This window comes from Bos indicus x Bos taurus, chromosome 24 (genome assembly GCF_003369695.1).
Source record: "Bos indicus x Bos taurus breed Angus x Brahman F1 hybrid chromosome 24, Bos_hybrid_MaternalHap_v2.0, whole genome shotgun sequence".
Taxonomy (NCBI): Eukaryota; Metazoa; Chordata; class Mammalia; order Artiodactyla; family Bovidae; genus Bos; species Bos indicus x Bos taurus.
Genome location: NC_040099.1, coordinates 61,999,933 through 62,070,901, shown reverse-complemented (window position 1 = coordinate 62,070,901; position 70,969 = coordinate 61,999,933). Strand labels below are relative to the sequence as shown.

Below are 70,969 nucleotides of genomic sequence, written 5' to 3'. Positions count from 1 at the left end.
CCCAGGGCCAAATCCTAGAAAATAGCTGAGAACCCTTTCTCTGAACAATGAATCACTAGGAAGCCATAAAAATACGATGATTAAACACATCATGTGACCATCCCTACATGCAAATGGAATCAAGAGCCTTCATCCAAATCTGAGAGGCCAGCAGTCAGTGGTTCCTAGCTGATGCACAAAGAAAAGGCTCTCTTTCTGTTCCAAAGATACACTCATCCTAGTGAAACATTAGCAAAGACCCATAAAAGCTGAGGCAGGAGGCAGTGTCATTTTTCTGATAAGGCGAGAAGCTATACAATAAAATTTTAACTAAAAGGGCAACCCACTCCAGTACTCTTGCCTGGAAAATCCCATGGACAGAGGAGCCTGGTAGGCTACAGTCCATGAGGTCGCAAAGAGTCAGACACGACTGAGCGATTTCACTTTCTTTTCACTTTCAAGGAATTAATCAGTCCTTCATTAAGCTATAATAATCCATTAGAATGCTAAATGTCAATCCAAAACTAATGAAAGGAAGGGCTGCAGGAATGGTTCTGGAGATGGGAGCTGTGGAGAGGATGGAGAACGGAGTGGGAGGGAGGGGAGAGAATGGCACGGAGCTGAGAGAAGTGGGCCAGGGATCCTCGTCGGAAGCTGCTGCTGGGGTGGGTGAGCACCAGGCAGAACACAGAGAGCACCTGACGTCCATCCCCAGGCAATGAAGAAACCTGGTGGCTTCCCTGATGGCACTGATGGTAAAGAACCCACCTGCAACGCAGGAGACCCAGGTCCCATCCTTGGATGGGGAAGATCCCCCGGAGAAGGGCATGGCAACCCACTCCAGTGTTCTTGCCTGGAGAACCCCATGAACGCGGAAGCCTTGGGGGCCACAGTCCATGGGGTGGCAAAGAGTCGGACATGACTGAGGGACTAACGCTAAGGGTGGCCACAGGAAGTGAGTTTGAGAGAGAAGGTCAGAGGTGTGGAGGACAGCTGAAGATAGGATTCCAAGAAAGAGGACTCAGCAAGAGACGAGTCTTTCAGAAAATTCACTGTAAAGACTGAGAGGGGACCATCAGGAGGCGATGAGGAAGCCACTGTTGGGCTCCAGAAGGGAAGTTTCAGAGGTGTGATTGGTTAGACTACAGTGGATAGAGGGGCACGCGAGGAATCCGCTCCCACCTGGGTTAGCCTCAGCCTGGAAGACAAAGCACAGACGCTGTCAGTGTCTCGGTGTTTCTGTAGACAAACCACATGTAAAGCAGATGATTCTCAATGCAAATCATCTATCACAATAGGCGTTATATAGCACCCAGCCCATCCCTACATTTCTCCAGCAAGCACGTCACCTACGTTCCCAGAATTACATTTCAGTGATCAACTGTCCCTCTTTCCCACCCACAAGTAAAATGGTAACTACTCATCACTTGGCAACATGCTTTTTCTTCACTGGGCACTCTGTTTGAGGATGTATCCTCTTTGGCACATGAATATCTGACACATTTATGTTCATTTCATTTATGAACATAAATGAACAATTATGTTCAGATTAATTTTTGCCCTTTCCTTCTCCAGGGGATCTTCCCAACCGAAGGATCAAACCTTTCACATTGCAGACCAAGTCGTTGCCATCTGAGCCACCAGGGAAGCCTATTTATGTTCACAGCTGCTGGATATTGTGTAAACCTTTATTTCCCTTCTTTAATATACATATTTTTTCTACTGTCATGGTCAACAGTTCTGGAATGCACCTCCTCAAATATGTCTCCTTCAGCACAGCATGTGCGTTATCACAGGGTGCATATTTAAATAGAGACTTGGTGAATCTTAATTATACTGCCAGGAGAAACATCAATAACCTCATATACGGAGATGACACCACCCTTATGGCAGAAAGGGAAGAACTAAAGAGCCTCTTGATGAAAGTGAAAGAGGAGAGTGAAAAAGTTGACTTAAAGCTCAACATTCAGAAAACTAAGATCATGGCATCCAGTCCCATCACTTCATGGCAAATAGACCGGGAAAAAGTGGAAACAGTGGCTGACTTTGTTTTGGGGAGCTCCAAAACACTGCTGGAGAAGGCAATGGCACCCCACTCCAGTACTCTTGCCTGAAGAATCCCATGGACGGAGGAGCCTGGTGGGCTGCAGTCCATGGGGTCGCTAGGTGTCAGACACGACTGAGCGACTTCACTTTCACTTTTCACTTTCATGCATTGGAGAAGGAAATGGCAACCCACTCCAGTGTTCTTGCCTGGAGAATCCTAAGGACGGGGGAGCCTGGTGGGCTGCCGTCTATGGGGTCGCACAGAGTCGGACACGACTACAGTGACTTAGCTAGCTTAGCTTAGCTTAAAATTACTGCAGATGGTGATTGCAGCCATGAAATTAAAAGACGCTTACTCCTTGGAAGGAAAGTTATGACCAACCTAGATGGCATATTAAAAAGCAGAGACATTACTTTGTCAACAAAGGTCCATCTAGTCAAGACTATGGTTTTTCCAGTAGTCATGTATGGATGTGAGAGTTGGACTATCAAGAAAGCTGAATGCTGAAGAATTGCTGCTTTTGAACTGTGGTGTTGGAGAAGACTCTTGAGAGTCCCTTAGACTGCAAGGAGATCCAACCAGCCCATCCTAAAGGAGATCAGTCCTTGGTGTTCATTGGAAGGACTGATGTTGAAACTGAAACTCCAATACTTTGGCCACCTGATGTGAAGAGCTGACTCATTTGAAAAGACCCTGATGCTGGGAGGGATTGGGGGCAGGAGGAGAAGGGGACGACTGAGGATGAGATGAATGGATGGCATCACCGACTCAATGGACATGAGTTTGAGCAAGTCTTGATGACTGTAGCTTTGTAGTATAATCTGAAGCCAGGAAGGTTGATTCCTCCAGCTCCATTCTTCTTTCTCAAGACTGCTTTGGCTATTCGGGTTCTTTTGTGTTTCCATATGAACTCTGAAATTTTTTGTTCTAGTTGTGTGAAAAATGTCATTGGTAATTTGATAGGGATCTCACTGAATCTGTAGATTGTGTTGGTAGTATGCTCATTTTCACAATATTGATTCTTCCTACCCAGGAGCATGGAATATCTATCCATCTGTTTATGTTATCTTTGACTTCTTTCAATAGTGTCTTATAATTTTCTGTGTACAGTTCTTTTTTCTGCTTAAGTAAGTTTATTCCTAGATATTTAATTCTTTTTGTGGCAATGGTGAATGGGATTGATTCCTTAATTTCTCTTTCTGACTTTTTATTGTTAGTATATAGAGATGCAAGTGATTTCTGTGTGTTGATTTTGTATCCTGCAACTTTGTTAAATTCACTGATTAGCTCTAGTAATTTTCTGATACTATCTTTATGGTTTTATATATATAGTATCATCTCATCTGCAAACAGTGAGAGCTTGACTTCTTCTTTTCCAATCTGGATTCCTTTTATTTCTTTTTCTTCTCTGATTGCTGTAACTAGGAATTCCAGAATGATGTTGAATAATAGTGGTGAAAGTGGACACCCTTGTCTTGTTCCTGATCTTAGGGAGAATGCTTTCAGTTTTTCATCACTGAGAATAAAGTATGCTGTAGGCTTAACATATATGGCCTTTACTATGTTGACATAGGTTCCTTCTATGCCCATATTTTTGAGAATTTTAATCATAAATGGTGCTGAATTTTGTCAAAGGTTTTTCCTGCATCTTTTGTGATTATCACACGGTTTTTATCTTTCAATTTGTTAATTGGTGTATCACATTGATTGATTTGTATATATTGAAGAATCCTTGCATCCCTGAAATAAACCCAACTTCATCATGGTGTGCAAGCTTTGTGATGTGTTGCTGAATTCTGTTTGCTAAAATTTTGCTGAGGAGTTTTGCATCTATGTTCATCAGTGATATTGGTCTGTGGTTTTCTTTTTGTGTGTTGTCTTTGTCTAGTTTTGGTATCAGGGTCATGGTGGCCTCGTAGAATGAGTTTGAAAGTGTTCCTTCTTCCACAATTTTTTGAAAGAGATTTAAAAGGATAGGCATTAGCTCTTTTCTAAATGTTTGATAGAATTCTCCTGTGAAGCCATCTGATCCTGGGCTTTTGTTTTTGGGGAGATTTTTGATCACAGCTTCAATTTCAATGTCTTCTCATTGGGTTGTTCATAATTTCTATTTCTTCCTGGTTCAGTCTTGGAAGTTGAACTTTTCTAAGAATCTGTCCATTTCTTCCAGGTTATCCATTTTATTGCCATATAGGTGTTCATAATAGTCTCTTCTAACCCTTTGTGTTTCTGCCTCATCTGTTGTAAACTCCTTTTTCATTTCTAATTTTGTTGATTTGATTCTTCTCTCTTTTTTGATGAGTCTGGCTAAAGGCTTGTCAATTTTGGTTATCTTCTCAAAGAACCAGCTTTTAGTTTTATTCATCTTCACAATTCTTTCTTTCATTTCTTTTTCATTTATTTCTGCTCAAATCTTTACGATTTTTTCCTTTTACTAATTTTGGGGGGTTTTGTTCTTCTTTTTCAGTTGTTCTAGGCATAAAGTTAGGTTGTCTGTTTGATGTTTTTCTTGTTTCTTGAGGTAGGGTTGTACTGCTATAAGCTTCGCTCTGAGAACTGCTTTTGCTACATCACATAGGTTTTGAATTGTTGTGCTTTCACTGTCATTTGTTTCTAGAAACTTTTTGATTTCCCTTTTGATTTCTTCAGTAACCTGTTGGTTATTTAGAAATGTATTGTTTAATCTCCATGTGTTTGTGTTTCTTACAGTTTTTTTTTTTTTTTTTCCTTGTAATAGATATCTAGACTCATAGCATTGTGGTCAGAGAAGATGCTTGATATGATTTCAATTTTCTTAAATTTACTGAGGTTTGATTTGAGACCCTAGATGTGGTCTATTCTGGAGAATGTTCCATGTGCACTTGAGAAGAGGGTGTATTCTTCTGCATTTGTATGGAATGTCCTGAAGATATCAGTGAGATCCATTTCATCTAATGTTATCACTTAAGACTTGTGTTTCCTTATTGATTTTCTGTTTTGATGATCTGTCCATTAGAGTGAGTGGGGTGTTGAAGTCTCCTACTATTAATGTGTTACTGTCCATTTCTCCTTTTACATCTGTTAGTGTTTGTCTTATGTATTGAGGTGCTCCTCTGTTGGGTGCATAGAGATTTACAATTGTTATGTCTTCCTCTTGGACTGATCCCTTGATCATTACTTAATGTCCTTCCTTATCTCTTGTAATCTTCTTTATTTTAAGGTCTGTTTTATCTGATATAGGATTGTTACTCCAGCTTTCTTTTGCTTCCCATTTGCATGGAATATATTTTTCTATCCTCTCACTTGCAGTCTATATGTGTGTTTAAGTCTGAAGTGGGTTTCTGGTAGACAGCATATATATGGGTCTTGTTTTTGTATCCATTCAGCCAGTCTGTGTCTTTTGGTTAGAGCATTTAATCCATTTAAAGTAATGATTGATATATATGCTCCTTTTGCCATTTTCTTAATTGTTTGGGGTTGATTTTGTAGATCTTCTTTCTTCTCTTGTATTTCGTGACTATATAAGTCCCTTTAACATTTGTTGTAAAGTTGGTTGGGTGGTACTGAATTCTCTTAACTTTTTCTTGTCTGAAAAGCTTTTTAGTTCTCCATCAATTTTGAAGGAGATCCTTGCTGGGTACAGTAATCTTGGTTGTAGATTTTTCCCTTTCAGTACTTTAAATATATCCCACCATTCCCTTCCGCCCTGTAGAGTTTCTGCTGAAAGATCAGCTGTTCAATGTGTGGGATTTCCCTTGTATGTTACTTGCTTTTCCCTTGCTGCTTTTAATATTCTCTCTTAGTGTTTAATCTTTGTTAGTTTGATTAGTATGTGTCTTGGCATGTTTCTCCTTGGGTTTATCCTGTATGGGACTCTCTGTGCCTCTTGGACTTGATTGTCTTGATTTCCTTTTCCATGTTGGGGAAATGTTCAACTATAATGTCTTCAAAAATTCTCTCATATGCTTTCGTTTTCTCTTCTTCTGGGACCCCTATTATTTGAATGTTGGTGTGTTTGATATTGTCCCAGAGGTCTCTGAGACTATCCTCAGTTCTTTTCATTCTTTTTACTTTATTCTGCTCTTCAGAAGTTATTTCCATCATTTTATCTTCCAGCTTACTGATTCGTTCTTCTGCTTCAGCTATTGATTCTTTCCAGAGTATTTTTAATTTCAGTAATTGTATTGTTTGTCTCTGTATGTCTATTCTTTAATTCTTCTAGGTCTTTGTTAATTGATTCTTGCATTTTCACCATTTCGTTTTCTAGGTTTTTGATCATCTTTACTATTATTACTCTAAATTCTTTTTCAGGTAGTTCGCCTATTTCCTCTTCATTTATTTGGACATCTGTGTTTCTGGTTTGTTCCTTAATTTGTGTGGTATTTCTCTACCTTTTCATTATTTTTTTTAACTGACTGTGTCTGAGGTCTCCTTTTCCCCAGCTTCAAGGTTGAATTCTTTCTCCCTTTTGGTTTCTGCCCTCCTATGACCGGTCCAGTGGTTTGTGTAAGCTTCATATAGGGTGAGATTGGTGTGAGCTTTTTTGTTTGCTTGTTTTCCTCTGACGGGCAAGGCTGAGTGAGGTGGCCACCCTGTCTGCTGATGACTGGGTTTGTATTTTGTTTTGTTTGTTGACTGGATGAGGCAGCCTGCACAGGTGCTACTGGCGGCGGGTGACGCTGGGTCCTTTTCAAGTGCTTTCCTTTGTGTGAGTTCCCGCTATTTGATACTCCCTGGGGTTAGCTCTCTGGTAGTCTATAGTCTTGGAGTCAGTGCTCCCACTCCAAAGGTTCAGGGCTTGATCTCTAGTCAGGAACAAAGATTCCACAAGTGGTTTGTTATGGCATTACGTGAGATAAAAACAAATACCCAAAAACGAGAAAGCAAAGATGAACCCCAGCAAATGGCAGTTACAAAATCAGGCAAATAATAATTAAAATGATGGAATATGCACAATACATTTACACCCATAAGCAAAGTCAAAACAGTCCAACAAAAATAAAGTAAATTGACCTGGTGAACAAAGGAAACCAAAAATCATATTTACCAGTTAAGACAAAACTGACTAAAGCACAAACTGGAAAATAAAACTAAAGCAAGGTGCCAACTGGGGATAAAGCAATGAAAATAAAACTAGCAAATATGTTGAGAGGAAAGGAAAGAAAGAAAAAATAGATATGCAAAGTTAAATAGAGGTAGATAGGATTTATATACAGTGAAGATTAACTGCAAGGGGAAAAGAACAGTAGGAAAAGCAAACAAAGGAATAAATGTATAAAAATAAGAATAGTAATAATAAATTTTTAAAAAAAGAGGAAAGAAAAAAAAAAAACAACAACAGGGGTAGGGGGGAACTCCATAGACTGCAAAAGCCCAATGTAGAGGCAGAGGTTTATAACAACAATAAAAAATGTGACTGAGGAACAAAAAACTCAAAAGCTTAATTAGATTTCATGGTGCCAATAAAATCAACAAAACAGCGGGTGAAAAAAAAGAAAAAAAGAATCCAAAAGAATCTACAGAACAAGTCAAAACAGAATCTACAGAGCAAGTCAAAAGATAAGAATAACATAAACATAATAATAAATTCTTGACTCACTGCTGTCAGAGTCCTTTCCCTCGCTGGGAGTCAGTCCACCTCACCTCCCTGGGATGCCCTCCAACACTGTACTGATCTCTAGACCTGCTGTGGGGGCAGCTCAGATTCTAACCTGGTCCTACTCCTGTGTGTTCTTCCCTCCAATGTCCCCACCTATCAGAAATAGTACGTTTTCTTTCATGGGAGCTCTCAAAATCCTTTTATATATTCCATAGACACAGAGTCTGCCTAGTTGATCGTGTGGATTTAATCTGCAGCTTGTACAGCCGGTGGGAGGCTTTGGGGTCTTCTTCCTTAGTCACACTGTCCCTGTGGTCTTCAAATGTGGGGTCTGCCCCTGAGGCTTCCCTAGAGGACTTGGGTTTGCCCCTGTGAGGACCACGTGTGGAGGTGGTGCAGCTGCTTGGGTTGCAGGGTTTCTGGCAGCACCAGGTACTCAGGGGAGTTTGCGGCTAGGGCACCAGGAAATACAGTATTCGAGAAGGGTATGGCAACCAGTATCCGCCAACACACTCCAGTATTCTTGCCTGGAGAACCCTCCTGACAGAGGAGCCTGGCAGGCCACAGTCTACAGGGTCGCAAAGAGTTGACACGATGCAAGCCTGCATGCATAGATGCAAGATTTTTTTGCCTGTGTCAGCTCTGCTGAGAGTTGAGTGTGAAGGTGGTGCAGCTGCTTGGCTTTCGGGGGCCCTGGCAGCGCCAAGTGTTCAGGGACACAGACTGCCTCAGCCGCAGGAGTTATGGCCCTGAAAGTGAAAGTGGAAGTTGCCTGGTCATGTCCGACTCTTTGCAACTCCATGAACTAGAGCGTCCATAAATTCTCCAGGCCAGAATACTGGAGTGGGTAGCCTTTCCCTTCTCCAGGGGATCTTCCCAACCCAGGGGATCTTCCCAACCCAGGGATCAAACCCAGGTCTCCTGCATTGCAGGCGGATTCTTTACCAACTGAGCTATCAGGGAAGCCCTATCAGAGTCCTTCGGAGTCTTTTTTCGAGCCTCTTTGTAGCTGGCGATCAGAAGGCCTCTTTGGCCAGTCTTTCTTCATAGCTCCACCCTTCAGGCACTTAGACAGCTCCCTGGCTGGGGTCCTTCTCTGTAATTCAGCTCATCAGGCACTTAAAGGGGCACCCTGGGTGGGGTCCTACTCTGTAGTTCAGTGAGTCAGGCATTTGATGGGCCAGCCTCTCTATTGTTCAGGAGCCAACTGTGGCCAGAGAGAGGCTATGGTGATGGCTCCACCCCCACGTGTGACTCAGGAGTATCGCCTTGCTTCCATGGCTGCCTGGCTTTCCTTCACAGGCATTTTCCACCACGATCTCCTCCCTCACATCCCCTCGATCCGTCTCTCCACAGTCAACAGCAGCCCTCGCTCTGGGATTGCCCCACAATCCCTAAACTCCAGCTCCCAGCTGCTGCGCCTTCCAGGGGATCTGCATCCCTGTCTGGGGTGTGTATGGCTGTGGCAAGGACTGTCTGATTCTCCTTCCATTCAAGCTGTCCCAGATCCACTGTTTCACTCTAGCCTTAAATGTGTCTCCTCTGACTCAGACAATCGCCCCGATGTGGGGATCGGACCCCTGCTTCAGTGCCCCCACCCACCAAGATCCAGGCGGGTGCAGTCCTGCTAACACTCTGGTTTTTCCCCCTCGTTCGGTCCTCCTGCCGAGTTCTGCATGGTTCTATATATTCTCTTCCCCTGGCAAGGTCCTCCCGTCCGCTCTCAGCTGGTGTTCTGCATGCACGTCTGTGTCTGAAGGTGTATGTGTCCATGGAGAGAGACGTAGTCCACATTCACCCACTCCTCCACCATCTTGTTCTCCCTCCAACAATCACATATCATGAAATATTCCCAAGTTACTTGGACTATCTAGCATTTTTACAAGCACTGTATCAGTAAGTCTCCTCTACATCACACTGTTTCCTACATGATACCAATACTTAGAATTTTTTTAATGTCAGTTTTATTGCTATTAATCTCACTGTCGTAGTAAGTGCATTTTGCTGACCTAGAAAGATTAAGAATCTTACTGCTGTAAACATATCTTTTTTTTTAGGATTTCCTGGTCAAGATCCATGAAAACTGTCTTTCAGATTTCTGTTGGATGACTTTCCTATCCCATCATAAGAAAGCAGCTGAGCCCACACATTGTCACAGCAGCAACCAGCACCACAGCAGCTGAGCCCTACACCTGTCTTGCACTTGCACTTCATGCCCCGCCTCCATCGCTGATAACTTGATGCTACGTGTGCCCCAGTCCTGTGCCCTAGTGCCTCTCGGCACGTGCCTCTCAGTATGGGGCAGCTGTTGCTGCTACTCTGTCGACAAGTCGTCTCTGACTCCTTGTGACCCCAGGGACTGCAGCACACCAGGCTTCCCTGTCCCTCAATATCTCAGAGAGTTTGCTCAAACTCATGTCCATTGAGTCGGTGATGCTGTCCAACCATCTCACCCTCTGTCATCCTCTTCCCCTCCTGCCCTCAATCTTTCCCAGCATCAGGGGCTTTTCCAATGAGTCAGCTGTTTCCTGACTCAATATGGGACAGATTCAATCCTCAAATCCCAGTCAAAGATGTTTCTTCTAAAGCTATTTGCTCACTATTCTAGTCAAGTGTCTAGCAGAAAACAATTGACTCCAGTCAAAGTAGGTGATAAAGGCAAACTTGAATAAGGGGACTATACGAAGTATGCTCAGGGCTTCCCAGGTGACACTGTTGGTAAAGAACCAGTCTGCTAATGCAGGAGCTGTAAGAGACTTGGGTGCAATCGCAGGGCCAGGAAGATTCCCTGGAGGAGAGCATGGCAACCCACCCCAGTATTCTTGCCTGGACAACCCTGTAGACAGAGGGGCCTGGCGAGCTACAGTCCAAGAAGTCACAAAGAATCATACATGGCCAAAGCAACTTAGCATGCATGCACACATGCACAAAGAATGCCAGGGCTAAAAGAAACCAAGGAAGAGTGGGGACGCGTGCAGGGACAGCAAGCGTGAGGAGACCTTGCCACGCCTAGACCCACAGCAAGGGCAGGAATGGTGGCAAAATCAGGAGAAGGGAGCTGTGGCTGCAGAAAAGCTGCCCAATAAGGTTCCCAGGCTTTGGCAAAGAAATGCAGCCATCTCTCGACAGGAGGCTGAGAGGAGCAGGGTGACTGAGCAGCCCGACCTCACCAGCTGCAGGTCTACTCTTGGTGCCTCCCACAGACCAGATGCAACACTCCCCAGAGGACCAGGACCCTGATTATGTCTCCCTGCATCTCTGCCTCCTGGGGACACAGGAGGTTGAGACAGTGAAAGATGAAACTGGAGAAGCAAAATAAAATCCCACGCATACGCACGATTTCCCATGTAATCAAATTTATTCTTCCCTCTGGAACTTTACCACTTCATTAATGCTCCAGTGACAGGAATTATCAGTAATTAACATTGCTTTAAATAAAGTGCATATTTAAATAGATAAGAAGACCATGGATCCAAATTGCAAAAGAACAAAAGACATGACTACATTTTCACAAACAAGGAGGTTGAACTGGAACAGAGCTGCAACATTGAATAAGCATGGATTCCATCCGTTACCTATGGAATACAAGGTTGGAAGACACTGAAAAAGCTGAACGCATTGAGGATAAAGAGCAAAATCTTAAACGAGGGAGAGGCAATCAATTAGTGAATATTAAGGAGTAATATACAAGATGACAGGTAGGCACATGGTAAGATAGCTGCATGCCAGAAACTTGACAAGGGCCATCAAGACAAAGAAAGAACAATGGCTGGAAATAAGTGGAAACAAGAGAAAGAGAAGACCATGTTTTCTGGCTTCACAATATGAAGCAGGAGAATGAGGAGGTGCCTCTAAGAAAAGATCAGGGAACATGCAATCCTGGAGAAAATCCACATTTCAGATAAAGCAAGGAGGAAGAGGGACAGTCCTAGGAAAACGGAGAACCTAGCAGATTTCCTGGCAGCAGAACAGGAAAGCCAAGATGAAGCGAAGTGGGACTTGAGAGAGAATGGTGATAAGCAGAGAGTAGAATGGCTGTCTTGGGTGGAATTGGATCCACGGGTATTGGGGGGACCGTGGTGATGAACGAATTGTCTCAGTCTCCCATGGCACACCTACAAACGAGAGCATTCCCTGACTAGGGGAAAGCTGCGATCGGCAGATACCCTGTTATTGGATGCTTGGAGGATCTCCTCAAGTAACCAACTTACCTGCAGGTGGGCACAACCGTACCCATGCCCCCGAGGTTGTGCAGCTCAGTGATGCTGACAAATCACCGCACACCTCACAAGGAAGGAGAAAACAATAGGAAAACAGGAGCTATTCCTCACCATCCCACTAGAGATAATGGGATGGATTCTCAAAGCATCACTTCCTCTTCAGCTGTATTGGGTTCCTGGACTCATGATGCCGGTCAGCTTTATTGGGTTCCTGGACTCACGATGCCAGTGAGGTTAGCGTATTTAGAAAATACCCAAAGACAGGTTGGCAAGTACTGACTTGCAAAATCCTCTGAGATTTGCTGAGTCTCCTGTGACACTGTATGATATCACAGTGTCTTAACCTTGTCTATTACACACCAGGAGCATTTTTCAAAAGGAGGGAGAGAAAGGTATCACACGGCTTCTTATTTGAACTAACCCAGGTTCACTCTAAAATTTTAGCAAAACCCTGATCCTTATCAGTTAGTTGCTCTTCCTCAAAGCCAGCCTCTGCACCACAAGCCTCGGTAATTTACTCACAGGAGGAATCAGCTCAGTCAGTGGCTCCCTTGAGTCCACGTCTCCTGCTCTGTCCCCTGGGCTTCCTCCAGGCCCAGCCGGGGCTCCTTGCTTCTGTCTCTGGGCTCAGAGCCCTTTCTTTGAACCCAAAGACGTTCACCCTGCTCCGGCCCGGGGCTTCCCTGCTCTCAGACAGCGCCCGTGATGCAGCCTTGACTGGGAGCTCTTATTCCTCATGTTTGCTGTTTTCCATCCTGGGTCTTTTCTCCTGCTTATTTCCTTCTTCTTTAGACTCAGCTCCCCCATCAGACTCCAGCAGACTCCATCCTCACTCAGCCCACCAGTCTCAGTTCAGGGGTCTCTGACCTCCAGTGTCATTCGGGGCTCAGGACACACATAACCAGGAGGAGCCCTAAGAGCAGCAGGGCTGAGCTCAGGTATCATCTTTCCAGTTTAGACGCACAGGTCTCCCCTTCCTGCAGTTCGTGTCTCCATCCCTGTGCTTCTGGGACTCTGTGGTGGGTGAGTCTTCCTGGGAGTGAATGAGCGAGTGAGTGACAGCAGACTCAGCTGGTGGCAGAGGTTAAAAAAGGAGCAAGGACAGTAACAAACCTGGAGGCGAGCAGAGAATCAGTACCGCACACACGTGCTTCCATCACAGGCTGGTGGGAAAATAAACGGAGCAGCTGCTGGGGAGGGCAGTCTGGCGGCTCTAAATCGACTTTCCGTGTGACCCAGATGTTTCACTGTTGGGTAAATGCCTGAGATATTAAAACAAATGTCCACAGTGAAGTTTCTAAATTTTACACAGCCCCAAGACAGCATCTGAAACCCAGCCTTCACTCCTAGTGACTGTGAGACTCACGGAGAAAAATCTGAGGACCCACTTCCACCCCTCCAGATTTTGTGGAAGGACATGATCTCTCTTGAGAGGGCAGAAGATGCAGGTTCTTTTCATCTGAACACAAGAAGGTTTGTCAGTAAAGGCCCAGAGTCTGTCTCCACACCTCCCTCTGGGGAGTGGATACACACGTAGTCTCCTGAGCCAGGTACCTGCCTGGAGAGCTCACCTGGGCAATTCACTGCCTTAGACACCTGGGCTTCTCCTCCCCACCACGCTGTGCCTCGTTTCTGTCTTTGAGAAATGGGGGAAACAACGGATCTGCCTGAACATGTTGTTAAAGGGGGAAATGGGTGAATACATACCCCCCCTTAGTAAAAGTCAACAATTTATGGCATCGTTCTGTTATTGGAATGCTGAACACACGAAGAGAATGTGGCTCCAGTGGTAAGATCCTTAACCATGACATTCAAAGAACACAATTCCCTGTCTCGTTTCTCTTACAGGCGTTTGACTCTGTCCTCGTGAGCATGAAACAGAAGAGGGTGAGCTACAGAGCATGACGACCGAGAAATGTCTTCATCAGTTCAGTTCATTTCAGTTCAGTCACTCAGTCGTGTCCGACTCTGCGACCCCATGAATTCCAGCACGCCAGGCATGCCTCTCCATCACCAACTCCCGGAGTTCAATCAGACTCACGTCCATTGAGTCAGTGATGCCATCCAGCCATCTCATCCTCTGTCGTCCACTTCTCCTCCTGCCCCCAATCCCTCCCAGCATGAGAGACTTTTCCAATGAGTCAACTCTTAGCAAGAGATGGCCAAAGTACTGGAGTTTCAGCTTTAGCATCATTCCTTCCAAAGAACATCCCATTACTGATCTCCTTTAGAATGGACTGGTTGGATCTCCTTGCAGTCCAAGGACTCTCAAGAGTCTTCTCCAATACCACAGTTCAAAAGCATCAATTCTTTGGCACTCAGCTTTCTTCACAGTCCACTCTCACATCCATACATGACTACTGGAAAAACCACAGCCTTGACTAGACAGACCTTTGTTGGCAAAGTAATGTCTCTGCTTTTGAATATGCTATCTAGGTTGGTCATAACTTTCCTTCCAAGGAGTAAGCATCTTTTAATTTCATGGCTGCAGTCACCATCTGCAGTGATTTTGGAGACCCCCAAAATAAAGTCTGACACTGTTTCCACTGTTTCCCCATCTATCTGCCATGAAGTGATGGGACCAGATGCCATGATCTTCGTTTTCTGAATGTTCAGCTTTAAGCCAACTTTTTCACTCTCCTCTTTCACTTTCATCAAGAGGCTCTTTAGTTCTTCTTCACTTTCTGCCACATGGGTGGTGTCTTCTGCATATCTGAGGTTATTGAATATTTCTCCCGGAAATCTTGATTCCAGCTTATGCTTCTTCCAGCCCAGCGTTTCTCATGATGTCCTCTGCATAGAAGTTAAATAAGCAGGGTGACAATATACAGCCTTTACGTACTCCTTTTCCTATTTGGAACCAGTCTGTTGTTCCATGTCCAGTTCTAACTGTTGCTTCCTGACCTGCATATAGGTTTCTCAAGAGGCAGGTCAGGTGGTCTGGTATTCCCATCTCTTCATAATGGACCTCAATTTATTTTTATGATACATTTTTGTGTAAGAATGAGAAAATTGCCCCCCAAAAGGCCCGTTTATTTACATCTTGTTCCTCCTGAGAGCAGGCAACTCTCTCAGGAAAAAGAGCTTCCCTTTGACAATAGAACTCGGGGACCAGCTGGGGGGCTGTCAGGAGGATGGGGTCACAGGGAGGAGCGCAGCCAAGGTCCCGCTTTTTGGGAAAGGCAACTGATACATATTTCCCACACACGGCTGAGACACTTTGCCAGTATCTCTTAAACTGAGAATTTGAAATATTTTCCTAGTTATGCAAATAATTCTCAAGGACATCATCAGGTTGGACCAGCTCTCAGAACATAAAATAGAAAATGTAAGCTATTTAATCATTTTTGTTAGAAGTGGTCTTAAGGAAAATTCAACATGTAAGAGAAGACAGGTTTTTATGGGTTATGTCTGTTTGGAAATGGCAGCTCAAGGCATGTAAAGAGGTCGGAGCTTGCCTGTACTCTCAGTGGTCCTAGGCCCCTACAGGTATTTCACAGGAGCTAGTGACTGCAGTTCTCAGTTTCTTCTGGGATGAGAAGGAAGTACAGGAACTGCATAATCATCTAATCTTCACTCACAGAGACTTTGTGCTTATGAATGCGACAGTACTTGGTGAAGAAATCAAAAGCTGATCTACTTGAAATACCAGCTGCTTTGAGGCACTGGAGGCGGATAGAGAGGGATATATCCAGGGCTGAGCCCTCCCGGCACACAGGCTTGCAGACCGCCTGCCCAGCTCCTCCAGGAACACAGGTAAGTGCTTCCAGAAGCTCTGTGTAACTCCAGGAATACTTTCTGAAAATAATAAGGATTACGGTCTTTTTTTTATGACTGCCCTGGTGGCTCAGATGATAAAGCAGCAGCCTACAATGTGGGAGACCTGGCTTCAATCCCTGGGTCAGGAAGATCTCCTGGAGGAGGAAATGGCAACCCACTCCAGTATTCTTGCCTGGAAAATCCCATGGAGTCTGTCCATGGGGTCTCAAAGAGTCAGACACAACTGAGCGAATTCACTTTCACTTTCACGGTCTTTTTTTAATGCTGCTTCTATTAATATTTATTTGGTATGGTGGTACTTCACTTATTCTCCCAGAGCAAAAGTAAAACACCTTTTTTTTCTCCTGATTTAGTTCTTAGATTATTTATTTATTTCCCAAAAAACCTTGCTTCTTTGGAAGCACATGTGATCAGGGGTAGGATGTCCAAGACCCACAAATCCTTCAAATAAGATCCTTCTATAGAGGAAGGTGCCTAACAGGAGATGGCTGAATGTTACCACAACAGTCTTTGCCTGGTGTCTGTTATGAATCATTTTTTACCCAGTCTTAATGTAATCACTAAGGAGGAAAAGATAAAGATATTCTATTACTTTTTCACAAATGTTCTTTAAAAACTAATTTCAATAGTCCTCTAGTTATGAAATGCATACTGTTCATTTTAAAAGGCTTGAAAAGTAAGAAGAGAAATGTTGATTGCCAGAATCACCCACCTCACATATACAGCATTTAAAAAAAATTATTACAGTATTACAGACTACCTTCCTTCCCTAGAGTGATGATGAAATGCGTCTGATGCTCTTCCAGGAATCCCAGACCATATCCAGCCACCATGAGTTCCCTCGGTGAAGCAATCATCCACCTTGGAATTGATCTGTTCCATCAGATCAGACAATCAAAGAAGGAAAATATCTTCTATTCCCCTTTAAGTATCTCGTCAGCCTTAGCCATGACTTACTTAGGGGCCCAAGAAAACACCGCATCACAAATGCAGAAGGTAGGTGGCAGCTGCCTTTCCGTCACAAGTTTGCATGGGTTGTCTGCTGGCTGCTGTGCAGATGACCACAGGTCTGCTGTCCCGGGTCCCACCGGAAGCTCAAGCAGCCCCACGAATGGGTGGGCACAAAGAGGGGCACGCACTCTCCCGCAGGGCTCCCCACCTGCTTCCTGTGCCTGGACTTCCTCTGGGGGCTGGGATGAAGCCCTCCAGTTGCCCAACAACCAGAGGTGAGGCTTTAATGGAAGAGTTCACTGGAAGTGAGGCCCTGACTAAAATCCACGGGAGACCTCTTTACATGTTTCCTCAATGATGAATGAGAAACGAGACACGGTTCTTTAAAGTGGACAGCGCTCAAGCAGCTTTGTGTTTTCCACACACAGACTGTGTTTTTTAAGGATGAAGCTTTCACTGAACATTTCTGTGTGCTTTTTGTTTCCTCTTGAGTTTGTCTTGTGAGGGGTGTTTATTTGGTATACAGTTTTGTTTATGGGTATTCTTTTGTCCTTCCGTTCTTTCTTTTTTACTTACTCTGATGTGTATAGATCATTACAGACTCCTTGTCCGACTCCCTGCCTTCTCCAGGTCCTTCACGTCAATGAAATCACAGAGAAGCCAAGAGGAACAGCGACAAGAAATCCCGTGAGTCAGAGAGCACTGGATGTAGAGAGGGTCATACGTCCAAGAGGGCCGTAGCTTAAACTGGGGATTTCAGATAGACTGGGAAAAGTCCATTTTTAGAGGTCATGCTAGGCAAACTGGAGAGAGTTGTTTCTCAGTTCACGTGTGTGCGCGTGGGAAATCATTTCGGCTATGTCCTACTCTTTGTGACCCCATGAACTGTAACCCTCCAGGTTCCTCTGTCCGTGGGATTCTCCGGGCAAAAATACTGCAGTGGGTTGCCGTACCCGCCTCCAGGGGATCTTCCCACCCCAGAGACTGAGCCAGCATCTCTCATGTCTCCTGCATCAGCAGACAGGTCCTTTACCACTGGCACCACCTGGAAAGCCCTCTCATTTCACATTACATGCTTCTTTACTTCCCTGGTAGCTCAGACAGCACAGCATCTGCCTGCAATGAGGGAGACCTGGGTTCGATCCCTGGGTCAGGAAGATGCCCTGGAGAAGGAAATGGAAACTCACTCCGGTACTCTTGCCGGGAAAATCCCATGGACGGAGGAGCCTGGTAGGCTACAGTCCGTGGGATCACAAAGAGTCAGACATGACTGAGCAACTTCACTTCCCTTCCCTTCCCTTCACTTATTTACTTCATATCTTTGTTTTTCTGAAAGGAGAGAAGCATATGCTTAACATCAGGGACTCTGAAACCTGAAGGAGCTTCAAATAGTGATCTGCTGTTCAGGAATGAGGAACATGGCAAAAATACGATGGCTCTCAGCCACAGTGACTCCATCCCAATTAGCCAGGGGCAATAAAAGGGTTGCTGCATCGCACCCAAATACATTCAAATAGGACAGCAGGGCCAGGAAACTCTGGTAAACGCTGGTAAACTCTGGTAAACTCTGGAAACTCTCATAAAGGTTATATATTATTATATAGAATAAATGAGTATATTAATCACAATATGTTCCTATAATTGCATAGATTTAATTAGCTCTTAGATTAAGAGCAATAAGCATACGATCAAGTGTATTATGGAGTATTTTGGAAAATGAATGAGAGCTACGGTTTATCTAAATAGTCTAAAACTCTTAGCCAGAAAGTGAGAGATTCTGAACTGAGACAAGCTTACGTTGAAAAAGTTATCTGTATCTCCTTGGAGAAGTTTCTAAGCTCTCTGAGCTCTCCTGTCTTCATGCGAATGGCACTGAAGACTTAGAGATGCTGAGGTACAGCTGTTCCCAGGCTATCTGGCACCCACTGTTCCCGCACTGGGAAGTGTGGCCATCACAGTGAAGAGCCACAGATCACAGTCAACAGGTCTTCGAAGGTAATCCCCCAAAGGATATAACAGGGCATCGAATCACAGCATAGACGACACACAGAGTTCATGTTCTCACACAGCTGGTGACTTAGAAATTCTCTATGGCTCCAGGCCTCCAGGAGCTTATGTTTAGCTGAGACCTTTACCCTAACCGCTGGAGACGACTGAGAGACAGTGCAATAATGGAATGCTGATGCATCTCTAGTTCAACAGAGAAAAGGTTGGAGTGTGTTAGAGCAGGAAGAGAGAGTTACCTGGAAGATTTAATGTAAAGATTAGGAAAGCTAATTCCAGTAACACGCGCCAATTAGGGGAAATAACCACAACCATCATCCCTGGGGATACCCCTCTCCAGACAGGGATCCAACAGACCCCTGGGGGTGTAGAGTTCACATTGACAGAGATTCCAATGAGCTCACTTTTCGACATTTGAAGGTTGAAAGGCCAGGAAATGTTCATCATCACTTTCAAAAGCTTCTGATGGAATTAAAGAAATCCACTGATGCCTATGAGCTGAGTGTCGCCAACAGGCTCTACGGAGAAAAGGAGTTTCGGTTTCTCCAGGTGAGTTTCCTGGTCTGTCACGCCTTTGGTCTGCATCCCGGGTCCTCGGGCCACATCTCCTAATGGGGGCGGGGGGTGCAGAGGAGACTGGGGACCCACACAGGGGGCATTACTTCCAGGGGCGCCAGGCTCCCCGACCACAACCGCACCCGCTGGAGTGTCCAGAGGCTGATAGCACACCAGTGAGGGGGACTAGGGATTGGCTTGTGAACTCTGCTTGATCAGGATTTAACACATTTAATTTGGGAATACCTACATAGTTACTGATAAATTACTTTTCATTCCTGCTATCTTCCTGCTCATATCATAGGAATACATGGATAATGTTCAGAAATTTTATCTAGCCAGTGTGGAATCTGCTGATTTTAAAAATGCTGCAGAGGAAAGTCGAAAGATGATTAATTCCTGGGTGGAGAGCCAAACCAATGGTAGGTTATGAGAGAGTCACTCATTACGAACCACGGCTGAGTCCCCGCTGTGTGTGAACACGGTGCTGGACCCTGACCGGGCTGTCAGGAGCAGGGTGAGACGAGACTGCAGAGGGTGGGGAGGCCCTGCAGGGGGTGGACGGTCCACGTCATGCAGAGAGAAACGGGCAGGTGGGGCTCCCAGGGCCAGCCCCCTGCAGGCACAGCTGGGTCTGGATGACAGCGTCTTGTGGATCCCAAGTCTCTGCTCAGACTTCAGGTTAATTCCTAAGTGTTTCTTTTAATTAGAGGCTTAACTTCTGGATTATGATTCCCTAAGAGAAGATATTAGAAAGGGTCCCTTTGCTAATTGGGAAACAACCTTCTCTCCCCCAAACCACCCTTTCTGCAGAAATGACCACCTGCAGTAGGAGGTGTCTGGCCCACATCCCCCTCCCACAAGATTGTCATAGGTGTCCTCCCCTCCCAGGGCAGGTGGCTGGGCAAAGTCTCCCTGTCCAAAACAGAGGACCAACCTACAGCAACTCAACGTGGAGAATGAAGATGAAGACCCCTCAGGGAATGGTGTCTGCCACGTACTTTAGATTACTGGGTGCATGTTGATTGTCCAGAAGAGTATTCTGGCTACTTCTTCAGAATATTGAGCTCAAATTTCAAAAGACAGAGAGAGAGAAAGGAAGGAAGAACAGGAGAATGAACACAGGCTGGAGGAAACAGGAGAAGACGCAGGGCGGGCAGTGAGGGAAGGATGCAGAAATGTGATTCGTGGAAACTGTATCTAGAATCAGGCCATCGGGGCTTCTTGTGACATGACTGATGCTCCCACACACAGAGACTGAACACCTTCCCAGTCAGGAGCAGGGGCGTCTGCACGAGGGCGACTCCATCAAGCTGGGGCCATGAGCAAAGCCTCACCTGGTGAACCGCTGGGCATGGAGTCCCTCACGGGCTGACTTGTATGAATATTTAATCATCAGTTGCAACTTTCTAAACATCTTCCAGACAAACCACTGTGCCTTTCATGACAGACTTTTGATTTTCTGTCTTTGCAGAAAGAATCAAGGATCTGTTTCCCAAAGACTCTCTCGACAGCTCTACTGTTCTGGTTCTGGTGAACGCCGTCTATTTCAAAGGGCAGTGGAACCAGAAATTTAAGGAAGAAAATACTGTGGAGGAAAAGTTTTGGCTGAACAAGGTGTTGTCTGTAATTAATTTATAATAATGTTACATAGCTCTCTGTACAATGTGAAAGTTAAATACATATTTGATCATTTCCTTTATAACTGCGAGTAGAAGTAGGATCTATCGAGGCTGTCTTTTTTTGCCTTTATTTAGTTGGTATAGGTGAAGAAACTCTTGTCTCTAATTCACAGATTTCCCAGACCATCTCTTAGAAGGAAGATGAGTTTGGTATCTCAATAAGATTATCTTTTTTTTTCTTTTGGACTAATGCCCATTTAGCATTTTTGGCCACATGAATTTATTGCAGGATGAAAGCAAACCTGTGCAGATGATGAAACAAACCAATAGTTTCAATTTCATGTCACTGGAGGACGTGCAAGCCAAGATCCTGGAAATCCCGTACAAAGGCTCTGAGCTAAGCATGATGGTGCTGCTGCCCGATGAAGTAGACGGTCTGCAGGAGGTAAAACCTGGTGCCTGTGGCGCTTCATGCTGCTGCTTACATTGCTGGCGACACAGCGCCTGTGCGGGCTGCTCACAGAAGCAGTGCTCACAGAATGCTGGTGATGTGCCAGGAGAGCAAAATACTGGAGTGTGTCATTTCTTCTCTGTTGAGTCTAACGGAAAATCATGAAGGAGAACTTGGCATCCTGTCACTTTCCAAAAAAATAGACCTTATAGTGTGATATGGAAGAATATGTAGAAAATCTTAACTTCACAGGCCCCAGTAATACTCTGAGAAAACTAGAATGCCACTTCAAAAAGTAATATGCTTGGCTCACATGTGAATATTTTGCAACCGTCAAAACTTCACCTACTCCAGTCTATTCATTTGAAGACAGGGGAGACTAAGAGTCAAATGTAGGTGACTCTTTCACTCATGAACAACATCAAACAAAGTAAAACACTGCTGAGCTCCATTCTGCAGACTGAATCACGTGCTTCGTAGAGAGCAGACAAACCAACCTATCTTGATGCTCACTTTCTATTCAGACGCATTCTCTCAGAGTTCTTTGGAGCCTCATTGCTGGGAATTTTAAAAAAAGTGAATCTTCCTTTTAGCATTGTTATATTGGTTCAAGATAATTTGTAAAGAAACCAATAACAATATCCGGCATGTAAAAGTCATTCCATAAATGGCCATCTGCAATTACTGTAATACCAATGATGCTGAATTTGCAGTGAACTTGCCACACGTAAAATATATATGCGGTAGCTTAGGGACTAACACACGATGCCTAAAAATGTTAATTAAGTAAACACATACACTGAATCTCTACTTAATGGTGGTATTATGCAACAATTTAAACTTGATCAGAGAAACATATCTATACAGAAAACGTTTTCAAATAGGTCAAGCAAGTAAAAGGAATAATAATGGGTTGTACACTATAATTATATCATGCAAAAACTATGCACAAAAAGACATTAACAAGACAAGACTATTTGAAAATGAAACATGTAGTGATCTGGCAACTTAAGAAGTGAAGATATATAGTTCATCTTTTACAAAATAAATTTATTTAATCGTTCTGCTGTTATGTATGGATATATATACACATATATATACAGAAGGCTCAGTTTATCATATAAATATTACAAAATATTCAGCTTATAATATACAATGAGATTACATGCAATATATAAATATATGTATATAATATAGTGAGTTTATATGTATAATATAACTGAACCTCCTGTATTCATGTTTACTGTGAAGACAATCGTTTTCCAGACAATTCAATCCTAGGTTAGGTGGGCTCCATGACCGCTGAGAATCCTGACAGTTGTTCCTTTTCCACTGTTACAGCTTGAAGACCAGCTCACTGCTGAGAAGTTAATAGCATGGACGAGCCCACAGAATATGAGGAAGAGACAAGTGGACTTATACCTGCCTCGGTTTAAAGTGGAAGAGAGCTACGACCTCGTGCCCACACTGCAAGCCCTGGGGATGGTGGACGCCTTCCGTGATGGGGTGGCCGACTTCTCGGGCATGACCGGGGGACGCGATCTGGTGGTGTCAAAGGTCTTCCACAAGTCCTTTGTGGAGGTGACCGAGGAGGGCACGGAGGCCGCAGCTGCTACTGATGTAGAAATTATTGAAAGAGCAGGAAGAAATTCTGAGAGTTTCCGCTGTAATCACCCTTTCCTGTTCCTCATCAAGCACATCAAGACCAACAGCATCCTCTTCTGTGGCCGAGTCTCTTCCCCTTAGACGTCCTTGGGCAGCGGCCACACTCGGGGACATTCAGAGAGCTGTTCCCGGAGCTAGAATGCTGGTGTAACAGGTTCCCTTGGATTCATTTTCCTTTCCAAACTTATAGTCACCACTCACAATGTATTGGATAAAATATTGTTTGTCTCTATCTTTTTACAAAACATGTAACCTACTCTATTCCCCATGAAAACGCCTCCTTGGACAAAGTGTTCACTGTATTTTAAAAAGTTATTTCCATACTCTATCTTCTACTAAGTTTGAAATATCATAGCTCCTATTTCAAAAGTTATTTTTACTTTTCAAACCTAGACATTCACATTGAGTTCAGGTGGTATGTGGGACACTTAGATGTCTAAATTTTTAGTTTTCTGAAATACATTATCAATAAAACCATGGCTTGTTCATGTCACTTGCTGCTCATCATTTTTTGTTTTCAACAAAGTGCAAGTGACCCCACACACGTGGAAAGATCATATAGAAAGATATTATCCTTTATAGACATCAAAATAGTGCAGCATGATGAGGTTAACAAGGCAGACTGCTGTCAGAACATGGAAGGCTCTGTAACCCATGTAAGAGCCCAACTATAAGCGTCTAGAACTCAGACTTGGGATGTAAACTGAGTCTCTAAGTAGGTAAGACAGATGATACATATGTTAGAGCTACTGAAAGAAATATGGTAATCGTGGCTGAAGCAGAGATGGGATAAGACTGGGAGAGCATCCAGTGAGAAGAAGGGCTGACAAGTGACCCTGAAGTCCACCAACCCAAAAAGCAAGGAACTGATAAATTTTATTTCCCAGAACATAACATTTCTCAGGGCAAGAGGAATCATTTGGAGATGATATGTTTATTACATAGATTGGCATGATGGTTTCACAAATATATACTCACCTCAAACCTCCTGATGGTCATACATTAAATACATACAGCTCTTTATACATCATTCATCATTCATACATCATTCACATTCTCTCATCACAGTATTGTCATTTCTTTTTCGGGAGGTGTGTTGTTCAAGAACAGCTGTCACACTGTTGATCTCTAAGGGAGAGGGGAAGCTGGGGTCTCCTATGCTGCCATCTGGGTGATGTCTCCAGAAAACCACATATCTCCTTGGCTGAGCAATGCACTTCTAGAGAAAGTCTTTCTCAAGTACACAAAGTGGCACATATCACTACTTTCTTACAGGGTAAAAAGCATGACCAGACTATTACCAGACCAGTAATTCCACATCCTGATTTTACCCAAGAGATATGAATACATCCACCACAAAAGGTCTAAGACACAAATGTTCACTGAAGCCTTATTCGTAATGGCCAGAAAGCTGGCAAAACCTCAAATGTCTAACAGCTGAACAAAACAGGTGAAGGAAAGTACAAACCCAAGAACAGTACTTAGAGATAAAAAGGAAAAACTACTGACAACATGGATTAAACTCCTACACGCTGTGCTGTGCAAACAAGAGACTGAAAAGAATGAGTGTGTGATATGTAATCCCCTCCCGTGACAATTTTACACTATAGATAAATGTAGCTGGGCATCCCCGGTGGCTCAGTGGTAAAGAACCCGCCGGACAATGCAGGAGACTTGGATTTCATCCCTGGGTTGGAAAGGTCCCCTGGAGAAAGGAATGGCTCCCCTCTCCAGTGTTCTTGCCGGGAGAATCCCATGGACAGAGAAGCCTGGTGGGCTACAGTCAGTCCATGGGGTCGCAGAGTCAGACACGACGGAGAGACTAATCGACAACAAATGTGGTTACATCTCAATACAAGAGACTTTTGAAACACTTAGAACAATACGGTCATAGGAAATGATAGTAAAAAATACAAAAAACTGATAGCCAATTATTAAATATGAAAGCGAGTATTTTATTGAATGAGATGGATCAGAGCATAATTTCCCTGTGCTATTTCACTTAAGACGAAGATGGATACCGCTAAACACTCATTGATTGTGTGGCTAACGTAGAGTCTTAAGTTTGCTATCGGCAGGTTGAATCACTAAACATTTCCAGAGATGAAACAAATGAGGAATCATCTTCATGAGAGAAGAAATTTTGATCGGATTAATAACACAAAGGTTGTATATTAATTGAATACTACACACTGTATTGGCAAGAAATTTTATAAGTTTCATTCATGGGTTTAACCCAACGTATCTTAAAACTATATAACCATGAAACACTCCAGAGTTTTGGTATTTCCTTGTGTTTGAATAAGTATCAGGAATAACATAAAAATGTGTCCAGTGTAAACTCATAGGTAGAAATATCACATTTAGTTTGAGAAGATTTCCAGACGCTCCTCTGGTTGGGTCTCCAAAAGATCCCAATCTGAAAACAGTGAAAGATTTGAGAAGTTATGTTGTTAGTGAAAAGTTGTCATTACTCCTTCCATCACCTTGCCTTATCTTATCTTCAGAACAAGTTGTTCTGAGCTGAACTCCTGCCCTTCGGATCCTGCACCCTTCACAGCTTACAGGAATCTCTATGAGCCAAGGAAGCAGAAGCCCTGTGAGTGGGCCTGTGCAGTCTTGATCCATCAGTAAAGGAGATTTGTCTTGGTTGCTCCCAGGCGTTTCTCATCAGGAAGATCTGAGGGAGGCGACAAGCTCACTGTTCTTTTGTGACATGTGGGCAGGTTGGGAAACCTGCCCCTGTGAACGCAGGAGATTCTCAGCTAGCTAAGTCTGGAGACAGAACACAGGCCCTTGAGATGTTGCAGCTTCGTACAGTAATAATGCCTCCATAGGCAGCTGGAAGCTTGCTCCAAGGGGTGTGTTGGGGGCCTTCCAACCTCACGCAGGGGCTGGAACCTCAGCTGTGACGGTCCAGGACCCCGGTCCGCCGCCGGGGCTCAGTCTCTCTGCCTCCCTCTGCACCGCCCTCCCTTCCACCTGTCTCTCTCTCCCCCTCTTTTCCTCTCCCTGCCTCCCTACACGTTCTCTCTCTCTGCCTCTCTCTCTCACCAAACACGCACAGCATCTAAACAAGGGAGCTGGGTCAGCAGGGCTCCACCATTAAATACACCTCGGCTTTGGAGCTAAGCCTCCAGGAAGGCCTCAGGAAAAGCCCCTGCCGGGGCAGCCAGTTTCCCGCGCTGCCCTCCCATCTCCACCCTTGAAACGAGGACTTCACCTCCTGGGGCTCTGAACTGCTGCCACGCTTAGTGGCCCTGAAACCAGGAACAAGCCAGAGCGCATCTCTCCTCACCCTTCTGGGTTCTGGGGAGGAGAAGCACCGCCGGAGCCACGACAGAGCCGCCCACACCCGCAGGCCGGCCCTGCGAGGCCCTGACCGCCTCCTGCGCGCCGCCCCCCGGCGCCGCGTCCGCTCCAACGCCGCCGCCGGCCCCGCTGCTCCAGGGCCTCGTGTCCTGAGCTCTCAGTGTCCGCGCTGCGCAGGCTTGCTCAGGATCGCATGGATACAGATAAATGTCTCGTGGTCACGGAGAAATACTGCCATGGCTTCTCTCCAGACTCTTAGGAGTGTTTAGTTTGGCTGATAGGATCGCTGGTGGTACCGCACTGAAGAGACCTTCCTCTGCCCCCCACACCCCCCCCAATTTATTTCTAATCACAGAGTGTGACCTTATGTGTAAATAGATCATAGACATAGCTAGTTAACATAAGATCGTACTGACTCAAGCTGGGTCCTCATCCAATGACTGGACCCTTCTATGAAGAGAAGAGACACAGGGAAGACGGTCATGTCGAGACAGAGGCACAGGCCCGGAAACTCGAGGAACCACCAGGGAGTAGAAAAGGTAAAGAGAATTCTCCCCGAGAGCCTCGCGAGGAAGTGTGGTCCTGAGAACACACTGATTTTAGACCTCAAGCCTCCAGAAGTGGGAGAGAATGAATACGGTGGTTTGAAACCTCAGTGTGGGCCGCTCACGACAGAGGTCCTAGGAACCTAACACAGTGCCTGGAGAGCAGAGAAGTGCCCTCTCACGCTCCCGTGCCTAAACTGTTAAGTTATGGTAGTTTACTAGAGCAAAAAATCAACCATTCTCCCAATCAAAAATACATTCAAAGAAGGACATGAACCTCATCAAAACAACATTGTACATCAACATTCAATGCAATGCCCTGAATTTCAGGAGCACATCTTCTACTTGAAGTATAGGGAATTAGGATGCTTTGTCAGGTGGTCATCAGATGCAGGGAGGAAATCCCTGGAAGGAGTTAGAGCCAGGCGTTCCTTGAGCAATAATAGACATTTACTGGAGTCTATGGAGTTGACGTTTTCTTGCTTGGATCACTGAGAAACTGAAGGTGCTGATGACAGCTGTCCCTGGCAGTCCTGGTGAGATATGTGCTAAACCCAGAGTCACGTCCGGGAACACAGAGGCTGGTTGCAGAAGTCATGGGGTGGGGAAGGATGGTGCTATCATGGTCTCAGAGTTTGTCTCAGAGGATGAGGCTTAGGAAGTCAGTGGCCACCAAATGTAAAGGAGCCTTGGCAAACCTCCCTTGTCATTGAGTCCCTGCTTCTAGCACTGTGGTAGAGACCCTTCACTAAGCTCAGTACTAAGTCATAGAACATAATTAAGAACTCAATGAATGGAGAGTGAATCATTAAGAAATTATAAAAATAGATAATCAAACACATTATGTGATCACCCCTACATTCACACGGAATCAAGAAGCCTTCTTTCAAATGTAAGAGACCAAGAGTCAGTAATTCCTAGTTCATGCACAAAGAACAGTCTCTCTCTTCCTGCATTCTACCAAAAAATTAAGAGACCCATAAAAGCGAATCCTGGAGGCAGTGCGATCTTTCTGACATGATAAGAAGTTATAGAATAAAATTTTGACTAAGGACTTACTCAGTCCTTCCTTAATATATAATTTTAATCAATTCAAGGGGCTTCCCAGTTGGCACTGGTGGTAAAGAACCAGGTTGCCAACACGGGAGACATAAGAGACCCAGGTTCAATCCCTGGATTGGGAAGATCCCCTGGAGGAGGGCATGGCAACCCACTCCAGTATTCTTGCCTGGAGACTCTCCATGGACAGAGGAGCCTGGTGGGCTACAGCCCATAGGGTCACAAAGAGTGGGAAACGACTGAAGTGACTTAGCAAACACACACGAAATCAATTGGAATGTTAAATGTCAATCAAAAACTGCTGCTGGGCATACACACTGAGGAAACCAGAAGGGAAAGAGACACGTGTACCCCAATGTTCATCGCAGCACTGTTTATAATAGCCAGGACATGGAAGCAACCTAGATGTCCATCAGCAGATGAATGGATAAGAAAGCTGTGGTACATATACACAATGGAGTATTACTAAGCCATTAAAAAGAATACATTTGAATCAGTTCTAATGAGGTGGATGAAACTGGAGCCTATTATACAGAGTGAAGTAAGCCAGAAGGAAAATCATAAATACAGTATACTAACGCATATATATGGAATTTAGAAAGATGGTAACGATAACCCTGTATACGAGACAGCAAAAGAGACACTGATGTATAGAACAGTCTTATGGACTCTGTGGGAGAGGGAGAGGGTGGGAAGATTTGGGAGAATGGCATTGAAACATGTGAAATGTCATGTATGAAACGAGATGCCAGTCCAGGTTCAGTGCACGATGCTGGATGCTTGGGGCTGGTGCGCTGGGACGGCCCAGGGGGATGGTATGGGGAGGGGGGAGGGAGGAGGGTTCAGGATGGGGAGCACGTGTATACCTGAAATTTAAAAAAAAAAAAATGATGATAAAAAAAAAATTAAAAAAAAAAAAAAACTGCTGAAAGGAAGGGCTGTAGAAATGGTTCTAGAGACAGGAGATGTGAGAGAGGGTTGGATGGTGCTAAGCACAGAGTAGGATGACTGTCCCGAGTGGAACTGGAGGCATGGGAATGGGGAGACGGGTGGTGAGAATGAACTGTCTCAGTCTGCCATGACACACCTACAGACAAGACCATTCCCCAACTAAGGGACATTAAGGTAAATCTGATTCATCCTGTTCAGATGCTATTTACATTGTGCGGATCTGTATCTGTATGGGAATATTAAAACAGTAATTGATCATATATAAAATGAGTCACCAGTCCAGGTTCGATGCACGATACTGGATGCTTGGGGCTGGTGCACTGGGACGGCCCAGAGGGATGGTATGGGGAGGGAGGAGGGTTCAGGATGGGGAACACATGTATACCTGTGGCAGATACATTTTGATATATGGCAAAACCAATACAATATTGTAAAGTTAAATAAAACAAAATTTAAAAAAATAAATAAATAAAACAGTAATTGGCAGATATCCTGTTATTGAAAGCTTGAAGGGTTTTCTCAAGTAACCAGTTTACCTGCAGATGGGTATGACCACGTGCGTAATAAGAAGGAAGAGATAAAATGCCCCCTAGGATGTGCACCTCAGCAAAGCTGGTGAACCTTCACGCCCTTCACAAGGACGGAAGAAAACAGGAGGAGAGCAGAGGAGCTATTTTGAAGCAACCTACACAGGTATTAGAAATATGTGGGATGGTTCCTGGACATGTCATTTCCTCTTCAGTTTTATTGGATTCTGGGATTCATGATGCCAATGATGTTGGTATATTTAGAAAATACCCAAAGACGGGTGGCAAGTACTGACTTGCAGAATCGTCTGAGAAGTGCTGAGTGTCCTGTGACACTGTGTGACATCGTGGTGTCTTCACCTTGTCTAATACATGCCAGGAGCACTTTTGAAAAGGAGGGGGACAAGGATGTGATATGGATTCTTATTTGAACTAACCAAAGTTCCCTCTAAATTTAAGCAAAATCCTTTGCTTTGCATACATGCTCAGTCGTGTCCCACTCTTTGCCACCCTATGGACTGACTGTTGCCCGACAGACTCCTCTGTCCCTGGGATTTCCCAGGCAAGAATACTGGAGTGGGTTGTCATTTCCTCCTCCAGAACAAAATCTTGATCTTCATCAGTTAGTTGCTTTTCCTCAAAGCCAGCCTCTGCACCACCAACCTTGGTAACTTACTCACAGGAGGAATCAGCTCAGTCAGTGGTTCTCTTGAGTCCACGTCTCCTGCTCTGTCCCCTGGGCTTCCTCCAGGCCCAGCCGGGGCTCCTTACTTCTGTCTCTGGGCTCAGAGCCCTTTCTCTTTGAACCCAAAGACGTTCACCCTGCTCTGGCCCGGGGGCTTCCTTGCTCTCTGACAGCGCCCATGATGAAGCCTTGACTGGAGCTCTTATTCTGCATGTTTGTTGTTTTCTGTCCTGGATCTTTTCTCCTGCTATTTCCTTCTTCTTTACACTCAGCTCCGCCATCAGACTCCAGCAGACTCCATCCTCGCTCAGCCCACCCAGTCTCAGCTCTGGGGTCTTTGACCTCCAGTGTCATTCGGGGGTCAGGACACATAACCAGGAGGAGCCCTAAGAGCAGCAGGGCTGAGCTCAGGAATCATCTTTCTGGTTTAGGCACACAGGTCTCCCCTTCCTCCAGCTCGTGTCTCCATCCCTGTGCTTCTGGGACTCTGAGGTGGGTGAGGCTTCCTGTGAGTGGGTGCTGTGCTGGGACTGCACACTTGGACCAGGCGCAGTACTGAGTGCCGGGTGAGGAGAGGATTGGAGCCCACACACACGTGCTTTCTCCTAACCTGCTGGAAGTAAAGTGGTGCAGCTGCTGGGGAAGGCAGTCTGGTAGTTCTTCTAAATCAATCAGAGAGTGAAATTCAGCCAATCAATCGATCAAGTGTAAACTTACCGTTGACCCACAGATTTCATTCTTAAGTATATGCCTCAGAAATTAAAACATACGTCCACACTGAAACTGCTAAATTTTACACAACCCTAAAAGAGTATCTGAAACCCTGCCTTCCTCCCTAATGACTGTGGCGTCCTTGGAGGAGAAATTAGGGACCCATTCCCACCCCTTTATATTTTGTGGGAGAACATGATCTCTACTGAGAGGGCAGAAGACGCAGCTTCTTTTCATCTAAACACAAGGAGATTTGTCAGTAAAGGCCCCGAGTCTGTCTACACCTCCCTGTGGGGAGTGGATACACACGCAGCCTCCTGGAACCAGCTACCTGCCTGGAGAGCTCACCTGGGCAATTCACCACCTGGGCTTCTGTTCAGTCACTCTGTGGCTCATTTCTGTTATCTGTGAAATGGGGAAAACAAACTCACCAACCTAAACATGGTACTAAAGAGGAAAATCGGTAAATACAAAACCCCCTCAGTAAATAGTCAGCAGTGTTTGATATTATTCTATTACAGGAACACCAGATGCTTGAAGAGATGAGACTCCAGTGGTGAGACTCAGCCATGCCATTCAAAGAACACATTTTTTCCTCTTTTTTCTTACAGACATTTAACTCTGTTGTTCTAGTTATGAATCAGAAGTGGGTGTGCTGCAGATCAGGATGATGGAGAAATGTTGTAGTTCTGGAGCTCAAGCTATTTACTTTTCTGAGAAATCTTCATAAAAAGCATTAGAAAACTGCCCTTAAAATGGGTCCTGTTTGTATCCATTGTTCTTCTCACTGAGAGCAAGTGAGTCTGCTGGAAAATGAGCTGCCCTCTGACCTTAGCAACCAGGGCACAGCTGGGATTAACCACGAGGACAATGGGGTCACCAGGAGGACCGCGCCAGGTCCAGCCTCGAGGGGAGGCAAATCACCCCTGGTCTCCACCTACAACTGACACAGTTTGCCAGTCTCTCTTCAGCTGAGACATTGAGCTATTTTCCCGGGTATACAAAATATTTTTAAAGAAACAACCTTTTCAGAACTTAAAAACTGTCAGCGTTTCAATTGTTTGTGTTAGAAATGGTGTTAAACACGAGTCAACATGTATTAACAAGAGAAGAAAGATTTTTAAGGGTTATTTCTGGCTGGGCCTAGTTCCTCAGGGCAGGTGAAGAAGCTGCCACATAAGTGTACTGTCACAGGTGTCGGAAAGGCACGTACATGCGTTTCCCATGAGCACGGATGGTAGGGCACAATTTCTTCTGCAGAAGGAAAGGACTTACAGGAGTTGGTCAATAATCTTGTCTTGACTCATAAAGACTTCTTCCTCATGAAGTTGAAGGTAAGTGGTGAAGAAATCAGAAGTTGATCTTGAAATACCAGCTGCCTTGGGGCACGGGCAGCGGCTGGAAGAGGTATATATATTCAGGGCTGAGCGCGCCCGGCACACAGGCTTGCAGGCTGCCTGCCCACCTCTGCTTCCTCCAGGAACACAGGTAAGTGCTTCCAGCAGCTCTGCGCTAACTCAGGAGTCCTTTCTGAAAATAATAATGAATGTGATGTTTTATCGTGCGTGTGTTAAATATTTCATTTGGTATGATGGTATTTTACGTATTCTGCCACAGAAGAACTTTTTCTCCTGATTTAGTCCATAGGTAATTTACTTATTTCTAAAAGAAAACCCACGTTCCTTTGGGAGCACGTGTATCAGGGGTAGGCTGTCCAGCATCCACAGATCCTTCAAGTAAGGCACGGAGGTACCTGATGGGAGATGGCTGGATGTTACCACATCCGTTTTGCCTTTGAATCTGTTATAAATTCACTTGGAAAGACCTGGAGGCTGGGAAAAATTGAAAGGAAAAAGAAAAGGGGGCAGCATGGATGGGATGGTTATACAGCATCACGGACTCAATGAATAGGAATGTGGACAAACTCTGGGAGGTAGTGGAGGACAGAGGAGCTTGTCCATGGAGTGCAAAGAGTTGGACACGACTTAGCAACTGAACAACAACAACACAACCTCTGTTATAAAGCACTTTTACCCACTCTTGTGCAGTCAGTAAGGAAGAAACAGTAAAGATACTCTATTACTTTTTCGAAAACCGTTCTTTAAGTATTAATTTCAATAGTCGTCTAATTATGAGATGGATACAGGTACATCTCTCAATTATGAAATGTATAACATCAAGTTTCTATTATATTTAAGAAACGTTTTCTATAAATAAGGCTTCCCAGGTGGCACTAGTGGTAAAGAACAAATCTACCAGTCCCGGAGCTGTAAGCGATGTGGGTTCAGTCCCTGGGTGGGGAAGATCCCCTGGAGGAAGGCATAGCAACCCACTCCGGTATTCCTAATTTCAAGCCTTCTAATTACTAAATGTATACAAAGGAAAAATCTTCGACTCCAGAAATCCACAACACACACATAACGCATTTCTTTTAGAAATTCTCATTACAGACTACCTTCCTTCCCTAGAGTGATGATAAAATGCATCTGATGCTCTTCCAGGACTTCCAGACCACATCCGGCCACCATGAGTTCCCTCAGTGAAGCAATCATCCACCTTGCAATTGATCTGTTCCACCAGATCAGAAAATCAGAGAAGGAAAACATCTTCCTGTCGCCTTTCAGTATCTCGTCAGCCTTAGCCATGACTTACTTAGGGGCCCGAGAAAACACCGCATCACAGATGCAGAAGGTAGGTGGCAGCTGCCTTTCCATCACAGGTTTGCATGGGGTGTCTGCTGGCTGCTGTGCAGATGACCACAGGTCTGCTGTCCCCGGGTCCCACGGGAAGCTCAAGCAGCCCCACGACTGGGTGGGCACAGAGTTATGGGGGCAGGGCTCCCCACCTGCCTCCTGTGCCTGGACTTCCTCTGGGGGCTGGGATGAACCCCTACAACTGCCCAACAACCAGAGGTGAGGCTTTAATGGAAGACTTCAGTAGAAGTGAGGCCCTGACTAAAGTCCACGGGAGATATCTTTACATGTTTCCTCAACGATGAATGAAAAACGAGACACAGTTCTTTAAAGTGGACAGCGCTCAAGCAGCTTTGTGTTTCCCACACACGACTGTGTTTTTTAAGAAGCAAGTGTTTGCACTGAATATTCTTTCTTCTTTTCTTTGTTCCCTATGCTTTGGGGGTTTTTTGTTTGGTTTGGTACTTGGTTTGCATTTTCTTTCCTTTCTTCTTCCTGACTTTTTTCTTTCTTTTTGGTCGACTGTGATGCACACAGATATATCAGGTGACACTTCTTTGCCCCACTGTCTGTCTCCTCCAGGTCCTTCACTTCAATAAAATCGCAGAGAACACAAGAGGAGGAGCCGCAAAAGAGCACGTGAGTCACAGGGCACCGGATTTAGAGGATCACGTATCCACGACGGTCATAGTTTAAACTGGGAATTTCAGACCAAGTGGGGAAAGTCCACTTTTAGGGACATCTTAAGTGAAACCCAGCGGACAGAGTTGTAGCTCATTTCACGTTACATATATGTGCTTCACGGCTTTGTTATCCTAGAGGAGAGTAGCATGTGCTTCACGGGAAGGGCTCGGAAACCCAAAGGGGCTTCAGACTGCGCTCTGTTGTTCAGGAATGACAAATGTGGACAGTACAACTGCTCTGAGCCACAGTGACTTCATCCCAGTTCACTGGGGATGATAAAATGTCTGCTGCAATACATGCAAATCCATGTGAAACAGAATAGCAGGGCCAGGAAAATGAAAACTCTGATGTATAGTACGTATTTTATTATGGTTATTATAGCAAAATAATAACTATACTATTTATAACATGTTTCTAACATTGCATAGTATGAACTCATAATATTAATATTATTATTGGATAATGTTACATCATGATGGTAGTTCATATTATGAAGACCAACTGGTAGGCATCAAAATATATTATGGAAAGTGATTAACTGAGAGCTATTGTTTATAGGCTCGTCCAAAACTCTCAGGTAGCAAGGTTAAGGTTCTGGATTGAGACAAGCCTGGGTTGAAAACCTGGCTCTGTCTCCTTGCAGAAGCTACTTAGCCCTCTGCACTCTCTTGTCATCATGTGAATCCAGCCAAAGACTTAGAGATGCTGGTGTACAGCTGCTGGCAGAGTCCCAGACACACACTGCTCCCACACCGAGAAGTGCGGCCATCAGAACGAAGAGCCGTAGGGCAGAGTCAACAGGTCTTAGAAGACAATCCCACCAGGAGTATAACAGGGCTTCACGTCATAACCTAGGACGATACACAGATTTCACTTTCTCACACAGCTGATGACTGTCAGAGACGCACTATGGTCTGGCCCTCAAGAAGCCTAACTTTAGCTGAGAAGGTGACCCTAAGCATTGCAGACGGCTAAGACAGTGCCTGGAGGAACGGCGCTGCGTGGGAGTTCAAAGGAGAAAAGAGGGTGTGTCTGAGCAGGAGAAAGAATTGCCTAGGAGACCGGCTGAAAGGATTAGGAAGGCTATACCTGTAAAACACACCAATTAGGGGAAATAACCACAACCATCATCCCTGGGGATACCGCCCTCTAGACAGGGATCCACAGACCCCTGGGCATGTAGAGTTTACATTGACAGAGACTCCAATGAGCTCACTTTTTGACATTTGAAGGTTGAAAAGCCAGGAAATGTTCATCAACACTTTCAAAAGCTTCTGACAGAATTAAAGAAATCCACTGATGCCTATGAGCTGAGTGTCGCCAACAGGCTCTACAGAGAAAAGGAGTTTCGGTTTCTCCAGGTGAGTTTCCTGGTCTGTCACACCTTTGGTCTGCATCCCAGGTCCTCGGGCCACATCTCCTAATGGATGGCGGCGGGGAGGGTGCAGAGGAGCCTGGGGACCCACACGGAGGCATTATTCCCAGGGGCGCCGAGCTCCCTGACCACAACTGCCCCTGCTGGAGAGTCCAGAGGGTGATAGCACACCAGTAAGGGGGGGCTAGGGATTGGCCTGTGACCTCTGCTTGATCAGGATTTAACACATTTAATTTAATTTGGGAATACCTACACAGTTACTGACAAATTACTTTTCATTCCTTCTTCCTTCCTGCTCATGTCATAGGAATACATGGATAATGTTCAGAAATTTTATCTAGCCAGTGTGGAATCTGCTGATTTTAAAAATGCTGCAGAGGAAAGTCGAAAGATGATTAATTCCTGGGTGGAGAGCCAAACCAATGGTAGGTTATGAGAGAGTCACTCATTACAAACCACAGCTGAATCGCCGCTGTGTGTGAACACGGTGCTGGACCCTGACCGGGCTTTAAGACAGGGGGAGACCCTGCAGGGGGTGGACGGTCCAGGTCAGTGTGGAGAGAAACAGGCGGGGGTGCTCTGATGACCAGCCCCCTGCAGGCACAGCTGAGCCTGGAAGACAGTGTCTTGTGGATCCCAAGTCTCTGCTCAGACTTCAGGTTGATTCATAAGTTGTTTCTAAATTAAAGGCGTAACTTCCGGGTTATAATCCCTAAGAGAAAATATGAAGAGTCCACTTTTGCTTTCTTAACTGGGAAACAAGCCACTCTCCATTACACCATCCTTCTTGCAGAAATGACCACCTGCAGGAGAAGGGTCCTGGCCCACGTCCCCCTCCCACTGGATTGTCACAGTGTCCACCCCACCCAGGGAGGGGCTGGACAACGTCTCCATCCCATGAACCGTATCCTACCTCCCTTCCGAAACATAGGCTTAACCTACAGCAACTCAATGTGCAGAATGAAGAAGACAGGGAATGGAAACAAGAGACAAAGCTACTGAGGGAACAGGAAGGGAGGAAAGGGAAGAAGAAAACTGACCAGTAAAGGTCAGCTGAAATCAGTTCTTCAGAATTGATGACCTGTTCATCAGTTCTGATGCACAAGGTATTGTCAGAATTGATGACCCAGAATTCTTGGGTCAGGAAGAGCCCCTGAAGGAGGGCACGGCATCCCACTCCAGTATTCTTGCCTAGAGAGTCCCATGGACAGAGGAGCCTGGTGGGCTGCAGTCCGTGGGCTCACAGACTGAAGAGGCTTAGCACAGCATGGCATCTTAAGTATCATAGAAATATCATGGCATCTTAAATATCAGAAATCAGTTCATCAGGATTCCTTGTGAAATGACTGATGTCCCCACACACACAGACTGAACACCTTCCCAGTCAGGAGCAGGGGCGTCTGCATGAGGGCCACTCCATCAGGCTCGGGCTGTGAGCAAAGCCTCACCTAGTGAACCGCTGGGCATGGAGTCCCTCACGGGCTGACTTGTGTGAATATTTAATCATCACTTGTAACTTTCAACGTATCTGACAGATAAACCACTCGTGCCTTTCATGACAGACCTTTGATTTTCTGTCTTTGCAGGAAAAATCAAGGACCTACTTCCCAAAGACTCTCTCGACAGCTCTACTGTTCTGGTTCTGGTGAACGCCGTCTATTTCAAAGGGCAGTGGAACCAGAAATTTAAGGAAGAACATACTGCAGAGGAAAAGTTTTGGCTGAACAAGGTATTGTCTGTAATTTACGTCTATAACCAAGTGTAGCTACATGCACTGTGAAATTTAAATACATGGTAATTAATATATAACTCGTATAGAAGATAGAATTTGTCAAGGCTTATTTTCTTGTCCTTTTTTTAAGCTTTATTAACCTGGGATTCCTTGAAGAAACTCTTATCTCTAAGACACAAATTTCCCAGATCATCTCTTAGGAGGCTGAGTTTGGTGTCTCAATAATACTATTTTTTTCCTGGCCTACTGCTCACTTGGCATTCTTTTGCACATGAATTTATTGCAGGATACAAGCAAACCTGTGCAGATGATGAAACAAACCAATAGTTTCAAGTTCGGGTCACTGGAGGACGTGCAAGCCAAGATCCTGGAAATCCCGTACAAAGGCGAAGAGCTAAGCATGTTGGTGCTGCTGCCCAATGAAGTAGACGGTCTGCAGGAGGTAAAACCTGGTATTCACTGTCTCCTTGCCATTGCTCACATTTCCAGTGATTCAGTGCTTGTGTGGGCTGCTCATAGATTGGTAGTACTGGCTGGCAGCATAGAACAAAAAATAATAATAATAACATCTGCTACTGCTACTGCTACTGCTAAGTCACTTCAGTCGTGTCTGACTCTGTGCGTCCCCATAGATGGCAGCCCACCAGGCTCCCCCGTCCCTGGGATTCTCCAGGCAATAACACTGGAGTGGGCTGCCATTTCCTTCTCCAATGCATGAAAGTGAAAAGTGAAAGTGAAGTCGCTCAGTCGTGTCCGACCCTCAGCGACCCCGTGGACTGCAGCCCACCAGGCTCCTCCATCCATGGGATTTTCCAGGCAAGAGTACTGGAGTAGGTGCCAGTGGCTCAATGGTAAAGAATCCGCCTACAGTGTGCGAGCCACAGGAGACACGGGTTCAATCCCTGGGTCAGGATGATCCCCTCGAGGAAGAAATGACAACCCACTCCAGTATTTCTGCCTGGGAAATGCCATGGACAGAGGAGCCTGGAGGGATACAGACCATGGGGTCACAAAGTGTCAGACATGACCTTCACATGAAACACATGTTGTTTCATTTCTGTGTCATGTTTATATAACACACATCCACACATGTGTATAGACATTTCTGTATACGCGTATATAGTGTACATACATACATAAAAAGAGCAAAGTTATAAATGTATAACAACATTTATTTGATCATATGATATATATTCAGGACTGTTATTGTTTCCTCCTCAGAGAAAATGTAATAAACTGAATCTCCTGTATTCATGTTTACTGTTAAAATAAAGGTTTCCCAGACATTTCAATCCAAGGTTAGGTGGGCTCCATGACCATGAGAATCCTGACAGTTGTTCCTTTTCCACTGTTACAGCTTGAAGACCAGCTCACTGCTGAGAAGTTAATAGCGTGGACGAGCCCACAGAATATGGGGAAGAGAGAAGTGGACTTATACCTGCCTCGGTTTAAAGTGGAAGAGAGCTACGACCTCGTGCCCACACTGCGAGCCCTGGGGATGGTGGACGCCTTCATTTTCAGGGTCGCCAACTTCTCGGGCATGAACGGGAGCCGTGATCTGGCGGTATCAAAGGTCATCCACAAGTCCTTTGTGGAGGTGACCGAGGAGGGCACGGAGGCCGCAGCTGCTACCGGTGTGGGTGTTGCTGTCCTCACATCATTGCCGATTCGTGAGAGTTTCCGCTGCGATCACCCTTTCCTGTTCCTCATCAAGCACATCAAGACCAACAGCATCCTCTTCTGTGGCCGAGTCTCTTCCCCTTAGATGTCCTTGGGCAGCGGCCACACTCGGGGACGTTCAGAGAGCTGTTTCCGGAGCTTGAATGCTGGTGCAACAGGTTCCCTTGGATGCATTTTCCCTTCCAAACTTATGGTCACCACTCACAATGTATTGGATAAAATATTGTTTGTCTGTCTCTCTCTCTCTACAAACACGTGTAACCTACTCTAATCCCCATGAAAACGCCTCCTTGGACAAAGTGTTCACTGTATTTTAAAAAGTTATTTCCATACTCTATCTTCTACTAAGTTTGAAATATCATAGCTCCTATTTCAAAAGTTATTTTTACTTTTCAAACCTAAACATTCATATTTACTTGAGTTCAGGTGGTATGTGGGACCCTTACATGTCTAAATTTTTTAATTTTCTGAAATGCATTATCAATAAAACCATGGCTTGTTCATGTCATTTGTTGCTCATCCTTTTTTTTTCCAACAAACTGCAAGTGACCCCCACACATGGAAAAGATCATACAGAAAGATATTATCCTACATAGAAATCAAAATAGTGCAGCATGATGAGGTTAAAAAGGCAGACTGCTGTCAGAACATGGAAGGCTCTGTAACCCATGTAAGAGCCTAGATATAAGCATCTAGAACTCAGACTTGGGATGTGAACTGAGTCTCTAAGTAGGTAAGACAGATGATACATATGTTAGAGCTACCGAGAGAAATATGGTGATTGTAGCTGAAGGCAGAGATGGGATAAGATTGGGAGACCATCCAGTGAGAAGAAGGGCTGACATATGACCCTGAATTCCACCAACCCATAAAGCAAAGAACTGACAAATTTTATTTCCCAAAACACAACTTTTCTCAGGGCAAGAAGAATCATTTGGAGGTGATACGTTTATTACAAAGATTGGCATGACGGTTTCACAGATATATACTCACCTCAAAACTCATGACGTTCATACATTAAATACATACAGCTCTTTATACATCATTCATACATGAAGAAAGTTATTTTTGAACACAAAGTAATAAAAATCAATGTGTGACTTTAAACATAAAGATAATAGATGCTTAATAAAGAATATACTGCATATACACCACAAGACAGGCTTCCCTGGTGGTGCAGTGATAAGGAATCTGACTGCCAAGCAGGAGACCTGGGTTCAAAAAAGAGCTGGACATGAGGTAGTGACTAAACAACACAACACCAGACACCACAGGACACCAACTTGTCCCCATGGGATTGCACAAAGCTAAAATTAAAAGACTAGTCAAACCCTGTGTGGAGAAAAAGTGGATCAACCGGAACTCTCCCACACCACTGGTAGGGATACAAAAGCTGCAACCACTCAGGAAAACAGTCTTGCAATTTTATTTTTTCAATCTTTATTAAAATATTATTGGCCCATAGCATGGAGTAAGTTGAAGGTGAACATGCAGTACACTCATTTTCTACATACAAATCTGATACACTCATTTTCTACAAAGTGACCACCAGCACAGCTTGCACTAACACTGCTCTCTCAGGGAAGAGGAATCATTTGGAGGTGATATGTTTATTACACAGATTGGCATGATGGTTTCACAGATATATACTCACCTCAAAACTCCTGACGTTCATACATTAAATACGTACAGCTCTTTATACACCATTCATCATTCATACATCATTCACACTCTCTCATCACAGTATTGTCATTTCTTTTTCCGGAGGTGTGTTGTTCAAGAACAGCTGTCACACTGTTGATCTCTAAGGGAGAGGGGAAGCTGGGGTCTCCTATGCTGCCATCTGGGTGATGTCTCCAGAAAACCACATATCTCCTTGGCTGAGCAATGCACTTCTAGAGAAAGTCTTTCTCAAGTACACAAAGTGGCACATATCACTACTTTCTTACAGGGTTAAAAGCATGACCAGACTATTACCAGATCAGTAATTCCACATCCTGATTTTACCCAAGAGATATGAATACATCCACCACAAAAGGACTAAGACACAAATGTTCACTGAAGCCTTATTCGTAATGGCCAAAAAGCTGGCAAAACCTCAAATGTCTAACAGCTGAACAAAACAGGTGAAGGAAAGTACAAACCCAAGAACAGTACTTAGAGATAAAAAGGAAAAACTACTGACAACATGGATTAAACTCCTACACGCTGTGCTGTGCAAACAAGAGACTGAAAAGAATGAGTGTGTGTTATGTAATCCCCTCAGATGACAATTTTACACTATGGATAAATGTAGCTGGGCATCCCCGGTGACTCAGTGGTAAAGAACCCGCCTGACAATGCAGGAGACATGGATTTGATCCCTGGGTTGGAAAGGTCCCCCGGAGAAGGGAATGGCTTCCCTCTCCAGTGTTCTTGCCGGGAGAATCCCATGGACAGAGAAGCCTGGTGGGCTACAGTCAGTCCAAGGGGTCGCAAGGAGTCAGACATGACCGAGCGACTAATCGACAACAAGTGTAGTTACATCTCAATACAAGAGACTTTTGAAACACTTAGAACAATACGATCATAGGAAATGATAGTAAAAAATACAAAGAAGTGATAGCCAATTATTAAATATGAAAGCGAGTATTTTATTGAATGAGATGGATCAGAGCATAATTTCCCTGTGCTATTTCACTTAAGACGAAGATGGATACCGCTAAACACTCATTGATTGTGTGGCTAACGTAGAGTCTTAAGCTTTGCTATCGGCAGGTTGAATCACTAAACATTTCCAGAGATGAAATAAATGAGGAATAACCTTCATAAGAGAAGAAATTTTGATCGGATTAATAACACAAAGGTTGTATATTAATTGAATACTACACACTGTATTGGCAAGAAATTTTATAAGTTTCATTCATGGGTTTAACCCAACGTATCTTAAAACTATATAACCATGAAACACTCCAGAGTTTTGGTATTTCCTTGTGTTTGAATAAGCATCAGGAATAACATAAAAATGTGTCCGGTATAAACTCATAGGTAGAAATATAACATTTAGTTTGAGTAGATTTCCAGACGCTCCTCTGGTTGGGTCTCCAAAAGATCCCAATCTGAAAACAGTGAAAGATTTGAGAAGTTATGTTGTTAGTAAAAAGTTGTCATTACTCCTTCCATCACCTTGCCTTATCTTATCTTCAGAACAAGTCGTTCTGAGCTGAACTACTGCCCTTCGGATGCTGCAATCTTCACAGCGTACAGGAATCTCTATGAGCCAGGGAAGCAGAAGCCCTGTGAGTGGGCCTGTGCAGTCTTGATCCATCAGTAAAGGAGTTTTGTCTTGGTTGCTCCCAGGCGTGTCTCATCAGGAAGATCTGAGGGAGGTGACAAGCTCACTGTTCTTTTGTGACATGTGGGCAGGTTGGGAAACCTGCCCCTGTGAACGCAGGAGATTCTCAGGTAGCTAAGTCTGGAGACAGAACACAGGCCCTTGAGCTGTTGCAGCTTCGTACAGTAATAATGCCTCCATAGGCACCTGGAAGCTTGCTCCAAGGTGTGCGCTGGGGCAGCCTTCCAGCCTCACGCAGGGGCTGGAACCTCAGCTGTGACGGTCCAGGACCCCGGTCCGCCGCCGGGGCTCAGTCTCTCTGCCTCCCTCTGCACCGCCCTCCCTTCCACCTCTCTCTCTCTCCCCCTCTTTTCCTCTCCCTGCCTCCCTACACGTTCTCTCTCTCTGTCTCTCTCTCTCACCAAACACGCACAGCATCTAAACAAGGGAGCTGGGTCAGCAGGGCTCCACCATTAAATACACCTCGGCTTTGGAGCTAAGCCTCCAGGAAGGCCTCAGGAAAAGCCCCTGCCGGGGCAGCCAGTTTCCCGCGCTGCCCTCCCATCTCCACCCTTGAAACGAGGACTTCACCTCCTGGGGCTCTGAACTGCTGCCACGCTTAGTGGCCCTGAAACCAGGAACAAGCCAGAGCGCATCTCTCCTCACCCTTCTGGGTTCTGGGGAGGAGAAGCACCGCCGGAGCCACGACAGAGCCGCCCACACCCGCAGGCCGGCCCTGCGAGGCCCTGACCGCCTCCTGCGCGCCGCCCCCCGGCGCCGCGTCCGCTCCAACGCCGCCGCCGGCCCCGCTGCTCCAGGGCCTCGTGTCCTGAGCTCTCAGTGTCCGCGCTGTGCAGGCTTGCTCAGGACCGCATGGATACAGATAAATGTCTCGTGGTCACGGAGAAATACTGCCATGGCTTCTCTCCAGACTCTTACGAGTGTTTAGTTTGGCTGATAGGATCGCTGGTGGTACCGCACTGAAGAGACCTTCCTCTGCCCCCCACACCCCCCCAATTTATTTCTAATCACAGAGTGTGACCTTATGTGTAAATAGATCATAGACATAGCTAGTTAACATAAGATCGTACTGACTCAAGCTGGGTCCTCATCCAGTGACTGGACCCTTATATGAAGAGAAGAGACACAGGGAAGACGGTCATGTCGAGACAGAGGCACAGGCCCGGAAACTCGAGGAACCACCAGGGAGTAGAAAAGGTAAAGAGATTTCTCCCCGAGAGCCTCGTGAGGAAGTGTGGTCCTGAGAACACACTGATTTTAGACCTCAAGCCTCCAGAAGTGGGAGAGAATGAATACGGTGGTTTGAAACCTCAGTGTGGGCCGCTCACGACAGAGGTCCTAGGAACCTAACACAGTGCCTGGAGAGCAGAGAAGTGCCCTCTCACGCTCCCGTGCCTAAACTGTTAAGTTACGGTAGTTTACTAGAGCAAAAACTCAACCATTTCAGCAATCAAAAATACATTCAAAGAAGGACATGAGCCCCATCAAAACAACATTGTACATCAACATTCAATGCAATGCCCTGAATTTCAGGAGCACATCTTCTACTTGAAGTATAGGGAATTAGGATGCTTTGTCAGGTGGTCATCAGATGCAGGGAGGAAATCCCTGGAAGGAGTTAGAGCCAGGCGTTCCTTGAGCAATAATAGACATTTACTGGAGTCTATGGAGTTGACGTTTTCTTGCTTGGATCACTGAGAAACTGAAGGTGCTGATGACAGCTGTCCCTGGCAGTCCTGGTGAGATATGTGCTAAAGCCAGAGTCACGTCCAGGAACACAGAGGCTGGTTGCAGAAGTCATGGGGTGGGGAAGGATGGTGCTATCATGGTCTCAGAGTTTGTCTCAGAGGATGAGGCTTAGGAAGTCAGTGGCCACCAAATGTAAAGGAGCTTTGGCAAACCTCCCTTGTCATTAAGTCCCTGCTTCTAGCACTGTGGTAGAGACCCTTCACTAAGCTCAGTACTAAGTCATAGAACATAATTAAGAACGCAATGAATGGAGAGTGAATCATTAAGAAATTATAAAAATAGATAATCAAACACATTATGTGATCACCCCTACATTCACACGGAATCAAGAAGCCTTCTTTCAAATGTAAGAGACCAAGAGTCACTGATTCCTAGTTCATGCACAAAGAATAGTCTCTCTCTTCCTGCATTCTACCAAAAAATTAAGAGACCCATAAAAGCGAATCCTGGAGGCAGTGCGATCTTTCTGATATGATAAGAAGTTATAGAATAAAATTTTGACTAAGGACTTACTCAGTCCTTCCTTAATATATAATTTTAATCAATTCAAGGGGCTTCCCAGTTGGCACTGGTGGTAAAGAACCAGGTTGCCAACACGGGAGACATAAGAGACCCAGGTTCAATCCCTGGATTGGGAAGATCCCCTGGAGGAGGGCATGGCAACCCACTCCAGTATTCTTGCCTGGAGACTCTCCATGGACAGAGGAGCCTGGTGGGCTACAGCCCAGAGGGTCACAAAGAGTGGGAAACGACTGAAGTGACTTAGCAAACACACACGAAATCAATTGGAATGTTAAATGTCAATCAAAAACTGCTGAAAGGAAGGGCTGTAGAAATGGTTCTAGAGACAGGAGATGTGAGAGAGGGTTGGATGGTGCTAAGCACAGAGTAGGATGACTGTCCCGAGTGGAACTGGAGGCATGGGAATGGGGAGACGGGTGGTGAGAATGAACTGTCTCAGTCTGCCATGACACACCTACAGACAAGACCATTCCCCAACTAAGGGACATTAAGGTAAATCTGATTCATCCTGTTCAGATGCTATTTACATTGTGCGGATCTGTATCTATATGGGAATATTAAAACAGTAATTGATCATATATGAAACGAGTCGCCAGTCCAGGTTCGATGCACGATACTGGATGCTTGGGGCTGGTGCACTGGGACGGCCCAGAGGGATGGTATGGGGAGGGAGGAGGGTTCAGGATGGGGAACACATGTATACCTGTGGCAGATTCATTTTGATATATGGCAAAACCAATACAATATTGTAAAGTTAAATAAAACAAAATTTAAAAAAATAAATAAATAAAACAGTAATTGGCAGATATCCTGTTATTGAAAGCTTGAAGGGTTTTCTCAAGTAACCAGTTTACCTGCAGATGGGTATGACCACGTGCGTAATAAGAAGGAAGAGATAAAATGCCCCCTAGGATGTGCACCTCAGCAAAGCTGGTGAACCTTCACGCCCTTCACAAGGACGGAAGAAAACAGGAGGAGAGCAGAGGAGCTATTTTGAAGCAACCTACACAGGTATTAGAAATATGTGGGATGGTTCCTGGACATGTCATTTCCTCTTCAGTTTTATTGGATTCCGGGATTCATGATGCCAATGATGTTGGTATATTTAGAAAATACCCAAAGGCAGGTGGCAAGTACTGACTTGCAGAATCGTCTGAGAAGTGCTGAGTGTCCTGTGACACTGTGTGACATCGTGGTGTCTTCACCTTGTCTAATACATGCCAGGAGGACTTTTGAAAAGGAGGGAGAGAAGGATGCGATATGGATTCTTATTTGAACTAACCAAAGTTCCCTCTAAATTCAAGCAAAATCCTTTGCTTTGCATACATGCTCAGTCGTGTCCCACTCTTTGCCACCCTATGGACTGACTGTTGCCCGACAGACTCCTCTGTCCATGGGATTTCCCAGGCAAGAATACTGGAGTGGGTTGCCATTTCCTCCTCCAGAACAAAATCTTGATCTTCATCAGTTAGTTGCTCTTCCTCAAAGCCAGCCTCTGTACCACCAACCTCGGTAACTTACTCACAGGAGGAATCAGCTCAGTCAGTGGTTCCCTTGAGTCCTCGACTCCTGCTCTGTGCCCTGGGCTTCCTCCAGGCCCAGCCGGGGCTCCTTACTTCTGTCTCTGGGCTCAGAGCCCTTTCTCTTTGAACCCAAAGATGTTCACCCTGCTCTGGCCCGGGGGCTTCCCTGCTCTCTGACAGCGCCCGTGACCCAGCCATGACTGGGAGCTCTTATTCCTCATGTTTGTTGTTTTCCATCCTGGATCTTTTCTCCTGCTTATTTCCTTCTTCTTTAGACTCAGCTCTGCCATTAGACTCCAGCAGACTCCATCCTCGCTCAGCCCACCCAGTCTCAGCTCTGGGGTCTTTGACCTCCAGTGTCATTCGGGGGTCAGGACACATAACCAGGAGGAGCCCTAAGAGCAGCAGGGCTGAGCTCAGGAATCATCTTTCCGGTTTAGGCACACAGGTCTCCCCTTCCTCCAGCTCGTGTCTCCATCCCTGTGCTTCTGGGACTCTGAGGTGGGTGAGGCTTCCTGTGAGTGGGCGCTGTGCTGGGACTGCAGCCTTGGACCAAGCGCAGTACTGAGTGCTGGGGTGAGGAGAGGATTGGAGCCCACACACACGTGCTTTCTCCTAACCTGCTGGAAGTAAAGTGGTGCAGCTGCTGGGGAAGGCAGTCTGGTAGTTCTTCTAAATCAATCAGAGAATGAAATTCAACCAATCAATCGATCAAGTGTAAACTTGCTGTTGACCCACAGATTTCATTCTTAAGAATATGCCCAAGAAATTAAAACATACGTCCACACTGAAACTGCTATTTTACACAACCCTAAAAGAGTATCTGAAACCCTGCCTTCCTCCCTAATGACTGTGGCGTCCTTGGAGGAGAAATTAGGGACCCATTCCCACCCCTTTATATTTTGTGGGAGAACATGATCTCTACTGAGAGGGCAGAAGACGCAGCTTCTTTTCATCTAAACACAAGGAGATTTGTCAGTAAAGGCCCGGAGTCTGTCTACACCTCCCTGTGGGGAGTGGATACACACGCAGCCTCCTGGAACCAGCTACCTGCCTGGAGAGCTCACCTGGGCAATTCACCACTTGAGCGTCTGTTCAGTCACTCTTTAGCTCAATTCTGTTATCTGTGAAATGGGGAAAACAAACTCACCAACCTAAACATGGTACTAAAGAGGAAAATGGGTGAATAGAAAACCCCAGTGTTTTGTATTAAAACAGCAGTGTTTAATATTATTCTATTACAGGAACACCAGATGCTTGAAGAGATGAGACTCCAGTGGTGAGACTCAGCCATGCCATTCAAAGAACACATTTTTTCCTCTTTTTTTCTTAGAGACATTTGACTCTGTTGTTCTGGTCATGAATCAGAAGTGGGTGTGCTGCAGATCAGGATGATGGAGAAATGTTGTAGTTCGGGAGCTCAAGCTATTTACTTTTCTGAGAAATCTTCGTAAAAAGCATTAGAAAACTGCCCTTAAAATGGGTCCTGTTTGTATCCGTTGTTCTTCTCAGTGAGAGCAAGTGAGTTTGCTGGAAAATGAGCTGCCCTCTGACCTTAGCAACCAGGGCACAGCTGGGATTAACCACGAGGACAATGGGGTCACCGGGAGGACCGCGCCAGGGTCCAGCCTCGAGGGGAGGCAGATCATGCCTGGTCTCCACCTACAGCTGACACAGTTTGCCAATCTCTCTTCAGCGGAGACATTGAGCTATTTTCCCAGGTATACAAAATATTTTTAAAGAAACAGCCTTTTCAGAACTTAAAAAATGTCAGCGTTTCAATAGTTTGAGTTAGAAGTGGTCTTAAACACAAGTCAACATGTATTAACAAGAGAAGAAAGATTTTTAAGGGTTATTTCTGGCTGGGCCTAGTTCCTCAGGGTACGTGAAGAAGCTGCCACATAAGTGTACTGTCACAGGTGCCAGAAAGGCATGTACATGCGTTTCCCATGAGCATGGATGGTAGGGCACAATTTCTTCTGCAGAAGGAAAGGACCTACAGCAGTTGGTCAATAATCTTGTCTTGACTCATAAAGACTTCTTCCTCATGAAGTTGAAGGTAAGTGGTGAAGAAATCAGAAGTTGATCTTGAAATACCAGCTGCCTTGGGGCACGGGCAGCGGCTGGTAGAGGTATATATTCAGGGCTGAGCGCGCCCGGCACACAGGCTTGCAGGCTGCCTGCCCACCTCTGCTTCCTCCAGGAACACAGGTAAGTGCTTCCAGCAGCTCTGCGCTAACTCAGGAGTCCTTTCTGAAAATAATAATGAATGTGATGTTTTATCGTGCGTGTGTTAAATATTTCATTTGGTATGATGGTATTTTACGTATTCTGCCACAGAAGAACTTTTTCTCCTGATTTAGTCCATAGGTAATTTACTTATTTCTAAAAGAAAACCCACGTTCCCTCGGGAGCACGTGTATCAGGGGTAGGCTGTCCAGCATCCACAGATCCTTCAAGTAAGGCACGGAGGTACCTGATGGGAGATGGCTGGATGTTACCACATCCGTTTTGCCTTTGAATCTGTTATAAATTCACTTGGAAAGACCTGGAGGCTGGGGAAAATTGAAAGGAAAAAGGAAAGGGGGCAGCATGGATGGGATGGTTATACAGCATCACGGACTCAATGAATAGGAATGTGGACAAACTCTGGGAGGTAGTGGAGGACAGAGGAGCTTGTCCATGGAGTGCACAGAGTTGGACACGACTTAGCAACTGAACAACAACAACACAACCTCTGTTATAAAGCACTTTTACCCACTCTTGTGCAGTCCGTAAGGAAGAAACAGTAAAGATACTCTATTACTTTTTCGAAAACCGTTCTTTAAGTATTAATTTCAATAGTCGTCTAATTATGAGATGGATACAGGTACATCTCTCAATTATGAAATGTATAACATCAAGTTTCTATTATATTTAAGAAACGTTTTCTATAAATAAGGCTTCCCAGGTGGCACTAGTGGTAAAGAACAAATCTACCAGTCCAGGAGCTGTAAGCGATGTGGGTTCAGTCCCTGAGTGGGGAAGATCCCCTGGAGGAAGGCATAGCAACCCACTCCGGTATTCCTAATTTCAAGCCTTCTAATTACTAAATGTATACAAAGGAAAAATCTTCGTCGCCAGAAATCCACAACCCACACATAAGGCATTTCTTTTAGAAATTCTCATTACAGACTACCTTCCTTCCCTAGAGTGATGATAAAATGCATCTGATGCTCTTCCAGGACTTCCAGACCACATCCGGCCACCATGAGTTCCCTCAGTGATGCAATCATCCACCTTGCAATTGATCTGTTCCACCAGATCAGAAAATCAGAGAAGGAAAACATCTTCCTGTCGCCTTTCAGTATCTCGTCAGCCTTAGCTATGACTTACTTAGGGGCCCGAGAAAACACCGCATCACAGATGCAGAAGGTAGGTGGCAGCTGCCTTTCCATCACAGGTTTGCATGGGGTGTCTGCTGGCTGCTGTGCAGATGACCACAGGTCTGCTGTCCCCGGGTCCCACGGGAAGCTCAAGCAGCCCCACGACTGGGTGGGCACAGAGTTATGGGGGCAGGGCTCCCCACCTGCCTCCTGTGCCTGGACTTCCTCTGGGGGCTGGGATGAACCCCTACAACTGCCCAACAACCAGAGGTGAGGCTTTAATGGAAGACTTCAGTAGAAGTGAGGCCCTGACTTAAGTCCACGGGAGATATCTTTACATGTTTCCTCAACGATGAATGAAAAACGAGACACAGTTCTTTACAGTGGACAGCGCTCAAGCAGCTTTGTGTTTCCCACACACAGACTGTGTTTTTTAAGAAGCAAGTGTTTGCACTGAATATTCTTTCTTCTTTTCTTTGTTCCTTATGCTTTGGGGGTTTTTTGTTTGGTTTGGTACTTGGTTTGCATTTTCTTTCCTTTCTTCTTCCTGACTTTTTTCTTTCTTTTTGGTCGACTGTGATGCACACAGATATATCAGGTGACCCTTCTTTGCCCCACTATCTGTCTCCTCCAGGTCCTTCACTTCAATAAAATCGCAGAGAACACAAGAGGAGGAGCCGCAAAAGAGCACGTGAGTCACAGGGCACAGGATTTAGAGGATCACGTATCCACGAGGGTCATAGTTTAAACTGGGAATTTCAGACCAAGTGGGGAAAGTCCACTTTTAGGGACATCTTAAGTGAAACCCAGCGGACAGAGTTGTAGCTCATTTCACGTTACATATATGTGCTTCACGGCTTTGTTATCCTGAGAGGAGAGTAGCATGTGCTTCACGGGAAGGGCTCGGAAACCCAAAGGGGCTTCAGATTGCGCTCTGTTGTTCAGGAATGACAAATGTGGACAATACAACTGCTCTGAGCCACAGTGACTTCATCCCAGTTTACTGGGGATGATAAAATGTCTGCTGCGATACATGCAAATCCATGTGAAACAGAATAGCAGGGCCAGGAAAATGAAAACTCTGATGTATAGTACGTATTTTATTATGGTTATTATAGCAAAATAATAACTATACTATTTATAACATGTTTCTAACATTGCATAGTATGAACTCATAATATTAATATTATTATTGGATAATGTTAAATCATGATGGTAGTTCATATTATGAAGACCAATAGGTAGGCATCAAAATATATTATGGAAAGTGATTAACTGAGAGCTATTGTTTATAGGCTCGTCCAAAACTCTCAGGTAGGAAGGTTAAGGTTCTGGATTGAGACAAGCCTGGGTTGAAAACCTGGCTCTGTCTCCTTGGAGAAGCTACTTAGCCCTCTGCCCTCTCTTGTCATCATGTGAATCCAGCCAGACTTAGAGATGCTGGTGTACAGCTGCTGGCAGAGTCCCAGACACACACTGCTCCCACACCGAGAAGTGCGGCCATCAGAACGAAGAGCCGTAGGGCAGAGTCAACAGGTCTTAGAAGACAATCCCACCAGGAGTATAACAGGGCTTCACGTCATAACCTAGGACGATACACAGATTTCACTTTCTCACACAGCTGATGACTGTCAGAGACGCACTATGGTCTGGCCCTCAAGAAGCCTAACTTTAGCTGAGGAGGTGACCCTAAGCATTGCAGACGGCTAAGACAATGCCTGGAGGAACGGCGCTGCGTGGTAGTTCAAAGGAGAAAAGAGGGATGTCTGAGCAGGAGAAAGAATTGCCTAGGAGACCGGCTGTAAGGATTAGGAAGGCTATACCGGTAAAACACACCAATTAGGGGAAATAACCACAACCATCATCCCTGGGGATACCGCCCTCTAGACAGGGATCCACAGACCCCTGGGGGTGTGCTGTTTACATTGACAGAGAATCCAATGAGCTCACTTTTTGACATTTGAAGGTTGAAAAGCCAGGAAATGTTCATCATCACTTTCAAAAGCTTCTGACAGAATTAAAGAAATCCACTGATGCCTATGAGCTGAGTGTCGCCAACAGGCTCTACGGAGAAAAGGAGTTTCGGTTTCTCCAGGTGAGTTTCCTGGTCTGTCACGCCTTTGGTCTGCATCCCTGGTCCTCGGGCCCCATCTCCTAATGGGGGGAGGGTGCAGAGGAGCCTGGGGACCCACACGGGGGCATTACTCCCAGGGGCGCCGGGCTTCCCGACCACAACCGCACCCGCTGGAGTGTCCAGAGGCTGATAGCACACCAGTGAGGGGAGGCTAGGGATTGGCTTGTGAACTCTGCTTGGTCAGGATTTAACACATTTAATTTAATTTGGGAATACCTACATAGTTACTGATAAATTACTTTTCATTCCTGCTTTCTTCCTGCTCATGTCATAGGAATACCTGGATAATGTTAAGAAATTTTATCTAGCCAGTGTGGAATCTGCTGATTTTAAAAATGCTGCAGAGGAAAGTCGAAAGATGATTAATTCCTGGGTGGAGAGCCAAACCAATGGTAGGTTATGAGAGAGTCACTCATTACAAACCACGGCTGAGTCCCCGCTGTGTGTGAACACGGTGCTGGACCCTGACCGGGCTGTCAGGAGCGCGGTGAGATGAGACTGCAGAGGGTGGGGAGGCCCTGCAGGGGGTGGACGGTCCACGTCATGCAGAGAGAAACGGGCGGGGGTGCTCCCAGGACCAGTCCCCTGCAGGCACAGCTGGGTCTGGATTACAGTGTCATGTGGATCCCAAGTCTCTGCTCAGACTTCAGGTTGATTCATAAGTTGTTTCTAAATTAAAGGCGTAAATTCCGGGTTATAATCCCTAAGAGAAAATATGAAGAGTCCACTTTTGCTTTCTTAACTGGGAAACAAGCCGCTCTCCGTTACACCATCCTTCTTGCAGAAATGACCACCTGCAGGAGAAGGGTCCTGGCCCACGTCCCCCTCCCACTGGATTGTCACAGTGTCCACCCCACCCAGGGAGGGGCTGGACAACGTCTCCATCCCATGAACCGTATCCTACCTCCCTTCCGAAACATAGGCTTAACCTACAGCAACTCAATGTGCAGAATGAAGAAGAAGACAGGGAATGGAAACAAGAGACAAAGCTACTGAGGGAACAGGAAGGGAGGAAAGGGAAGAAGAAAACTGACCAGTAAAGGTCAGCTGAAATCAGTTCTTCAGAATTGATGACCTGTTCATCAGTTCTGATGAGCATCATATTGTCAGAATTGATGATCCAGAATTCTTGGGTCAGGAAGACCCCTGAAGGAGAGCACAGCATCCCACTCCAGTATTCTTGCCTAGAGAGTCCCATGGACAGAGGAGCCTGGTGGGCTGCAGTCCGTGGGCTCACAGACTGAAGAGGCTTAGCACAGCATGGCATCTTAAGTATCATAGAAATATCATGGCATCTTAAATATCAGAAATCAGTTCATCAGGATTCCTTGTGAAATGACTGATGTCCCCACACACACAGACTGAACACCTTCCCAGTCAGGAGCAGGGGCGTCTGCATGAGGGCGACTCTATCAGGCTGGGGCCGTGAGCAAAGCCTCACCTGGTGAACCGCTGGGCATGGAGTCCCTCACGGGCTGACGTGTCAATATTTAATCATCACTTGTAACTTCCAACGCATCTGACAGATAAACCACTTGTGCCTTTCATGACAGACCTTTGATTTTCTGTCTTTGCAGGAAAAATCAAGGACCTATTTCCCAAAGACTCTCTCGACAGCTCTACTGCTCTGGTTCTGGTGAACGCCGTCTACTTCAAAGGGCAGTGGAACCAGAAATTTAAGGAAGAACATACTGCAGAGGAAAAGTTTTGGCTGAACAAGGTATTGTCTGTAATGTACGTGTATAACAAAGTGTAGCTACATGCACTGTGAAATTTAAATGCATGGTAATTAATATATAACTCGTATAGAAGATAGAATTTGTCAAGGCTTATTTTCTTGTCCTTTTTTTAAGCTTTATTAACCTGGGATTCCTTGAAGAAACTCTTATCTCTAAGACACAAATTTCCCAGATCATCTCTTAGGAGGCTGAGTTTGGTGTCTCAATAATACTATCTTTTTTTCTGGACTACTGCTCACTTGGCATTCTTTTGCACATGAATTTATTGCAGGATACAAGCAAACCTGTGCAGATGATGAAACAAACCAATAGTTTCAAGTTTGTGTCGCTGGAGGACGTGCAAGCCAAGATCCTGGAAATCCCGTACAAAGGCGAAGAGCTAAGCATGATGGTGCTGCTGCCCAATGAAGTAGACGGTCTGCAGAAGGTAAAACCTGGTATTCACTGTCTCCTTGCCATTGCTCACATTTCCAGTGATTCAGTGCTTGTGTGGGCTGCTCATAGATTGGTGGTACTGCCTGGCAGCATAGAACAAAAAAAATAATAATAATAATAACATCAATATCTTAAACATCAGTGGCTCAATGGTAAAGAATCCGCCTGCAGTGTGTGAGCCACAGGAGACATGGGTTCAATCCCTGGGTCAGGAAGATCCCCTGGAAGAGGAAATGACAACCCACTCCAGTACTTCTGCCTGGGAAATCATGGACAGAGAAGCCTGGAGGGATGCAGACCATGGGGTCACAAAGAGTCAGACATGACCTTCACATGAAACACATGTTGTTTCATTTCTGTGTGCATGTTTATATAACACACATCTACACATGTGTATAGACATTTCTACATACGTGTATATAGTGTGTACATACATACATAGAAAGAGCAAAGTTATAAATGTATAAAAACATTTATTTAATCATATGATATATATTCAGGACTGTTATTGTTTCCTCCTCAGAGAAAATGTAATAAACTGAATCTCCTGTATTCATGTTTATTGTTAAAATAAAGGTTTCCCAGACATTTCAATCCAAGGTTAGGTGGGCTCCATGACCATGAGAATCCTGACAGTTGTTCCTTTTCCACTGTTACAGCTTGAAGACCAGCTCACTGCTGAGAAGTTAATAGCGTGGACGAGCCCACAGAATATGTGGAAGCAACAAGTGGACTTATACCTGCCTCGGTTTAAAGTGGAAGAGAGCTACGACCTCGTGCCCACACTGAAAGCCCTGGGGATGGTGGACGCCTTCATTTTCAGGGTCGCCAACTTCTCGGGCATGAACGGGAGCCGTGATCTGGCGGTATCAAAGGTCTTCCACAAGTCCTTTGTGGAGGTGACCGAGGAGGGCACGGAGGCCGCAGCTGCTACCGGTGTGGGTGTTGCTGTCCTCACATCATTGCCGATTCGTGAGAGTTTCCGCTGCGATCACCCTTTCCTGTTCCTCATCAAGCACATCAAGACCAACAGCATCCTCTTCGGTGGCCGAGTCTCTTCCCCTTAGACGTCCTTGGGCAGCGGCCATACTCGGGGACATTCAGAGAGCTGTTCCCGGAGCTTGAATGCTGGTGCAACAGGTTCCCTTGGATTTATTTTCCTTTCCAAACTTATAGTCACCACTCACAATGTATTGGATAAAATATTGTTTGTCTGTCTCTCTCTCTCTACAAACACATGTAACCTACTCTATTCCACATGAAAACGCCTCCTTGGACAAAGTGTTCACTATATTTTAAAAAGTTATTTCCATACTCTATCTTCTACTAAGTTTGAAATATCATAGCTCCTATTTCAAAAGTTATTTTTACTTTTCAAACCTAAACATTCATATTTACTTGAGTTCAGGTGGTATGTGGGACCCTTACATGTCTAAATTTTTTAATTTTCTGAAATGCATTATCAATAAAACCATGGCTTGTTCATGTCATTTGTTGCTCATCCTTTTTTTTTCCAACAAACTGCAAGTGACCCCCACACATGGAAAAGATCATATAGAAAGATATTATCCTACATAGAAATCAAAATAGTGCAGCATGATGAGGTTAAAAAGGCAGACTGCTGTCAGAACATGGAAGGCTCTGTAACCCATGTAAGAGCCTAGATATAAGCATCTAGAACTCAGACTTGGGATGTGAACTGAGTCTCTAAGTAGGTAAGACAGATGATACATATGTTAGAGCTACCGAGAGAAATATGGTGATTGTAGCTGAAGGCAGAGATGGGATAAGATTGGGAGACCATCCAGTGAGAAGAAGGGCTGACACATGACCCTGAATTCCACCAACCCATAAAGCAAAGAACTGACAAATTTTATATTCCAAAACATAACTTTTCTCAGGGCAAGAAGAATCATTTGGAGGTGATATGTTTATTACAAAGATTGGCATGACGGTTTCACAGATATATACTCACCTCAAAACTCATGACGTTCATACATTAAATACATACAGCTCTTTATACATCATTCATACATGAAGAAAGTTATTTTTGAACACAAAGTAATAAAAATCAATGTGTGACTTTAAACATAAAGATAACAGATGCTTAATAAAGAATATACTGCATATACACCACAGGACAGGCTTCCCTGGTGGTGTAGTGATAAGGAATCTGACTGCCAAGCAGGAGACCTGGGTTCAAAAAAGAGCTGGATATGATGTAGTGACTAAACAACACAACACCAGACACCACAGGACACCAACTTGGGATTGCCCATGGGATTGCACAAAGCTAAAATTAAAAGACTGGTCAAACCCTGTGTGGAGAAAACGTGGATCAACCGGAACTCTCCCACACCACTGGTAGGGATACAAAAGCTGCAACCACTCAGGAAAACAGTCTTGCAATTTTATTTTTTCCATCTTTATTAAAATATTATTGGCCCATACCATGGAGTAAGTTGAAGGTGAACATGCGGTACACTCATTTTCTACATACAAATCTGATACCCTCATTTTCTACAAAGTGACCACCAGCACAGCTTGCACTAACACTGCTCTCTCAGGGAAGAGGAATCATTTGGAGGTGATATGTTTATTACACAGATTGGCATGATGGTTTCACAGATATATACTCACCTCAAAACTCCTGACGTTCATACATAAAATACGTACAGCTCTTCATCCACCATTCATCATTCATCACTCATACATCATTCACACTCTCTCATCACAGTATTGTCATTTCTTTTTCGGGAGGTGTGTTGTTCAAGAACAGCTGTCACACTGTTGATCTCTAAGGGAGAGGGGAAGCTGGGGTCTCCTATGCTGCCATCTGGGTGATGTCTCCAGAAAACCACATATCTCCTTGGCTGAGCAATGCACTTCTAGAGAAAGTCTTTCTCAAGTACACAAAGTGGCACATATCACTACTTTCTTACAGGGTAAAAAGCATGACCAGACTATTACCAGATCAGTAATTCCACATCCTGATTTTACCCAAGAGATATGAATACATCCACCACAAAAGGTCTAAGACACAAATGTTCACTGAAGCCTTATTCGTAATGGCCAGAAAGCTGGCAAAACCTCAAATGTCTAACAGGTGAACAAAACAGGTGGAGGAAAGTACAAACCCAAGAATAGTACTTAGAGATAAAAAGGAAAAAACTACTGACAACATGGATTAAACTCCTACACGCTGTGCTGTGCAAACAAGAAACTGAAAAGAATGAGTGTGTGTTATGTAATCCCCTCAGATGACAATTTTACACTATGGATAAATGTAGCTGGGCATCCCCGGTGGCTCAGTGGTAAAGAACCCGCCTGACAATGCAGGAGACATGGATTTGATCCCTGGGTTGGAAAGGTCCCCTGGAGAAGGGAATGGCTTCCCTCTCCAGTGTTCTTGCCGGGAGAATCCCACGGACAGAGAAGCCTGGTGGGCTACAGTCAGTCCATGGGGTCGTAAAGAGTCAGATAAACCAAACGACTAATCGACAACGAATGTAGTTACATCTCAATACAAGAGACCTTGAAACACTTAGAACAATACGATCATAGGAAATAATAGTAAAAAATACAAAAAGTGATAGCCAATTATTAAATATGAAAGCGAGTATTTTATTGAATGAGATGGATCAGAGCATAATTTCCCTGTGCTATTTCACTTAAGATGAAGATGTATACCGCTAAACACTCATTGGTTGTGTGGCTAATGTAGAGTCTTGAGCTTTGCTATCGGCAGGTTGAATCACTAAACATTTCCAGAGATGAAACAAATGAGGAATCACCTTCATAAGAGAAGAAATTTTGATCGGATTAATAACACAAAGGTTGTATACTAATTGAATACTACACACTGTATTGGCAAGAAACTTTATAAGTTTCATTCATGGGTTTAAACCAAAGTATCTTAAAACTATATAACCATGAAACACTCCAGAGTTTTGGTATTTCCTTGTGTTTGAATAAGCATCAGGAATAACATAAAAATGTGTCCGGTGTAAACTCATAGGTAGAAATCTCACATTTAGTTTGAGAAGATTTCCAGACGCTCCTCTGGCTGGGTCTCCAAAAGATCCCAATCTGAAAACAGTGAAAGATTTGAGAAGTTATGTTGTTAGTGAAAAGTTGTCATTACTCCTTCCATCACCTTGCCTTATCTTATCTTCAGAACAAGTCATTCTGAGCTGAACTATGCCCTTCGGATGCTGCACTCTTCACAGCTTACAGGAATCTCTATGAGCCAGGGAAGCAGAAGCCCTGTGAGTGGGCCTGTGCAGTCTTGATCCATCAGTAAAGGAGATTTGTCTTGGTTGCTCCCAGGCGTTTCTCATCAGGAAGATCTGAGGGAGGCGACAAGCTCACTGTTCTTTTGTGACATGTGGGCAGGTTGGGAAACCTGCCCCTGTGAACGCAGGAGATTCTCAGCTAGCTAAGTCTGGAGACAGAACACAGGCCCTTGAGATGTTGCAGCTTCGTACAGTAATAATGCCTCCATAGGCACCTGGAAGCTGGCTCCAAGGGGTGCGCTGGGGCAGCCTTCCAGCCTCACGCAGGGGCTGGAACCTCAGCTGTGACGGTCCAGGACCCCGGTCCGCCGCCGGGGCTCAGTCTCTCTGCCTCCCTCTGCACCGCCCTCCCTTCCACCTCTCTCTCTCTCCCCCTCTTTTCCTCTCCCTGCCTCCCTACACGTTCTCTCTCTCTGTCTCTCTCTCTCACCAAACACGCACAGCATCTAAACAAGGGAGCTGGGTCAGCAGGGCTCCACCATTAAATACACCTCGGCTTTGGAGCTAAGCCTCCAGGAAGGCCTCAGGAAAAGCCCCTGCCGGGGCAGCCAGTTTCCCGCGCTGCCCTCCCATCTCCACCCTTGAAACGAGGACTTCACCTCCTGGGGCTCTGAACTGCTGCCACGCTTAGTGGCCCTGAAACCAGGAACAAGCCAGAGCGCATCTCTCCTCACCCTTCTGGGTTCTGGGGAGGAGAAGCACCGCCGGAGCCACGACAGAGCCGCCCACACCCGCAGGCCGGCCCTGCGAGGCCCTGACCGCCTCCTGCGCGCCGCCCCCCGGCGCCGCGTCCGCTCCAACGCCGCCGCCGGCCCCGCTGCTCCAGGGCCTCGTGTCCTGAGCTCTCAGTGTCCGCGCTGCGCAGGCTTGCTCAGGATCGCATGGATACAGATAAATGTCTCGTGGTCACGGAAAAATACTGCCATGGCTTCTCTCCAGACTCTTAGGAGTGTTTAGTTTGGCTGATAGGATCGCTGGTGGTACCGCACTGAAGAGAACTTCCTCTGCCCCCCACACCCCCCCAATTTATTTCTAATCACAGAGTGTGACCTTATGTGTAAATAGATCATAGGCATAGCTAGTTAACATAAGATCGTACTGACTCAAGCTGGGTCCTCATCCAGTGACTGGACCCTTATATGAAGAGAAGAGACACAGGGAAGACGGTCATGTCGAGACAGAGGCACAGGCCCGGAAACTCGAGGAACCACCAGGGAGTAGGAAAGGTAAAGAGAATTCTCCCCGAGAGCCTCGCGAGGAAGTGTGGTCCTGAGAACACACTGATTTTAGACCTCAAGCCTCCAGAAGTGGGAGAGAATGAATACGGTGGTTTGAAACCTCAGTGTGGGCCGCTCACGACAGAGGTCCTAGGAACCTAACACAGTGCCTGGAGAGCAGAGAAGTGCCCTCTCACGCTCCCGTGCCTAAACTGTTAAGTTACGGTAGTTTACTAGAGCAAAAAGTCAACCATTTCAGCAATCAAAAATACATTCAAAGAAGGACATGAGCCCCATCAAAACAACACTGTACATCAACATTCAATGCAGTGCCCTGAATTTCAGGAGCACATCTTGCCGGGTCCAGCCCTGGTGGATCCAGGGAATTCGAAGCGGGGACGGCTTGGCGAGGATCAGGAAACAACTGCTTAATTAAACGTTAATTGAGGATATAAAGAGTAATAGAATAAGGATCGCTCAGTGAGGAAATTCAGTGGAGAAAAGAGGCTGAATAATTCAGCCAGAAGGTAAGAGAAAGAACGACATGGTGAGACCAAGTTTCGGTGAACAAGGCCCGCACTTTATTTTCCAAAGTAGTTTTTATACCTTAAGTTATGCATAGAGGATAATGGGGGAAGGGGTAGAGTCATGCAGTAAGCCAGGCTTTCTTCCTGCAAACTTATCATATGCAAAAGTTTAGGTGATTTGCATCATCTTCTGGCCCAGAGGCCTTTTCCTCTAAAGGTGATTATTCTAAAGTCAGGTGCCAGCCTCCAAAAAGCATTAGATAAAGTTGCATTCCTACAGAGCAAAGGTGTGGTGGGCTATAACAAGAAAAAGAATTACCTCAAGGGTCCCAGGTTACAAACATTACAGCTACTACTTACACCAATTATATTAATCAATACACTGCCAGGGACACAGCAGGTAAGGGATATGGAGACTTAGCAGCAAATATTGGCCCAACAAGTGAAAATCCCTTCACCAATACAATTTCTAATCAATCTTTTGACTGCTCAAAGGAATCTGTATTTAGACAGTTTAGAACATCTCATGCCTCTCATAGTTTGGAGGCTCTGAGCAATCACATGTGGCCGGAAAAACCTATTCAGGCAGGCTAGAGGACTTCCAAGGGAGTTTGTAGGTTGAAACACTGTCACACCCAGGAATTATTAACTGGAGCTGTAAGCTAACTCTTTTTTCAGAGCGAGGTAGTGGGGGACAGGTGAAACCACAAAGCAGAAAGTAGGCAGACTCTGGTTTTGGGGGTAGATTGCTCGAGAATTTCCAGGGAGACTCCTGAGGCTTGATCCTGCCTTTGTGTATGCCAAGCCTCCTTCCTCATGACCTTTGCCAGGGGCGGAGCTCCTCACATGGCTACCAGCAGTGATAGAATTCCAGTTGAGCTATTCCAGATCCTGAAAGATGATGCTGTGGAAAGTGCTGCACTCAATATGCAATATGCCGGCTCCCGGCATCTCCCCGTTTTTTATTTCTTAAAACAGCCAGAAATCTTTCACTGGAAGTACAGGTAATTAGGATGTTCTGTCAGGTGGTCATCAGATGCAGGGAGGAAATCCCTGGAAGGAGTTAGAGCCAGGCGTTCCTTGAGCAATGATAGACATTTACTGGGGTCTATGGAGTTGACGTTATCTTGCTTGGATCACTGAGAAACTGAAGGTGCTGATGACAGCTGTCCCTGGCAGTCCTGGTGAGATATGTGCTAAAGCCAGAGTCACGTCCGGGAACACAGAGGCTGGTTGCAGAAGTCATGGGGTGGGGAAGGATGGTGCTATCGTGGTCTCAGAGTTTGTCTCAGAGGATGAGGCTTAGGAAGTCAGTGGCCACCAAATGTAAAGGAGCCTTGGCAAACCTCCCTTGTCATTGAGTCCCTGCTTCTAGCACTGTGGTAGAGACCCTTCACTAAGCTCAGTACTAAGTCATAGAACATAATTAAGAACTCAATGAATGGAGAGTGAATCATTAAGAAATTATAAAAATAGATAATCAAACACATTATGTGATCACCCCTACATTCACATGGAATCAAGAAGCCTTCTTTCAAATGTAAGAGACCAAGAGTCAGTGATTCCTAGTTCATGCACAAAGAACAGTCTCTCTCTTCCTGCATTCTACCAAAAAATTAAGAGACCCATAAAAGCGAATCCTGGAGGCAGTGCGATCTTTCTGATATGATAAGAAGTTATAGAATAAAATTTTGACTAAGGACTTACTCAGTCCTTCCTTAATATATAATTTTAATCAATTCAAGGGGCTTCCCAGTTGGCACTGGTGGTAAAGAACCAGGTTGCCAACACGGGAGACATAAGAGACCCAGGTTCAATCCCTGGATTGGGAAGATCCCCTGGAGGAGGGCATGGCAACCCACTCCAGTATTCTTGCCTGGAGACTCTCCATGGACAGAGGAGCCTGGTGGGCTACAGCCCATAGGGTCACAAAGAGTGGGAAACGACTGAAGTGACTTAGCAAACACACACGAAATCAATTGGAATGTTAAATGTCAATCAAAAACTGCTGAAAGGAAGGGCTGTAGAAATGGTTCTAGAGACAGGAGATGTGAGAGAGGGTTGGATGGTGCTAAGCACAGAGTAGGATGACGGTCCCGAGTGGAACTGGAGGCATGGGAATGGGGAGACGGGTGGTGAGAATGAACTGTCTCAGTCTGCCATGACACACCTACAGACAAGACCATTCCCCAACTAAGGGACATTAAGGTAAATCTGATTCATCCTGTTCAGATTCTATTTACATTGTACGGATCTGTATCTGTATGGGAATATTAAAACAGTAATTGATCATATATGAAACGAGTCGCCAGTCCAGGTTCGATGCACGATACTGGATGCTTGGGGCTGGTGCACTGGGACGGCCCAGAGGGATGGTATGGGGAGGGAGGAGGGTTCAGGATGGGGAACACATGTATACCTGTGGCAGATTCATTTTAATTTATGGCAAAACCAATACAATATTGTTAAGTTAAATAAAATAAAATTTAAAAAAATAAATAAATAAAACAGTAATTGGCAGATATCCTGTTATTGAAAGCTTGAAGGGTTTTCTCAAGTAACCAGTTTACCTGCAGATGGGTATGACCACGTGCGTAATAAGAAGGAAGAGATAAAATGCCCCCTAGGATGTGCACCTCAGCAAAGCTGGTGAACCTTCACGCCCTTCACAAGGAAGGAAGAAAACAGGAGGAGATCAGAGGAGCTATTTTGAAGCAACCTACACAGGTATTAGAAATATGTGGGATGGTTCCTGGACATGTCATTTCCTCTTCAGTTTTATTGGATTCTGGGATTCATGATGCCAATGATGTTGGTATATTTAGAAAATACCCAAAGACGGGTGGCAAGTACTGACTTGCAGAATCGTCTGAGAAGTGCTGAGTGTCCTGTGACACTGTGTGACATCGTGGTGTCTTCACCTTGTCTAATACATGCCAGGAGCACTTTTGAAAAGGAGGGGGACAAGGATGTGATATGGATTCTTATTTGAACTAACCAAAGTTCCCTCTAAATTTAAGCAAAATCCTTTGCTTTGCATACATGCTCAGTCGTGTCCCACTCTTTGCCACCCTATGGACTGACTGTTGCCCGACAGACTCCTCTGTCCCTGGGATTTCCCAGGCAAGAATACTGGAGTGGGTTGCCATTTCCTCCTCCAGAACAAAATCTTGATCTTCATCAGTTAGTTGCTTTTCCTCAAAGCCAGCCTCTGCACGACCAACCTCGGTAACTTACTCACAGGAGGAATCAGCTCAGTCAGTGGTTCCCTTGAGTCCTCGACTCCTGCTCTGTCCCCTGGGCTTCCTCCAGGCCCAGCCGGGGCTCCTTACTTCTGTCTCTGGGCTCAGAGCCCTTTCTCTTTGAACCCAAAGACGTTCACCCTGCTTTGGCCTATTCACCCTGTTCACCCTGCCCAGGGGGCTTCCCTGCTCTCTGACAGCGCCCATGACCCAGCCTTGACTGGGACCTCTTATACCTCATGTTTGTTGTTTTTCATCCTGGGTCTTTTCTCCTGCTATTTCCTTCTTCTTTACACTCAGCTTCCCATCAGACTCCAGCAGACTCCATCCTCGCTCAGCCCACCCAGTCTCAGCTCTGGGGTCTTTGACCTCCAGTGTCATTCAGGGGTCAGGACACATAACCAGGAGGAGCCCTAAGAGCAGCAGGGCTGAGCTCAGGAATCATCTTTCCGGTTTAGGCACACAGGTCTCCCCTTCCTCCAGCTCGTGTCTCCATCCCTGTGCTTCTGGGACTCTGAGGTGGGTGAGGCTTCCTGTGAGTGGGTGCTGTGCTGGGACTGCACACTTGGACCAAGGGCAGTACTGAGTGCCGGGGTGAGGAGAGGATTGGAGCCCACACACACGTGCTTTCTCCTAACCTGCTGGAAGTAAAGTGGTGCAGCTGCTGGGGAAGGCAGTCTGGTAGTTCTTCTAAATCAATCAGAGAGTGAAATTCAGCCAATCAATCGATCAAGTGTAAACTTACCGCTGACCCACAGATTTCATTCTTAAGTATATGCCTAAGAAATTAAAACATACGTCCACACTGAAACTGCTAAATTTTACACAACCCTAAAAGAGTATCTGAAACCCTGCCTTCCTCCCTAATGACTGTGGCGTCCTTGGAGGAGAAATTAGGGACCCATTCCCACACCTTTATATTTTGTGGGAGAACGTGATCTCTACTGAGAGGGCAGAAGACGCAGCTTCTTTTCATCTAAACACAAGGAGATTTGTCAGTAAAGGCCCCGAGTCTGTCTACACCTCCCTGTGGGGAGTGGATACACGCGCAGCCTCCTGGAACCAGCTACCTGCCTGGAGAGCTCACCTGGGCAATTCACCACCTGGGCTTCTGTTCAGTCACTCTGTGGCTCATTTCTGTTATCTGTGAAATGGGGAAAACCAACTCATCAATCTAAACATAGTACTAAAGAGGAAAATCAGTGAATACAAAACCCCCTCAGTAAATAGTCAGCAGTGTTTGATATTATTCTATTACAGGAACACCAGATGCTTGAAGAGATGAGACTCCAGTGGTGAGACTCAGCCATGCCATTCAAAGAACACATTTTTTCCTCTTTTTTTCTTACAGACATTTAACTCTGTTGTTCTAGTCATGAATCAGAAGTGGGTGTGCTGCATTTCAGGATGATGGAGAAATGTTGTAGTTCTGGAGCTCAAGCTATTTACTTTTCTGAGAAATCTTCGTAAAAAGCATTAGAAAACTGCCCTTAAAATGGGTCCTGTTTGTATCCGTTGTTCTTCTCACTGAGAGCAAGTGAGTCTGCTGGAAAATGAGCTGCCCTCTGACCTTAGCAACCAGGGCACAGCTGGGATTAACCACGAGGACAATGGGGTCACCGGGAGGACCGCGCCAGGGTCCAGCCTCGAGGGGAGGCAAATCACCCCTGGTCTCCACCTACAGCTGACACAGTTTGCCAGTCTCTCTTCAGCTGAGACATTGAGCTATTTTCCCAGGTATACAAAATATTTTTAAAGAAACAACCTTTTCAGAACTTAAAAACTGTCAGCGTTTCAATTGTTTGTGTTAGAAATGGTCTTAAACACGAGTCAACATGTATTAACAAGAGAAGAAAGATTTTTAAGGGTTATTTCTGGCTGGGCCTAGTTCCTGAGGGTACGTGAAGAATCTGCCACATAAGTGTACTGTCACAGGTGCCGGAAAGGCATGTACATGCGTTTCCCATGAGCATGGATGGTAGGGCACAATCTCTTCTGCAGAAGGAAAGGACCTACAGGAGTTGGTGAATAATCTTGTCTTGACTCATAAAGACTTCTTCCTCATGAAGTTGAAGGTAACTCGTGAAGAAATCAGAAGTTGATCTTGAAATACCAGCTGCCTTGAGGCACGGGCGGCGGCTGGAAGAGGTATATATATTCAGGGCTGAGCACGCCCGGCACACAGGCTTGCAGGCTGCCTGCCCACCTCTGCTTCCTCCAGGAACACAGGTAAGTGCTTCCAGCAGCTCTGCGCTAACTCAGGAGTCCTTTCTGAAATTAATAATGAATGTGATGTTTTATCGTGCGTGTGTTAAATATTTCATTTGGTATGATGGTATTTTACGTATTCTGCCACAGAAGAACTTTTTCTCCTGATTTAGTCCACAGGTAATTTACTTATTTCTAAAAGAAAACCCACGTTCCCTCGGGAGCACGTGTATCAGGGGTAGGCTGTCCAGCATCCACAGATCCTTCAAGTAAGGCACGGAGGTACCTGATGGGAGATGGCTGGATGTTACCACATCCGTTTTGCCTTTGAATCTGTTATAAATTCACTGGGAAAGACCTGGAGGCTGGGGAAAATTGAAAGGAAAAAGAAAAGGGGGCAGCATGGATGGGATGGTTATACAGCATCACGGACTCAATGAATAGGAATGTGGACAAACTCTGGGAGGTAGTGGAGGACAGAGGAGCTTGTCCATGGAGTGCAAAGAGTTGGACACGACTTAGCAACTGAACAACAACAACACAACCTCTGTTCAGTTCAGTTCAGTTTAGTCACTCAGTCCTGTCCAACTCCTTGTGACCGCATGAATCGTAGCAAGCCAAGCCTCCCTGTCCGTCACCAGCTCCCAGAGTTCACTCAGACTCACCTCTTTCGAGTCAGTGATGCCATCCAGCCATCTCATCCTCTGTTGTCCCCTTTTCCTCCTGCCCCCAATCCCTCCCAGCATCAGTGTCTTTTCCAATGAGTCAACTCTTCACATGAGGTGGCCAAAGTACTGGAGTTTCATCATTAGCATCATTCCTTCCAAAGAAATCCCAGGGCCGATCTCCTTCAGAATGGACTGGTTGGATCTCCTTGCAGTCCAAGGGACTCTCAAGAGTCTTCTCCAACACCACAGTTCAAAAGCATCAATTCTTCGCCACTCAGCTTTCTTCACAGTCCAACTCTCATATCCATACATGACCACAGGAAAAACCATAGCCTTGACTAGACGGACCTATGTTTGCAAATTAATGTCTCTGCTTTTGAATATGCTATCTAGGTTGGTCATAACTTTCCTTCCAAGGAGTAAGCGTCTTTTAATTTCATGGCTGCAGTCACCATCTGCAGTGATTTTGGAGCCCAGAAATATAAAGTCTGACACTGTTTCCACTGTTTCTCCATCTATTTCCCATGAAGTGATGGTACCAGATGCCATGATCTTCGTTTTCTGAATGTTGAGCTTTAAGCCAACTTTTTCACTCTCCACTTTCACTTTCATCAAGAGGCTTTTTAGTTCCTCTTCACTTTCTGCCCTAAGGGTGATGTCATCTTCATATCTGCAGTTATTGATATTTCTCCTGGCAATCTTGATTCCAGCTTGTGTTTCTTCCAGTCCAGCGTTTCTCATGATGTACTCTGCATAGAAGTTAAATAAGCAAGGTGACGATATACAGCCTTGATGTACTCCTTTTCCTATTTGGAACCAGTCTGTTGTTCCATGTCCAGTTCCAACTGTTGCTTCCTGACCTGCATACAAATTTCTCAAGAGGCAGGTCAGGTGGTCTGGTATTACCATCTCTTTCAGAATTTTCCACAGTTTACTGTGATCCACACAGTCAAAGGCTTTGGCATAGTCAATTAAGCAGAAATAGATGTTTTTCTGGAACTCTCTTGCTTTTTACCTCTGTTATAAAGCACTTTTTACCCACTCTTGTATAGTCAGTAAGGAAGAAACAGTAAAGATACGCTATTACTTTTTAGAAAAATGTTCTTTAAATACTAATTTCAATAGTCGTCTAATTATGAGATGGATACAGGTACATCTCTCAATTATGAAATGTATAACATCAAGTTTCTATTATATTTAAGAAACGTTTTCTATAAATAAGGCTTCCCAGGTGGCACTAGTGGTAAAGAACAAATCTACCAGTCCAGGAGCTGTAAGAGATGTGGGTTCAGTCCCTGGGTGGGGAAGATCCCCTGGAGGAAGGCATAGCAACCCACTCCGGTATTCCTAATTTCAAGTCTTCTAATTACTAAATGTATACAAAGGAAAAATCTTCGTTGCCAGAAATCCACAACCCACACATAACGCATTTCTTTTAGAAATTCTCATTACAGACTACCTTCCTTCCCTAGAGTGATGATAAAATGCATCTGATGCTCTTCCAGGACTTCCAGACCACATCCAGCCACCATGAGTTCCCTCAGTGAAGCAATCATCCACCTTGCAATTGATCTGTTCCACCAGATCAGAAAATCAGAGAAGGAAAACATCTTCCTGTCGCCTTTGAGTATCTCGTCAGCCTTAGCCATGACTTACTTAGGGGCCCGAGAAAACACCGCATCAGAAATGCAGAAGGTAGGTGGCAGCTGCCTTTCCCGCACAGGTTTGCATGGGTTGTCTGCTGGCTGCTGTGCAGATGACCACAGGTTTGCTGTCCCTGTGTCCCACGGGAAGCTCAAGCAGCCCCATGACTGGGTGGGCACAGAGAGGGGCACGCACTCTCCCGCAGGGCTCCCCACCTGCTTCCTGTGCCTGGACTTCCTCTGGGGGCTGGGATGAAGCCCTCCAGTTGCCCAACAACCAAAGGTGAGGCTTTAATGGAAGAGTTCACTGGAAGTGAGGCCCTGACTAAAATCCACGGGAGACCTCTTTACATGTTTCCTCAATGATGAATGAGAAACGAGACACGGTTCTTTAAAGTGGACAGCGCTCAAGCAGCTTTGTGTTTTCCACACACAGACTGTGTTTTTTAAGGATGAAGCTTTCACTGAACATTTCTGTGTGCTTTTTGTTTCCTCTTGAGTTTGTCTCGTGAGGGGCGGTTATTTGGTATATAGTTTTGTCTGTGGGTATTCTTTTGTCCTTCCGTTCTTTCATTTTTACTTACTCTGATGTGTATAGATCGTTACAGACTCCTTGTCCGACTCCCTGCCTTCTCCAGGTCCTTCACTTCAATGAAATCACAGAGAAGCCAAGAGGAACAGCGACAAGAAATCCCGTGAGTCAGAGAGCATTGGATGTAGAGAGGGTCATATGTCCAAGAGGGTCGTAGCTTAAACTGGGGATTTCAGATAGACTGGGAAAAGTCCATTTTTAGAGGTCATGCTAGGCAAACTGGAGAGAGTTGTTTCTCAGTTCACGTGTGTGCGCGTGGGAAATCATTTCGGCTATGTCCTACTCTTTGTGACCCCATGAACTGTAACCCTCCAGGTTCCTCTGTCCGTGGGGTTCTCCAGGCAAAAATACTGCAGTGGGTTGCCGTACCCACCTCCAGGGGATCTTCCCACCCCAGGGACTGAACCAGCATCTCTCATGTCTCCTGCATCAGCATACAGGTCCTTTACCACTGGCACCACCTGGAAAGCCCTCTCATTTCACATTACATGCTTATTTACTTCCCTGGTAGCTCAGACGGCACAGCATCTGCCTGCAATGAGGGAGACCTGGGTTCGATCCCTGGGTCAGGAAGATGCCCTGGAGAAGGAAATGGAAACCCACTCCAGTACTCTTGCCGGGAAAATCCCATGGACGGAGGAGCCTGGTAGGCTACAGTCCGTGGGATCACAAAGAGTCAGACATGACTGAGCAACTTCACTTCCCTTCCCGTCACTTATTTACTTCATATCTTTGTTTTTCTGAAAGGAGAGAAGCATATGCTTAACATCAGGGACTCTGAAACCTGAAGGAGCTTCAAATAGTGATCTGCTGTTCAGGAATGAGGAACATGGCAAAAATACGATGGCTCTCAGCCACAGTGACTCCATCCCAATTAGCCAGGGGCAATAAAAGGGTTGCTGCATCGCACCCAAATACATTCAAATAGGACAGCAGGGCCAGGAAACTCTGGTAAACGCTGGTAAACTCTGGAAACTCTCATAAAGGTTATATATTATTATATAGAATAAAAATGAGTATATTAATCACAATATGTTCCTATAATTGCATAGATTTAATTAGCTCTTAGATTAAGAGCAATAAGCATACGATCAAGTGTATTATGGAGTATTTTGGAAAATGAATGAGAGCTACGTTTTATCTAAATAGTCTAAAACTCTTAGCCAGAAAGTGAGAGATTCTGAACTGAGACAAGCTTACGTTGAAAAAGTTATCTGTATCTCCTTGGAGAAGTTTCTAAGCTCTCTGAGCTCTCCTGTCTTCATGCGAATGGCACTGAAGACTTAGAGATGCTGAGGTACAGCAGTTCCCAGGCTATCTGGCACCCACTGTTCCCGCACTGGGAAGTGTGGCCATCACAGTGAAGAGCCACAGATCACAGTCAACAGGTCTTCGAAGGTAATCCCCCAAAGGATATAACAGGGCATCGAATCACAGCATAGACGACACACAGAGTTCATGTTCTCACACAGCTGGTGACTTAGAAATTCTCTATGGCTCCAGGCCTCCAGGAGCTTATGTTTAGCTGAGACATTTACCCTAACCGCTGGAGACGACTGAGAGACAGTGCAATAATGGAATGCTGATGCATCTCTAGTTCAACAGAGAAAAGGTTGGAGTGTGTTAGAGCAGGAAGAGAGAGTTACCTGGAAGATTTAATGTAAAGATTAGGAAAGCTAATTCCAGTAACACGGGCCAATTAGGGGAAATAACCACAACCATCATCCCTGGGGATACCTCCCTCTAGACAGGGATCCAACAGACCCCTGGGGGTGTACTGTTTACATTGACAGAGACTCCAATGAGCTCACGTTTTGACATTTGAAGGTTGAAAGGCCAGGAAATGTTCATCATCACTTTCAAAAGCTTCTGATGGAATTAAAGAAATCCACTGATGCCTATGAGCTGAGTGTCGCCAACAGGCTCTACGGAGAAAAGGAGTTTCGGTTTCTCCAGGTGAGTTTCCTGGTCTGTCACGCCTTTGGTCTGCATCCCGGGTCCTCAGGCCACATCTCCTAATGGGGGCGGGGGGTGCAGAGGAGACTGGGGACCCACACAGGGGCATTACTTCCAGGGGCGCCAGGCTCCCCGACCACAACCGCACCCGCTGGAGTGTCCAGAGGCTGATAGCACACCAGTGAGGGGAGGCTAGGGATTGGCTTGTGAACTCTGCTTGATCAGGATTTAACACATTTAATTTGGGAATACCTACATAGTTACTGATAAATTACTTTTCATTCCTGCTTCCTTCCTGCTCATGTCATAGGAATACATGGATAATGTTCAGAAATTTTATCTAGCCAGTGTGGAATCTGCTGATTTTAAAAATGCTGCAGAGGAAAGTCGAAAGATGATTAATTCCTGGGTGGAGAGCCAAACCAATGGTAGGTTATGAGAGAGTCACTCATTACAAACCACGGCTGAGTCCCTGCTGTGTGTGAACACGGTGCTGGACCCTGACCGGGCTGTCAGGAGCAGGGTGAGACGAGACTGCAGAGGGTGGGGAGGCCCTGCAGGGGGTGGACGGTCCACGTCATGCGGAGAGAAACGGGCAGGTGGGGCTCCCAGGGCCAGCCCCCTGCAGGCACAGCTGGGTCTGGAAGACAGTGTCTTGTGGATCCCAAGTCTCTGCTCAGACTTCAGGTTGATTCGTAAGTGTTTCTTTTAATTAGAGGCTTAACTTCTGGATTATGATTCCCTAAGAGAAGATATTAGAAAGGGTCCCTTTGCTAATTGGGAAACAACCTTCTCTCCCCCAAACCACCCTTTCTGCAGAAATGACCACCTGCATTAGGAGGTGTCTGGCCCATGTCCCCCTCCCACAGGATTGTCATAGGTGTCCTCCCCTCCCAGGGCAGGTGGCTGGGCAAAGTCTCCCCGTCCAAAACAGAGGACCAACCTACAGCAACTCAACGTGGAGAATGAAGATGAAGACCCCTCAGGGAATGGTGTCTGCCACGTACTTTAGAT

General features: G+C 45.4%; 4 protein-coding genes across 4 annotated transcripts in view; all 4 read left to right on the top strand.

Annotated features, from left to right (window-relative positions):
• The first annotated feature begins 16,421 nt into the window (after positions 1-16,421).
• Positions 16,422-23,334, top strand: LOC113882825 (serpin B4-like). The gene is made up of 7 exons (XM_027525965.1): positions 16,422-16,600; positions 16,754-16,830; positions 18,856-19,108; positions 19,419-19,536; positions 20,589-20,731; positions 21,026-21,181; positions 22,529-23,334. Exons 1-7 carry the CDS (start codon positions 16,436-16,438, stop codon positions 22,931-22,933), a joined length of 1,317 nt encoding a protein of 438 aa, XP_027381766.1. The 5' UTR covers positions 16,422-16,435; the 3' UTR covers positions 22,934-23,334.
• An 8,752-nt stretch (positions 23,335-32,086) lies between these two features.
• On the top strand, positions 32,087-39,303 carry LOC113882971 (serpin B3-like). The gene is made up of 8 exons (XM_027526249.1): positions 32,087-32,130; positions 33,144-33,333; positions 33,918-33,974; positions 35,252-35,380; positions 35,702-35,819; positions 36,981-37,123; positions 37,413-37,568; positions 38,484-39,303. The coding sequence occupies exons 2-8, from the start codon at positions 33,169-33,171 to the stop codon at positions 38,889-38,891; spliced, it is 1,176 nt and encodes a 391-aa protein (XP_027382050.1). The 5' UTR covers positions 32,087-32,130; positions 33,144-33,168; the 3' UTR covers positions 38,892-39,303.
• Positions 39,304-49,168: 9,865 nt separating this feature from the next.
• Positions 49,169-55,097, top strand: LOC113882830 (serpin B4-like). Its single transcript, XM_027525967.1, has 7 exons — positions 49,169-49,348; positions 49,934-49,990; positions 51,266-51,394; positions 51,708-51,825; positions 53,011-53,153; positions 53,444-53,599; positions 54,267-55,097. Exons 1-7 carry the CDS (start codon positions 49,184-49,186, stop codon positions 54,672-54,674), a joined length of 1,176 nt encoding a protein of 391 aa, XP_027381768.1. The 5' UTR covers positions 49,169-49,183; the 3' UTR covers positions 54,675-55,097.
• A 12,177-nt stretch (positions 55,098-67,274) lies between these two features.
• LOC113883006 (serpin B4-like) overlaps positions 67,275-70,969 on the top strand; it is a 6,887-nt gene continuing 3,192 nt past the window's right edge. The window contains exons 1-4 of the mRNA XM_027526316.1: positions 67,275-67,459; positions 68,046-68,102; positions 69,827-69,955; positions 70,266-70,383. Coding sequence (XP_027382117.1) covers positions 67,295-67,459; positions 68,046-68,102; positions 69,827-69,955; positions 70,266-70,383 — 469 coding nt within the window. The 5' untranslated portion in view covers positions 67,275-67,294. The remainder of the gene's footprint in view (positions 67,460-68,045; positions 68,103-69,826; positions 69,956-70,265; positions 70,384-70,969) is intronic.

Bases quoted from the DNA above. Each gene is read 5' to 3' on its own strand.
- LOC113882830 (XM_027525967.1), top strand. From the start codon at position 49,184: ATGAGTTCCCTCAGTGATGCAATCATCCACCTTGCAATTGATCTGTTC. The intron at 51,826-53,010 runs GTAGGTTATGAG...CTGTCTTTGCAG, and splicing joins GGTGGAGAGCCAAACCAATG to GAAAAATCAAGGACCTATTT. The intron at 53,600-54,266 runs GTAAAACCTGGT...CCACTGTTACAG, and splicing joins AAGTAGACGGTCTGCAGAAG to CTTGAAGACCAGCTCACTGC.
- LOC113882825 (XM_027525965.1), top strand. From the start codon at position 16,436: ATGAGTTCCCTCGGTGAAGCAATCATCCACCTTGGAATTGATCTGTTC. The intron at 16,601-16,753 runs GTAGGTGGCAGC...ACTCTCCCGCAG, and splicing joins CCGCATCACAAATGCAGAAG to GGCTCCCCACCTGCTTCCTG. The intron at 19,109-19,418 runs GTGAGTTTCCTG...CTCATATCATAG, and splicing joins AGGAGTTTCGGTTTCTCCAG to GAATACATGGATAATGTTCA.
- LOC113882971 (XM_027526249.1), top strand. From the start codon at position 33,169: ATGAGTTCCCTCAGTGAAGCAATCATCCACCTTGCAATTGATCTGTTC. The intron at 35,381-35,701 runs GTGAGTTTCCTG...CTCATGTCATAG, and splicing joins AGGAGTTTCGGTTTCTCCAG to GAATACATGGATAATGTTCA. The intron at 37,569-38,483 runs GTAAAACCTGGT...CCACTGTTACAG, and splicing joins AAGTAGACGGTCTGCAGGAG to CTTGAAGACCAGCTCACTGC.